The following is a 55,128-nucleotide window of genomic DNA, read 5'->3' as shown; positions in this document are numbered from 1 at the left end:
CTTGCTCTGAAATTGCCATGTTGTTTTCCATCCAAAACTCATGGCCTTTCCCAGTTATGTTCTGCAGTCTAGCAAATTATGTTCTTTTTTTCTACATTTAGGTCACAGCATTTTCATAAACTCCTGCTGAGATTGCTGGGTTCTTTTGGAGAGCCTGTTCTCCTTTATGGCCAGCCTCACGTAAGGGATTCCACAAGTCCTCTGAAACTGCACCTTTAACTTGAAAAAGACAGGTTCTCCTTGCTTCAGTATTCACTGATGCATGTGGCAACTTTACAAAATTTCATTCCTTGTAGAAGTGCCAAACCCTGCAGCACAGTTTGAAATTCAGCCCCAGTGTCTGAAAGAGCCACTTCCACTTCAAATCCTGAGCAGCAGCATCCAATGCAAAAGCTGGTGTGAACATTATAATGCCTGTAATGGAGCTGCAGATCTGGAGTGGGCAGTGCACCCTTGAGCAACTATCCTGAAAAACATTCAGGGAAATCACAGAAGCACAGAACCACAAAATGTCAGAGGTTGGAAGGGACCTCTGAAGATCATTGAGTCCAACCCCCTTTCCAGAGCAGGACCAAAAGAAAAAACAAACAACTAGGGCAGATCACTCAGAAAGGCATCCAGACAGGTTCTTGAAACTCTCCACAGAAGGAGACTTCACAGCCTCTCTGGGCAGCCTGTTCCAGTGCTCTGTAACCCTCCCAGTAAAGTTCTTCCTCATATTGAGGTGGAACTTCCTGTGCTCGAGTTTACAAGTGAAATATAGGAGTTTGTACAGCTCCATCACAAAGGTGCCTCCCCTGGGGTAAAGAACAATCTCTGTGTTTGTTTCTGCTGGGTCTCAGGCCAGGTCCCAAGTTTGGGAGTGCTGGTGTCATTAATGAAAAGCAGGCAGTGCTTAGACCATCCTGACTGATCCTCCTGACTGTGACCAGCAAGGCTTTGCAAGCCCATCCCGCTCACACCACGATTTCTCATCAGTCTCAGTGCCTGGCTGTGGTTGCTCTGGGACCTACCGCACCTCCAGCAGCCATGCACATGTTACAGTCTGCAGATGAGGCATCTTGCCCCAGACATTCACCCAGGCTCTCCCTATGGGCAAAGTGGTGTTGAATCATTACCCACAAAAGCCTCCCGTTGACCACAGGATGCCCAGGTGAGTAGCTTGGATTATAAAAGTGTCAGTTTGGATTAGATTCAATTTATAGATGACCAAAGATAGGTCACCATGGGTATCTTGCCCATTGCTGCAGGCCAGTGCTCAGAAATAAATCCAGCCCTAGCTGTAATCAAGACATTTTATTTTTTCAACTTGTGCAGCCTGAACCATTGACTAAAGTTCAAGACAGTCACAGCTGTAACTCCTGCCCTTGTCTTGCCGGTGAGGGAACAAGATTAGTCCACTTTGTTTTGGGAAACCTTTGCAGGAAAGGTCCTCACAGATTAAAAAAAATAATAATAATCATATATAATAAAAGAAATCAAAGACTTAAAATATAGAGAAATATGCAATTAATTCTGGAAAGTATCTCAGGTGGTCATGGAAAGCAAGAGCAGGGATGTAGGGTGGGATGGATTTATACAACTGTCTGTAGCAGTCACTGTCCTGCTCCTTCAAATATTTTCTCTTCTGCTGACAATGGAAATGCAGTAAAAAACCCCTGGCTCCTCTGGGTTTCAGCTTTTCTGGACAGCTGTCAGACATTCCAGGTAGCTTTGCATCTACACACTGCAGAGCTTGGGAATGAGGGAATCACACAACCTGGCCTGCAAACTGTGCTCACCCAGCTGGGGCTCCCCTTTGAACAGCTTCAAGGATCCTTCCATCCACTCCAGATGCTGCATTCAGACGTGGGAGAAAGCCTGGAAAACCAGCTTTGTCTGCATGACTACATGTCAAAGGCCTTAAGCTGTTAAAAGCAACAGACACAATGCCCTGCAGTCACAGCCCCCTCTCCAAAATTGCAGGAGACAGTGAGCTCAGCCTGCAAACACATTTATGCTATAACATTGCTGCACTAAGAGAACTTGAATGTTGGCTGTTTGTGATATGGCTCCTGAAAACACATCTCCAATAAACAGATTCAGTCAACTGAGATTCTTTTGTTTCAGATCTCCTCTAAGGGCGGGATTTATGGATCAGATCTAACACCAGCTGGGGCCAGGAAAAAGGTTCCCCTTGAATTCAAAAAACACAGGACTAACCTAAGTAACCTCATCACTGTGTTCATTGCTTTGGAAAAGCACTGGATATCATAAAGAATGGAAAATAATAAGAGCAAAGTTGTTTTTTAAATTAGGTTCATATTTTAGAGCAACTTGTTTTACTAACCACGATCAGACTTCAGGTCACCTGTCACAGGAGAAGGAAGAAATTCCCTCCTTGATATTTTCTTTATGACTTTTGTTTGTGGCTTAAAATCAGAGGAAGTCACTAAGCAGGGATTGAACCCAAAATCGAGATCCCAGCTTTCAGTCCTCTGGAAACAACTGGCTTGGGTTAATCAGTTCTTCTGCCTTTTGGCAACGTTTGCCTTCTAAAGCCCAAAACCAATGTTTGCATGTGGGATGATGTACTAGGCTGGGACTCACACTGTCTGGTTTCCTGGATAGGAACCTAAGGGTCCTGACAAAAATAAACCAAGTCTTATATTTCCAATATAATTATGGATTCTCTTGTGCTTCCTGTACATCTACCAAGAACTTGGCAGTCTCTGCACTTAACATTTATCCTGAAGAAGGTGTGTATGTTTCTTCTCAGAGACAAGCCAGAAGAGTAACAAAAAACTTTTAAGATCATTGATGTTTATTTTAGCCATCCTTGGAAAGAAACACTGCAGGTTAGCACAGGGGCAGATTTTACTGAGGTTTCCAGGTGGAAGTCAGGCATCTCCCTGAATCCTAAGAAGGCTTGTGTGCTGCAATATTCATTGCATCATTTCTAGTCCCAACACCATTAACATCCCTTTTCCTGCACACCCAAGTGGTTTTTTCTGAAATGAAACATCCTTATGAATCCAAAGAGTGAAGCTCAGCCAGAGGATCAAGCCCTCTTCTGAAGGCTTTTTTGTACCTGTGAGGTTACATCATGCTCCTAACCTGTAGCTCTGCAGCTGAAATTGCATCATAAATGTGAAACCAAGTCCTCAAGCAGGTCATTAGCTTAAAGTTAGTGTGCATTTGCTGTGTTGGAAACATCCCAGAAGAGTTAACTGAGGTCTCTTTCAGGGTGACTGTAGCCTGAACCAAAATAATACATCTACTGCAGCTGTAAAAAATGCATGAAAGGAAGCAGAAATGATGCCTTAGCTGTAACATTTATAAAACATCAAGGATGGCTTGTGAGGGAACCTGTGGTTTTCAAGTGCTAATGGAAGAAAGGCTCAGGAGTGGTGAATATTCACCAGTTTGGGCAAATTAGCATTTTATTTCAAGGCTCTCAATGAGTAATAGAACTCAGGGGAAAATAATCAAGGTCTTCACTGGGTCATGCTACATAAATTTTGTGAATATTTAACATTTCACCAGTTGGGCAGGTCTCCATTTCCTAACTGATCTTTTCACATAAATAGTTCTCCAGACAGTCAGATTCCCACATCCAGCAGAAGATCTCAGAGGACTCATCCGAACCCACAACCATGCAGACAAAAGGCTTCCTTTTCCCTAGGAAAATCTCAGGTCTGCCAGAGAGACAGAAGAACTGTACAAAACTGTATCTGATAGTTTTTTCTCTTTGCCCTTCTTTTTTTGCCTGAGGAGGAACCTGATCCCCTGAAGTGGAAGGTGTGAGGGGGGAAGATGGGCAAGCGATGCCACCTCAGCGTGACCCCCTTGTCTGAAACAGGGACAGTGCTGTAACCACACGCCTTGATGACCACCAGTGACTGATTGACAAGCCAAAATACTGTCAGTGATGTCTCCAAGCAGGATTAGGAGTCAGATAGTCCAGGAGTCCAGTAGCCCAGATTTAGGATATGCCCTGTCTGTCCAATAAATAACGATGCATCACAAGGAGAGGCTGGAGGCACAGGCTGGCTAAAAAAAGCATGGCAGCCCAGAAAATGCAGTTCCTGGAGAATTTAGGAGATCAACTCATCCACCTAAGAATTTAGGAGATAAACTCACCCATCCTCCCACCCAAGTAGAAATTACCTAACCTATCCCTGACAGAAAACTGTCTAAAAAGATGGATGTTCTTGAAACCCTCCAGTGGCAGAATTTCTTGCTCTGCCCCAAACAACTTCCTGCATCTCTTAACTAGCTTTATTCCTGACAAAGTTGTCCTGATGCCAACCAAAATCCACTCTGTTGCAATTCAGACCTAAGGCATTCTGCCCAGGCCACAATGGCCATAAAATTCAAACTTCATCTTAAGCTTGAAGGAACTTGTATCTGGCCATCCTGTTCTTACAAAAAAAAAGGGCCCAAGCCACCAATCTGAATGTTGCAGGTTCCCAAAGTTCAGCCCCATGCCAGAAGGTACAGAGAACAAGCTGAAATTGCCCTGTAATTTTTGTTTTGTGGTTTGAGGAGAAAGTTTAATATTCAAGAAAGAAATTCATCAAGAAAATCAAATGTTGAGCCTTTTAACGAATTCGGTTGTTATTTAAATAGTCACAAACCTGGGGGTTCCCTTATCATGTAAAAAAAATGTGTTTCAGGTCTAAAATTCTGGTGTGATGGCTGTTCCACTTCCACTTGCACAGTAACGAGAGGACAATGGATAATGGATTCAAACTGCAAGAGGGGAGATTTAGATTAGACATTAGGAAGAAATTATTCACTATGAGGGTGGTGAGACACTGGAACTGGTTGCCCAGGGAAGTTGTGGCTGCCCCATCCCTGGAATTGTTCAAGGCCAGGCTGGATGGAGCTTTGAGCAGCCTGGTCTAGTGAGAGGTGTCCCTGCTCATGGCAGGGGAGTTGGAACTAGGTGATCTTTAAGATCCCTTCCAACCCAAACCATTCTATGATCTCAGGTGGAGTTTCCTGGCATTGCAGTGTTACAAATAACAGCTAACTGTCCCACCAAAATGAACCCACTCAGGAAATCCAGAGCTGCCTCTGGGTATGCTTAGGTGGATACTTGTACTCCAGCTAGACACTCCTTGTTTGGCTTTCTCCTGCCACCTGTTAGGGCACAGGTATATCAGATACCTCCATTTCTGTGGCAAAGTTGATGTAAGAAATCTCTGCCTCTTGCCCTAGATCTGCAGGTCACCCCCTCATCAATTGTGCCAGGTTGAACGTGTTAGTTTTTCTATGCACAAGATCAGCAAAGTGACTGGAGATAAAGGTGCACCAAATCATGTTGGTAATTACTTGCAGAGCTGCTGCCCCTGCTGGGCTACTGCAAGCTGCTGCTCCACAGAATAAATCAAGGCCAACCTGCAAACCCTCTGCTCTGGTGGTTCAGATAAACTCAATCCACTTGGTACCATGATGGGCTAATTGTGATTATGGTGTCTTCAAAATGTGAAGAATTGAAAGAATTGCAGCTGTCCTCCACTCTAGGAAGAGGAAGAGGAAAATGCAGAATGATTTAGTGACTGGCCCATGGTCATATACAAATACTGTAGCAAAGCCAGCCAATGAAACTGGAGTTTCAGCCCACTCTCTCAGTCATTAAGTCCTTCTTCCATTAAGCTGGGGTCCTACCAATGGTACATGAACCAGCTGGTCTAAGATGGGCCCTGCACTCCAGGAGACCAGCAAAGTAGAAAGGTGATTTCTCAGCTGTTGTGAGCTCTGTGCAGGACTGAGCAGGGGGTTCTGGCCTCCAAGTCCTAGCACTGGTAAAGATGAGCTTCTCTGCTATCAGTGAAGTCTGTAGCTGCTCAAATGGTGTAGGACCATCATCTCTGTTGGGATGTAGGGTGATGATATGACCCTGCCAGGGTCAACCCTGATGCAGGATCATCATCCCCATAAGGATGGCAGGATCTGTGGGAGGTTTCCTTGTGGTGGTGTAGGATCTTCCACTTTTGCCTTCTACCATAGGGAGGACCATAGAGGGCAAACAGGGTGTGCTCAAAGGCCTGATTTGCACAGCCAAGGTGTTTTGAACAAGGGAAGGGAAAAAAAGTAGGCTGAGATCTGCCTCTTTCTGCATATCAACACAACTTCACATAGACCTGAAAGCCACTTCACCTCTCCTCTGGCTTACATGGTCAGGGTGAGCTGGGTCTCAGCTCTGAGGCAAACCCAGCATGCCAACAATGCCACAGGCCCTGTAAGGTGTGAAATTGTTCTCATTAACTCAGAGCAAGACATTGAACATCTCACAATAACCCAGCTAAAGCACTTATTGAAAATACAAAAGAAATATCTTGACAATTACTCCTTGGACTATCCTGCAGTACAAAGTCTTGGCTGATACAAAAATTTGTGTTGGCCTCTGCCTTGTGAATATAACCTAGAATTGATTGTTAAATGTGCCAGGCCTTGTAAAAATGGGTAATTCAGCAAGAACAAGGTCTGTCTACCATTCAGTTAGCAAGGACCATTGTTGTTGGCAGCATGAATAAAGTCTGTTCCAAGTGTCAGTTAAAGAAAGTTTTCTCAAGAGACCTTGTTTTCAGACACAATTTTTCCACCAGATGAGAAATAAAATCAGATTAAAAATTTACATGAGTGTCATCCCAGGAAGGGTAATTTCCTGTGTCCCCCTCCAACTAACCACAGTAACCATCTGCAGACCTGCCACTGCCTCCCTCCTCGTCCCTGCCATCACACTGGGGACCCTGGGGGTACAAAACTTGCTTATGGGCCACGGGAGTTGAAGAAAAGGATGTTTTGTTGTAAAAAATCTGCACTCATGTTTCTGTGGCTCTTTTCTGACACACCACTGACCTGCCTGGAGATGAAGCAGGTTTATTTTATCTGAGAGCTGGCCAGAGTGTGTCAGAGGAGATGCCCTTCAAGAGACTATTCCTCTCCACTGGCTATGAAGGGAGACAAGAGACATCTCAAGAGGGGACACCTAAAGCCAGGTGAAATAGCTCCTACCCAAGAGTAGCTTGCACAGGGCAGGGACTGGCTTTTTCATCCGGTTATTGTACCAGGACTACTGTAAGGGCATCCAAGGCCATGGCAATGTTACAAAAAAGTAACAGACCTAAAAAAACCTCCACCACTGGGGCTTTGGACATGGAGGGGAATGTAATTTCCTCCACTCTGATTTCCTTTTCAGCTCAGTGCAAAGAACAGCAAATGCAAATAAGCTGGAGCCCCTGGCCCGGTGCCGAGTATCCTGCCTGATCCCAAGCCAGCAGCTTTCCACATCTAAGTGCCCTTGAAGTGAGGAAGCCTTGAAAAATGTGTCTTCCTCCCAGGTCTGTTTTGAAATGGGAGCCCAGCCATGCTGAGGGTTTTGTGTGTAAGCCAGTACCTGCATTGCTTGTCAGACATCCCAGCCGGCTGCACGTGGGGAGGGCTGACATGCAGATGGTCTTCATTAGCCATTCCAGTGGGGTGGACAATTCCCAGTGCTCCAAGATACCCTCTTTCTGCCACCACAAAAATAAAAATAAAGGATAAAAAACAATTTAAAAAAATATAAAAGGTTATTTGTGTTTTCAGATGAGGACAAGGGTAAAAAAAACATATTATCCTCCAGGAATACAGGCAGCCCTTTGCAATGGAAGATAAGTACTGAAGGTCAGGAAGAAAATGAATGAGATCTGAACAGTCATGGGGTAAAACAGAGCAGGATTACTGAGAAGAAATAACAAACCCAAAACTGCTAATCTGACTCAGTGCCATGCACTTATTTTACATGTTTTCTGGCAACCACCACAACTGATTTCTCTAATCAGATCTGTCCAGCCTGAAACGTTTGCACTGATCCGTGCTGCTAAGTGCTACTGTTACTGCTGCTGCTTTCACTGCTGTGTTGAGCCCACGTGCCACACTCACACAACACAGGAATGGCACTAAAAATGCCCTGGTATCCCAGTTGTGATGTCCTCGGTCAAGGTTAGGTTTTAATGAATAACGAGATGTCCTTTCCTGCCCTGACTCCAGTGGTGATGGGCTCCAGAGCTGCTACAACTCAGGTGGATGAAAACACTCTCTTGGAACCCAAAATGAATATCTCATTTTCTCAGTCATTGTCTTCTCAGCCAGACAAGCTGCATAAACAGCTCATAATGGTACCAGCCCTTTGAGAAAAGAACAGGTAGATGTGAAGAACAATTCTAATAACTTTTCCTAATAATTTTTCCTAATAATTTTTAGACATTAGGAGGAAATTCTTCACTATGAGGGTGGTGAAACACTGGAACAGGTTGCCCAGGGATGTTGTGGATGCACCAACCCTGGAGGTGTTCAAGGGCAGGTTGGATGGGGCTTGGAGCAACCTGGTCTGGTGGGAGGTGTCCCTGCCCATGCAGGGGGGTTGGACCTAGACGATCTCTAAGGTCCCTTCCAACTCAAACCATTCTATGATAATTTTTTATTTACTGGAACAGTATTTACTGCCACAAAACCTGCTCCTTCAGTGACACCTATTATTCCTGCAGGTTTTTCTGGGGGAAAAACATAATTCTGTTTCCTTTCTAATTCCTGTTATCTCAAATGCTTGTCATTCTTCTGGCCCTCCTCCAGAATCCAGCATGTACACATCTTCATGTGACAGCAAAACTGGGCTGAACCCATTAAATGCAATGAAGCAACCACCCCAAAATTTTATAAAACACTCTGGTAACCTCCCAGAAGAGGATGTGCTTTCCTCACAACACCTTTTTTATTATTGACTCATATCTTTTCTGCAGGCCATTTACATCTCCTGATCCTCTTTCCAGGCATGTGTGTTACTTGCTGCCTCCTTTCCACCCCATCACCCACTGTGTTTCATTCTGCTGACTTTGGACCATCCCTCTAGTTTAATGAAATAATTTCTAATTCTCATTCTAACCTCACAAATGTTTGCAGACTCTTCTATCTTGATATCCTTGAGAGGGTGAGATTTACCTTTCCAAACTTCAGCTGCCTACTTTGGAGCTCTTCTGATGCAGCAGCAAATGTTTTTTTGAGCAGCTGGGGGTTTGTCAGGGAGCCATATATTCCCTGTTTATTTATGAGAGAGCCACTGGGGTGACAAAAAAAGCCTTCCCCAAGTCAAGATACAGCCAGTCATCCTCTCAGAGTAAAAAATGAAACTGGCTTGACATGATTTATTTGTGTCAAATCCAGATTGGCTGTTTTTTTATTACCTTGTCATCCTCTAGGTGCTTAAAGAATTGATTGTTGGATAATTTTTCTCTTCCTGGTTACTGGAACAAAGCTGGCTGGCCAGACTCTCATTCCCAGCCTTCTGAGAGATACAGGCACTGTCAACCTTTCCCCAGTCCTCCAAAATATCCTCACCACCTCCCTTTTGATAACCCCCAAGGATCCACACTTTCCTCTGCCCACTTCACAGCTGCTCTTGCACAGGTTTCTTCCACACCTGGAATTATCAGACTTGCCTCCTCCCATCTTTAACGTTGTTGCTCTGCTCCATCTCTGCTCCCTTCATTGTAAATGAATTTCACTTGCTAGCTGGGCACAGCTAATCCTTTTTGGAGGGTGAGAAAGAGGAGGTATTTTCTGTGGTTTCCATTGTTTGATTTTCCACCCTTTGAGAATTCCCAGATTTGCTCCATCCTGCACTTGCCTCTGGCTTTCATGCATGTGCAGAATTGCCTGGATTGGGTTGTGCATCCCTTAGTACTTGAAATCACTCTGGTATCTTGGCTTTTTTGATCCTGTGCTTACACACACAACCTTATATCTAAATTCTATATTCCTGGGTCTCTTTTTTTTTTTTTTTTCTTTAATGATTCCTTTATTAATTTATGTTTCTTAGGAAACTTCTTGCATAACTGCTTCTTTGGTTTCCTTTTCCTTACTTGGCTGTTTTGGCAAATGTTGTCAATATTTCTCATTATTTCTGTAAACTCAAAAAGATCAATGGATAGATTGAAGTAAATCAGCACAAACTGACCAGTGATGCACTTTGAGCCTTTCCAGACATTTATTCAACTGAAGTGATGGGAAAAGAGAAGGATCACAGCATTTATCTTCTCGTTTCTGTCCTTATGCCACTCTTGCTACACCTTACTTGCCAAAATAATGTAGTAGGATTTAGTAGCCAAAGCTCCACCTTGGATACAGCTGAGCCTTAAGGGTTTCTGCTTGGGTTTCAAATATTTTGAAGTGCAAATCATGCTTGTGATAAAGCAAAGCTGTCATTTCAGGGTGGAGCTTTGAGCAGCAACAGCCACCAAAGGATATTTGCTTCCTTCTGCAACGAGGGGTGAAATCAAGGGGTTCTTCTGTTTATTGCCCTCTTGTAGCCTGAGTGTTTTCACACCCGTGAGGTGCTGTGCTCTCCTGTCAATGAATCAGCACTTGAAAATAAGGCCTCAGACAACTTTGCAGGGTGAAATCACCATTGATTGGACCAGCAGGAAAAGAGAGAAGGCACAACTGGTTTGCAGAAACCTTTGGAAAACTTCCCACTTGTGCCTCCACGTGCAATCCACTGCAGTGTCACAGACACCATCTCTTACAGACAGTTTGCAGGTTATTGATAGAAAATGACACTTTAAGAAATACCAATCTAGTTTAAATGTCTCTCAACCTCCCCCCAGCCCTGTGTGTTTACCAATTGTTGTGTTGTGCCTGGGCAAATAGAGTCCATGAAAAATGCTCATCCAGCAACCAATATACTGAAAATGGTTCTCTTGCAGCAGCCTGAGAAATCTGAGAAAATGCAAAATGTTAGAGCCTGGGGAAGTCTGTGAGAAAATAGGTGTTTGCTTAATAGATCCTTCTACATACAGTCTCTTGAGCTGGCTTATAGAAGCATATCAGCTTTACTATTTGGTTTACATTTTAATATAAAGGTGAGTGATTTCAGGACACAAACAGATTTTCCAACCCAGGGGAATGAACCTTTTGATGAAACTAACAATTACACACATAAAATCAGCTGAAAATGAATTAGCAAGATCAAACTTTCAGCTTGCTGACTGAACACATGGTTAAGCCATGATTAAAGCTGATGAGCTAAATCATAGAATCGTTTTGGTTGGAAAAGAATTTTAAGATAATCAGGTCCAACTGTTAAACCAACACTGCCAAGTCCACCCCTAAACCATGTCCCCAAGCACAGTATCTACCCAAAATTCAATTCACCCTTGAAAAATTGAGGGAATATTTCTGATGGGGGTTATTTTAGCGAGGTGGAGGCAGCATGTGGGTACCAGAGGATGTGTTGACTCATTGGAGGGACTGGGGAATTTTCACTCAGACAGCAACAAGAAGCTGGAGGAGGGACAAGCCTCTGGCTAGAGCTAACCTCTGCCCAGACGGCCTGGCAGTAATGGTATCAGCATGACAGGGGATTCCCAAGCCCATATATAACACAATCCCCTTCTGTGTTGGACCCACTTGGGAAGCAGGCCAGCTCCCACGATTTTCTTAAGTGTCTTGTAACATTTACTGCTGTTTTCAAGGCCACTGCACAGAGTCATATGATATGATGAGATTCACAGCCTCTTTGGCTTTGTAACTCAATGCAAACTCCTCTCAAAGCCAGGCAGGAAAACTCAGGCGTGTGACCCCAGTGCTCCCTAAAGATGGCCTCAACTGGACTGGAAAGTGAGAGAAATGAAACCTACCCTCTGGGGAGAAGGCTGTGAAGGGGGATGGGACCAGCATGACCCAGAGCAGCAGGAAAAAAAAAAAAAAAACAGGTTTGAGGCTGCAGTTTGAGATCCCAACCCAATAGCAGACCCTGCAATCCCAGAATTTTACCATGGAATGGTTTGGGTTGGAATGGACCTTAAAGATCGTCTAGTTCCAACCCCCCTGCATGGGCAGGGACACCTCCCACTAGATCAGGTTGCTCAAATGCCACCCAAACTGTCCTGAATGCAGATGAGGCATCTACAGCTTCTCTGGGCAACCTGCTCCAGTGTCTCACCACCCTCACAATCGAGAAATTCTTCCTAAATTGATAACCTCAATCTCCCCTCTTCCAGTTTAAAGCCATTACCCCTTGTCTTCAGATCTTCTTGCCATGGAATACAGGAATGAGAGCATGGGATAATTTGGGTTGGGAAAGACTTGGGGAGCTGTCTGGTCCAACCTCCTGCTTAAAGCAGGGCCAGCTCTGAGATCAGACCAGGATGCTCAGGCTTTAATCCAGTCTTGGAAAACTCCAAGGGCAGGGCCTGTTCAGCCTCACTTGGTGGTCTGTGTCACTGCTGTCCTGGAGAAAAACTTTTTCCTTACATCCAGCCAGATCCTCTCCTATTTCCATTGATGCCCACTGTTCCTTGGCCTCTCGCCACACACCACTGGGAAGCACCTGGCTTTGTCTTCCTGATGTCCTCCTCACAGGGACAAGCAGGCTGGTATGGGCTGTCCCCAAAGCTGTCTCATCCCCAGCTCCTTCAGCCTCTCAAACCAGGGCAAGTGCTACAACCCTGAGCATGCTGAGACCCCCCTCAGCCCAGCACCCTCAAGCCCCCCAGGGCTGACTCTGTGCTTTTCCCAGCCCAGCACCCATCAAAGCCCATCCCACTCCAGTCCCAGCCCAGCACACCCAAAGCCTTGCTGGGACAATCTGTAGCTTCACCCTATGCCTGAATCCCTGACCCTGCTGCCCACTCCCATGCACCCAGATCAATACCCCCAAAACCTGCTGGAGTGATTTCATGCCCCCTCTCCACTCTCCCAGTTCTCACAAGCCCTGATAACCTTCCTACCCTCCCCAGACTGGTACCCAAAATCCCAGCAGGACTCTCTCCAACCCAGCACCTTAAACTCTGCCAGAGCCCTCTCAAGTCTGGTACCCCAAACTCTGCTGGGCACCCCCAGCCCCCAGTTGGGCACCCCAACATCTCTAGAACTCCCCCAGCCCAGCATCCCAAGCCCTGACAGAACCCTCAGTCACCCAGCCTAGCACCCTTATCCCTATCAGAACTCCCCCAACCAGGAGACCATGACTTCCCAGTTCAGACTGGGATCTACCTGGCTGGAGAGCAGCCTTGTGGAAGGAACCTGGGGGTCTTGGTGAATAACAGGCCCAACAGGAGTGCACAGTGTGCTGCAGGGCAAAGAAAGCCAACAGGGTGCTGGGATGCATCAAGAAGGGCATCACCAGTAGAGATAAAGAAGTCATCATCCTGCTCTACTTGGCATTGGTCAGACCACATCTGGAGTATTGTGTTCAGTTTTGGTCCCTGCTCTACAAAAAGGATGAGGACAGTCTGGAGAGGGTCCAGAGAAGGGCCACAAAGATGATCAGAGGACTGGAGGACCTGCCACATGAGGAGAAGCTGAGAATACTGGGTTTGTTCAGCCTTGAGAAGAGAAGGCTTTGGGAAGACTTTATTACCATGTTCCAGTACTTAAAAGGTAGACACAAAGAAGGTGGAGACTCCCTGTTTACAAGGAGTCACATGGAAAAGACAAGGGGTCATGGGCACAAGTTGCTCCTGGGGAGATTCCGATTGGACACAAGAGGTAAATTTTTCACCATGAGGAGAGTAAACATTGGAATAGTCTCCCAAGGGAAGTGGGATATTCTCCATGTTGGACAGTTTTAAGTCTCAGCTTGACGGGGTGCTGAGCCACCTCATATAAACTATAATAGCACGTAGAAAGGTTTGACCAGATGATCCTTCAGGTCCCTTCTAACCTGGCAATCTATGATTCTATGATTCCCCAACCCAGCACCTCAATCTCTGTCAAGGACCATTCATCCCCACCTCCACCCTCTTCCCCATCTCCATAGAATCACAGAATGATTTCAGTTAGAAAAGACCTTTAACATCAGGTCCAACTGTTAGCACCACATCTACACACCTTTGAGATACCTTCAGGGATGGTGACTCTACCACTTCCCTGGGCAGCCTGTTCCAGTACCTGACAACCCTTTCAGTGAAGAAAATTTTCCTAATATCAAGTCTAAACCTCTCCTGCCACAACTTAAGGCCATTTCCTCTTGTCCTATTGCTTGTTTCTTGGGAGGAGAAACCAACACCTACCTCACTACACCATCCTGTCAGGTAGTTGTAAAGAGCGAGGACGTCTCCCCTCAGACAATTTTTCTCCATCCCCATTTCCATCTCCATCCCCAGCTCCATCTCTGCCCCATTCCCATTCCCACCTCCATCTCAATAGCCATCCCCAGCTCCATCCCCGTCCTTATCTGCAACTCTGTCCCTATCCCCATCGCTCCCATCCCATCCCCACTGTGTAATTTCCATCTGCACCTCCTATCCCCACCCCCAGCTCCATCCCCATCCTAATGTCCATCCCCATTCCCATAATTCCCATCCCCATCACTTCCATCTCCATCCCCATATCCATCCCCATCCCTGTCCCCATTCCTATCTCCATCTCTACCTCCAGCCCTATCTCTGTCCTCATCCCCCAACCCCTTCTCTAACCATATCCTCATCCCCTTCTCTATCCCTATTCCCAGCCTCATCCCTATCTGCATCCTTATCTCTGTTCCCATCACCAGCTCCTTCTCTATCCCTATCCTCATCCCCTTCTCTATCCCTTTTCCCAAACCCAAACCCATCCCTATCTCCATCCTTATCTCTGTCCCCATCCCTAACCCCTTCTCTATCTCCATGCCCATCCCCAACCCCTTCTCTATCCCTACCCTCATCCCCTTCTCTGTCCCTTTTCCCAATCCCATCCTTATCTCCATCCCCAGCCCCTTCTCTATCTCTATCCTCATCCCTTTCTCTATCCCTATTCCCAAGCCCATCCCTATCTCCATCCCCTTCTATCCCCATCCCCAACCCCTTCTCTATCCCTATTCCCAACCCCATCCCTATCTCTATCCCTATCTCCATCCCCTTCTATCCCCATCCCCAACTCCTTCTCTATCCCTACTCCCAACCCCATCCCTATTTCTATCCCTATCTCCATCCCCTTCTATCCCCATCCCCAACCCCTTCTCTATCCCTATTCCCAACCCCATCCCTATCTCTATCCTTATTTTCATCCCCTTCTACCCCCATCCCCAACGCCTTCTCTATCCCTACTCCCAACCCCATCCCTATCTCTATTTCCATCCCCTTCTATCCCCATCCCCAACCCCTTCTCTATCTCTATTCCCAACCCCATCCCCATCCCTATTCCCATCCCCAACCCCTTCTCCATCCCTACTCCCAACCCCATCCCTATCTCTATTTCCATCCCCTTCTATCCCCATCCCCAACCCCTTCTCCATCCCTATTCCCAACCCCATCCCTATCTCTATCCTATCTCCATCCCCTTCTATCCCCATCCCCAACTCCTTCTCTATCCCTACTCCCAACCCCATCCCTATCTCCATCCCTGTCTCCATCCCCTTCTATCCCCATCCCCAACCCCTTCTCTATCTCTATTCCCATCCCCATCCCCATCCCTACTCCCAACCCCATCCCTATCTCTATTTCCATCCCTTTCTATCCCCATCCCCAACCCCTTCTCCATCCCCATTCCCAACCCCATCCCCACTTCCCTCCCCACCCCATCCCGCCCCCTCCCCCGCCCCCGGGTGTGGCCTGTGCCTGGGTAGGGGCGGGGGGGGGGGACGACGCGGGGCGGCTTTTGTGCGCGGAGCTGCCGTTCTCCTCCGCCCCGTTCCGCACCTCTCCGCGCCCCATGGCCGCGCCCCGCTCCGCGCACGGCTGCGGGAGCGGCGCGTTGCTGGGTCGCTTCGGCGTCCTGCTGCAGGCGCTGCTGGCTCTCTGCGCCTTCAGCACCCTCATGCGTGAGTACCGGGGGGGCACCCCCTGACCCACGGAGTTGTGTGTGGGGGGGTGGCCCTTTGGGACCGGCTTTACCTGCCCTGGACTCTGGGCAGCGCTCGGTATTGATTTGCAGGGTTATTTATCGGGGAACCCCGAGTTGTGGCGTTACCCACCTGTAGGATGGGGGGGGGGGCGGAGGGTTCGTGGCTGCGGCGCCGGGAGTTCAAGCACCCGACGCTTGTTCTGAAAATAAAACCAAACCCAACGGCAACAAAACACCCCCTCTGCTTTCAAACCCTCATCAGCCGGTAACGAAGCAGCTATAATCTGTAACGCTTGGCTCCGCTTGCAGGGAGAGATGAGTCAGTCGCTTAGAAAACGGGAATGAAGGGTGAAGACTTGGTGGTGCGGGGCGGGGGGTTTGCGAGGGGAGAAGCCGCTGACAGAAACAAGGCGGGTGCCGGACACGGGGCTCGCTCGGGCGGGGTGAGGGAGCCCGGGGAAGCGCCTCGTGATGCGGTGTTGGTTTTCGCTTCGCCTCAGCTGTGAAGTTTTCAGGGCTTGGAGAGGCCGGGGAGAGGAGGTTGCAGAGGGCAGGGGTGTCGCGGGTCGCTGCGGAGGGGTGGCAGGGAGGGGAGGCAGCTGGGGGGGTGTCAGAAGGTGGGAAACACCGAGTACTGAGGGGCTAGAGGAAGAGCCCTGTTGTTTCGTGCTGCAGCTGCGTGTTCCTCGGAGCAGCGTGCGCGCCGCTTCTCGGTAGGGTTAAGCGGTTTAACACAAGTTGAACAACGTGCCAGAGCTCGATGTGTTTTCCTCTTTCGAGAGCCTGCGGTGACGGTGAACTAAGACTTCCAAGTTTTCTGCCTAAGTAGCTGCAGGTTTTGAGGCTCGCTTGCCCCTCTCTGCCTTCTGGAAACCACTTTCAAAGGCTCCAAGCGCTGTGGTTCGCTCCAGGCTGCCAGGGAAAACTGCAACAAGTTCTTCCTGCCATAACTGATAGCTGTTATCCAGCTGCAGGAGCCCGGTTGCAACACTTCACTGCTTGTATCACCAAATCCTGACAGTGAGAATAGGTTTCATGTGTCTCTGTTACCCGGAGTGATGTGTGCATAGGGGTTGATTGTCCCGTAAACTCCATGGGGTGTCCCGTAAAATCAAGGGCGTGAGTTAATCCTATCAAAATACTCCTGTGGGTGGAGGCTGCATAACCCCTGCTAGCAAATCATCAGCCCTGGGCTGTTGCCCCCCCCCCCCCCTCCCCTGGTGCAAGGGCTAGTGTTTCCTTGCACATTAACAAACTCTTGGTTAACGAGGAGAAACCGAAAGCTGATCCTGTGCGGTTTGTTGTGAATCCGCTCAGTGACTGAAGCAGGGGAGGGAAGTGCTGGCTGGGACCCCAAAAGCAGATGTGTTTACAGCCCTGGGATCTCCACCGCAGCACCTCCTCCTGCTGCAGCTGGGCTGGTGTTCCCAAATTCACCCCAGCTCTTCCTTAGCTCCTCCCTATTCACACACTCCCAGCTGGAGGTTTTCTGAGATCGGCTTTTGGGGCTGGGGGGATGTGGACTCCTAACCCACTAAGGTTGTAGTGGGCTTACCAACAGCTTTATGTTGAGCAGTAGTTTGAAGCAGCTTTTGGGCTCTTCATGTGGCCTGTTCAGTTGGCAGACTCCTGGGGAGGAGAAGGCTCCAGCAGCTGGGAGGTATACGAGCTCCTTGAGCTGGTGGTGATGTGTCTCCAGAGTGAAAAAGGTTTCTGAGAACTTTGATTGCATCTTCACTTCACCCAGCCCACCATCCCAGCAGGGTTTTAAACTGAAAGAGGGTAGATTTAGACTAGATAAAAGGCAGAAATGTTTTATAATGAGGGTGGCAAAACACTGGCACAGGTTGCCCAAAGAAGCAGTCAGTGCTCCCATCCCTGGAAACATTGAAGGTCAGGTTGGACAGGGCTCTGAGCAAAATGAAGGTGTCCCTGCTTATTGCAGAAGGGGTTGATCTAGGTGCCCTTTAAAGGTCTCTTCCAACCCAAACTGTTCCATGACTACCTCATCTAGATCTTGAGAGAGTCCTGTCACTGAAGTCAGTGTAAGCCCTTCTTTGATACTTCAGTACTGTGACACCCCTGAGTGAGCTTGTGTTGCTGTGCCTGTGATTTCTGCTTTAATGGGATGTTGCAGATCAGCAACATCAGCAACAGGTCAGTGAGTGAACCCAGGCAAATGCCTTTTGCATTTCTTCTGCTTTAAAGTACCAGTTTAGCTTAGCTATAGGAAAATCTGAATTTGATGGATAAGGTTTCCAAATTGTGAAGGTCCTAGGAGACATCTAGTAACATGGTGTTCTGCAAAGTTTCCTAGGTGTGTGTGCATGGGATGTGCTCACAGAGTGTGAACATCCACAATAGGGATCCCAAGTATGGCCCATTGCTGGAAGGATAAATGTATGTGTTATCTCAAGAATTTGTGTGCTCTGATTTCTGTCTCTTGGGGCTGTGGGAAGATTGTCTTCTGCTAACCTGGTGGGACAACCCAATGGAGGTGGAAGTCAGTCTTGCATGGTTGTCTGAATGGATGCTCTGTGTCCAGTGTGATTCTGGGTTGTAAGAAGTACAGCTCACATACAATCCTGGAAGAAAATATAATGGCAAAAAGGACTTGTCACCTATGGCTTCAATTCTTCTTACAACAGCCCCCTAGGCTTCTTGAGGCCAGTTTAACCTGCTGCAAAAGCGACAAAAAAGGTCAAATTAGAGCAGAAGTTCTTGGACAGCAACAGGAATGCTTGTTTCCTTGTAATGGGATGAGTGGGGTGGTTGCTCCCTGTTGCTGTGGGGTATGTGAAATGGGTCCTTCATGTGGTGAAAACAGGACCCAGAAGTAAATGATGCCCAACCTTGGTAGGGAATCAGAAACCTGTTCAGTACAGTTATGTTAATCTGGCCAAGTACCATGAGCAATAGTGATGACAGAGTTCCTTTGAGCCTACAAATTCTCTCTTGCTTTTCCAGCAAGGAGGTCTTGAAGATTGTTGTCAAATCTAATTCCAATGTGGTCCAGGGCTTGCTCTGGGTGCAGCTCTACTCCATTTGGTAATCAAATGAAAACGGTTCATTATCCTTCCCACCTGCCTGTGTGGGCTTTGGGAGGCACTTTGGTTGTAAGGACACTTGCTGCAAGAAATGAGATAGACTTGAAGAGGCAGCAAAGCAGCTGCTTGTGTGTGGCAATCCAGTTTGCTTTGCAAGAACATCCCCTCAGGGAGGTCACGACACGGAGGAACGTGGATAATTGTGCAATCCCATCTGAAGTAACTTTTAATGCTCTGCCTTGATTGTCACTCAGCTGAGTGGAGAAAGCATGTTGCAGTGAGCTGCAGATGCTGGGTGTGACTTGGGGCTTGAGTCCCTGCAGTTGCTGCTGTTTGTTTAAACCTTTTTATTTTTGAGGAAGCAACTGAGGACTTGCAACACTTGTACAGATTTGCACCCAGGACAGCAAACCCCTTTGAAATAGGGGGAGATCATGTGCAGAAATTTTAGCCATAGCCTTCTTTATGGACTAACTGGAGTGCAAGGGAAACAGATTTTGGGGGTTAAAAGGATTTTTTTTTCCTCCACTGTGAATGGAAAAAAGGGTATTTTTCTCCAAGCTTTCCTTGGATCTGGTATATTTGTTTTCTATCCCACCACAAACAATGCAGAGGACAGCTAAGAACATGTATTTCACTTCCAACTTCCTCTCTTCCTGAAGCTATTTGGGCATTCCTCTGGGCTCCTGCATGAGGTTTAGTACCACTTGTGCTGCAGGTGTCAAAATAGTCTTGGCTCTTGGAGACAGTTCATATTGTCAGGCAGGTAGAGCTGGACTGGACTGAACTCCATAGCCCTCTTCCCTCAGTGAAACCTAGTTTTCAGCTTGAATTCTGTGTCTTGATCCTGTGACAGTGATGTCCCTTTATCTCCTCTTGCACAACACTGCTGGATACATTCCTGCAGCACATCTGGCCTGGAATTTAGCCTAAGAAGGCAGAGCTGCTTGTGGTAGGGGCCCTGGTGCTGAGCCCCCAGGCAGGGCTCGGTGATGCTGTTAAGTGGAGCAGGGTGATGTTTTATCCTCTGGTCCAAGTAGCTTGTCCTGAGGCAGGATTGCAGACCAGGAGTTTGCCAGACTGACTGTAGAAGTGGTGGCTCTTGACTGTGGTGAAAAAACCCTGATGAAACGTAGAAGTATCACCCCATTCTTGGTGTTTTCCTGGTCCCTGTGGATTTGCCAGCTGATCTTCCAGTGCTTTTTTTCTCTAGGATGGTGGGCAATTGGTTAGTGAAAATGGGAAATGAAAGTGTCTGCTGTATGGAAGTGTCTAAACTTTGAGAGGGGTTGGTGGAAGCTGTGGTATTCATCTCCAGCGGGTAAATCAAACTTAACCTTTTGTGGCTTTTGAGTAGGACCTGTAGTGATGGTACAAGGAGTAAAGGCTTTGAACTAAAGGATGGTAGGTTCAGACTAGATATAAGGAAGAGAGTTTTTACAATGAGGGTGGTGAAACACTGGCACAAGATGCCCAGAGAGGTGGTAGATGCACCATCCCTGGACACATTCATGATCAGGTTGGATGGAACTCTGAGCAACCTGATGTAGTTGAAGTTGTTTCTGCTCACTGCAGGAGGTGGGACTAGATGATCATTACAGTCCCTTCCAGCCCAAACCATCCTGCCCCAGTGCTAAGTTCAGGCTTTTTGCTTTACGTAGTTTGTTGCTGCACTGTTTTTGTGCTTCAGAATTATCCTGAGTGCTTTCTGTGTTGTGTTTTGATGTTTACACTGAAAATCTCTCATAAAGGTGGCTAGAAGTGTGAGTCCATGTCAGGAAAGAGAAGAAATAAATGGTGGAGCACTTGATCTGTCCAGACTTCCATTTGGTTTTGAAATAAACTTTGCCCAGGACATGAGAGCACTACAGGCTTCCCATGACAGGCTCTGCTGACTTTTCTTCCTCTAACACAAATGTGTAACTGTGTTTTGATTTAGATTGTTCACCCACATGTATATTTAAATGGGAACTTCCCCACTGCAGATGCTTTTCCCTCTAGGGAAAAACAAACCCACAAAGGTTGACTGTGTCCCTGGAGGTGGGAAACACAGGGTTCTGCAGCCTGTGGCAGCAATTTACATGCAGGTTTGTGGGTTAAGCGAAAAGCTACATATGGCAGGACTCTCAAGATGCTTTTCTTCTGCTTCAGTACAGCTGAAAACTGGCTGAGCTTGAAAACATACGTTGTGCTTTGTAAGCTGGAAGGTCTGTGCAGCACTTGATGTGCTTCTTTAAGCTGAATGCAGCTTTCAACAAAGCTTTTGAATTTCAACCGTTGATTACGTTGACCTCCTCTTGGAAGTCACCTATTGAACAGCTAAACCATGCAGTGACAGCTGCCTGCCAAGTGGAGGTTTTGAAGTTCCTGGGTTTGGAAGGAGAGGTTGGGTTGGGTGAGCTGAGAAATGAGCTGGCAAACCAGAACTGCCTGAGAAGCTTGTAACCCAAGGGTGGTGTCTACCTTAACATCTTGCTGAATTGGTTCTGCAATAGATGGTGAGCAGCTGACTTAACTCTGTACAAGAAACTTTACAAGACACTAGTCTTCTGTAATTAAGAGATAGAGCAAGTAAAGTTTTTGGGAGGAGTCTGTTAAACTTCCATCTGTTCTGTTTTGGGGTTTTGCTTTTACTGGTATTTGTGAGAAAACCATGTGGCAGACAAACTTGAAAGGTAACTACCAGCCCAGTGGCATCACTTCACTCTTGGTCTCTTGATGAGCTCAAATATTAATTTTTTAAGATACAGCATTCCCTGTTTAAAATCTGTTTTTCAAGGGACTGACTAGAAATGTAGTGATGCTTGGTGGGGAGGGGTTCACTAGTGCCTCCCCCAGGACAGAGCTAAATAACACAGTGTTTGAAGTAGAGCCCAATTCAGGTCCCCTACAAGTTCTACAGTGTCATCAAACCATGTGCCCTGTTCATTAGGTCGTGCTTTGCATGCTAAGCTTGTTACCTTAAAGCTATAGTTTCTGACCACTTAGCCACAATGACAGCTGTAAAATCCACATAGAAACAAGACATGCAGGGGACAGCTTAAAACTGAGAACCACAGATGATCTCTAAAGGCCTTCATTTGGGTAGTTAGGATCCCCAGATGGATGAATGCTCCAGCTGAGGCTCTTGGCCTGTGTCTGCAGGATGGGTGAGGGGAAGCTGGTGCTGCTGTGTGGGTTCCAGAGCTTCACCTGCACTGGTCCTGCAGACAACATATGGGGAGTAGGAATAGATGGGCTGAACATCAGGAACTACACAAGAAAGGGAAGAGGAACAGCTGTTAAGTGAGAGCTGGTGGAGGAAAGATGTCCAAGCCTTTTTTTTTTTTTTTCTTCAGTAGGAGAAAGCAGAACTATTTCTTTTTATTGTGATCCACCTGCATCAGCCTGGGAGCTCCAGTATGTACCACTAGGCAGGACTTGGCATAGAACCATTGCTCCAGCAGCAGCTTCCTGAGTGCCTGCTGCACATGCCTACTCCTCCTGCAAGTCACGGGATCGTAGAATAGTTTAAGCTGGAAGGGACCTTTTAAAGGTCATTTTAGTCCAACCTTTCTGCAGTGAGTGGGGGTGCCTTTAACTCAGTCAGGTTGCTCAGAACCCTCTCCAGTCCAACACTGAATATTTCCAGGGATGGGGCTTCTACCACCTCTCTGGGCAACCTGTGCCTGTGTCAAACCACCCTCATTGTAAAAACTTTCTTCCTTATGTCTAGTTTAAATTTAACCTCTTTGAGTTTAAAACATCACCCCTTGGCCTATCACAACAGGCCCGCCCTCCTATAAAGTTTGTCCCCATTTTTCTTACAGGTGCCTTGTAAGTACTGGGAGGCCAGAAATTGGAGCACTCTAACCCAGAGTAACTTTTCTTACCTGACAGATGCTGTAGGGTAGCCTGGCAATACCTGGGTATCTCCAGTAGGACCTAGTTCAATCTAGATACTTCCCTGCTGTCTCACATCTTGCAGACCCAGAGATAAGCTAGAACATCCTCTCCATTCCCATTCCCTCCTTCAAGTATCCCCTCTGCCAGTTTTCCTGTGGGTCCTTACATTCTTGCAGCATTGGTGGGAGGGTGTTTGGTCTAGTGGAAACTAGAGGATGTAAGTTGGTGGCAATCTGTCTCCTTAAACCACTTGCAGGGCTTTGGCTGCCCCCTGACCTGATGGAGGGTATTTTTTTTATATATTTTTTTTTGAGCCTTTCCACTTATCTTGCAAGCAGTGTGTGAGCTGCACTCCTCAAGCAGCAGATGCTGCTGCTTCCTCCCATTGTGTCTCAGGTAACTGTGTTTGAGTAGCTGCAGACTCAGGCTAAGAATAGTGCAGACCCCAGGGTTTTGGCCTCTGTATCCTGTGTTTTGGCTTCTTTCCTGCCTGGGGCTTGGAAAAAGCCTGGGAAAGGGTGTGTCCTTCGAAATAGGTTGAAATGTGCTGTTAGAGACTATATGGCCTATAAATTAAATTGAGGTTGGGAAAGGGTAGAGCTTCTGTTTCCTCCCTGGTACAGTAGCTCTGAGTCTTCTGCCAAGGCCAGAAACACAGTTCTGACCCTCTCAGTGCAGTGATGTTGCCCCAGAGGTGGGCTTTGCAATAGATGATCTAACTAGCCCTTCTCTTGAAAGCAGGTGACAGCATAATGAGTTCTGGGCATTGCAACCTTTATTTTTGGTGGACCATTCCCAATTCCAGTGTGTCAACACTTCAGTGCTTTCTCTGAGTCCTTCAGGTTTGCTTTCAGTATTCATCCTCCGGGGCCTGTTGCTGAGGTCAGTGGGATCAAGCTTGTGTCTCCAGTAAATCAGGTTCTAAAAGCTTTGTCTGATGAGTCAACACCTCCCTTCCAAATCTCACCTTTTGTATCCTTTCTTTTGATGGCAGTAAGATTATCAAGGAGATGGTCTGACTCAGCCAAGTGTACCTAAGCTTGTAGGTCAAAGGAGGTGATTCTTCCCCTTTACTTGGCTCTCGTGAGACCCCACATGGAGTATAGTGTCAAGTTCTTGAGCCCCCAATATATGAAGAACATGGAGCTCCTGGAGAAAGTCCAGAGGAGGACCATGAAGATGATCTGAGGGCTGGAGCAGCTCTCCTATGAAGACAGGCTGAGAGAGTTGGGGCTGTTCAGCCTGGAGAAGTCTCTGAAGGGACCTTATAGCGACCTTGCAATGCCTGAAGGGGGCTCACAGGAATGATGGGGAAGGACTTTATTGAAGGACTTGTAGTGAGAGGACAAGAGATAATGGATCAAAACTGGAAGAAGGGAGATTTAGGTTAGACATTAGGAGGAAATTCTTCACTACGAGGGTGGTGAGACACTGGCACAGGCTGCCCAGAGAAGCTGTGGCTGCCCCATCCCTGGAAGTGTTCAAGGCCAGGTTGCATGGGGCCTGGAGCAACCTAATCTAGTGGGAGGTGTCCCTGTCCATGTCTAAATGATCTTTAAGGTCCTTCCAACCTAAACCATTCTATGATTCTCCTAGGGAAATAAGTCTCCCCCTTGAACTTTGTAGAAACCTTATTTTGTAGTCTAGTTGGCTAACCAGCAACTAGTTGCTACTGCAGTTATTTCTGCCTAAGTTAAACTTTTTATTTCCAAGAGGGTTAAAGACCCCTGTGCTGATGCACACATCTGCAGCAGAGCTGTCTGAGTGCAGCGTGGGGTCAATGGGGATGCAGGGAGAGCATGACACACAGGAGGGTTCTGCCACAAGGGGAGAGGGGAGCAGCATGAGGGAACTGGGGAGTTTCTGCTGTCCTTGTCTTAGTTGATTATAATAATCAGAGGATTTGTTTACAACCAAAAGCAGACTCTAGGACAGCAGAGCTGCAGACTTGGGTAACTTCAGGGAACTACATGTATCTGGTAGGGCAGGCAGAGCTGTCCCCTTTCTGCTGCATCAGGAAAACACCATAAGGTATGTCTGCCTGTTCTACTCTGACAAAAAAAACCAAACAAGTGAGCAGAGCTGCTATTGAGCTTTTATTGTCTAGGTTTTTTATTTACAGATCTATAATGAAAGACTCCTCAAAACCATTTGTTCTCTTTTCTTTTCTCTTTTCTTTTGGTTTTTTTTTTACATTTTGCAGGTTCTTACTCAGATGTGCAACTTCCACCCAGCGTGGTGGCCCTCAGCAAGTTTCATGTGTGTATAATCTTTGTCCTTGACTGAAGAGGAAAGGCCTGGGAGTGTTTTATTTCCTGCCCTTTCTCAGCCATGGGCAGGACATGTCTCTCAAATTGTCACTCATCTTCCTTCCCTTTTGTTTAACTTCATGGCTTTTTGTCTGTGGTAACTGGAGCCAAGTAGGGGAAGAGTGGTAACTTATGATGGCACCAGCTCAAGAAGACAGGCTGTCATCTCAGTGGTGCTTTGCTCCTCTTTAATGGGATAGACCTGGGTCCCCTTCTCCTCGCTTTTCTAGGAGCATCTTACCATCTGCCCAGTCTTTTCCTGAGATGCTTTGGACCACAAGACAAGTCTAAATGGTCACCTCCCTGCTGCAGCAGGGCTGTGTGCCTTGGAGTGGCCTGTATGCTTGAGGTTAGGGCCTCATGATGCTCCCTTTTGTTATTCTTGATGACTGTCTGCCTTTCCTCCAGAAAGGCTTCATTTCTATAGTGTGAACTGTTTTACTGTTGACATCCACCCACTTTGCAGCTGATTGATACTTAAATGGAACAATTCAGGATGGAATTGCAGTAGTTTTAGTGCAGGGTTGGATCCTGCAGGGAGAATCTGAACAAGCAGTCTCCAGCTTCCTGTGTTTAGCAGCTTGTTTTTTCATGGTGCTTGCTGTAACATCCTATTTTATGATCAGCTTTATTTTACTCACCATCTCCTATCAACCTGTGGGGTCTCTGCAGCAGCAGTGCACACTGCTGGGTGGTCTTGTGCTGTCAGAGAGGTAGCTGACTTGACACAACCTCCAAGTTTCATAGAGTCATAGAATACCAGGCTGGAAGGGACTTCAAGGATCATCTCTTCCAACCTGTCTTGGCAAAAGCACAATCTAGGCAAGGTGACCCAGCTCCCTGTCCATCTTAAAGTGTCCAAAGCTGGGGAATCCACTGCTTCCCTGGGGAGATTATTCCAATGGCTGATTCTTCTCATTGTGAAAAATCTTGTGTCCAGTCAGTGTAGCAAGTTAGGCACAGACCTCTGTTCTGGTTTTGGACTCTCCACAAGTCAGAATCTCCCCAGGAGTAACTTACACCATTTACCCCTTGTCTTTTCCATGTGACTCCTTGTAAAAAGGGCATCTCTATCTTCTTTGTAGCCACCCTTCAAGTACTGGAACATTAAGGTCTCCCCTAAACCTTTTCTCCAGGCTGAGCAAACCCAGTTCTCTCAGCTTTTCTTCATACAGCAGACTGCCCAGTCCTTTCTTCATCTTTGTGGCTCTTTTCTGCACACTCTTCAGCCTGTCCACATTTTATTTTGTATAGTAGGGTCCAAAACTGAACACAGTACTCCAGGCCCGACTAGTGGTCAGCAGGGTGGGATAATGATGGCTTTATTTCTGCTGGTGATGCCCTTGTTGATGCAACCCAGCATCCTGTTGGCTTTCTTTGCTGCTGTAGCACACTCATACTGAGCTGCTTGTCCACCAGGACACTCAGATTCCTTTCCACAGAGCTGCTCTCCATCCAGGTGGATCCCAGCTTGTGCTACACTCTTGGATTGTGTTTTCCCAGGTGCAAGACATGACATTTGTCTTTGTTGAACTTCATAAGGTTCTTGTTGGCAAACTCTTCCAGCCAGTCTAGGTCTTCCTGCAAGGTGGCTCTCCCTTCTGAAGTGTCTACTTCCCCACTCAGTTTGGTGGGGGAAATTTGCTACTCTTCAAGACACAAATAGCTGTGCTCTGTGATGAAAGAGGCAGCTCAGTAGGCTATCAACACTAGCTAGGACTCACCTTGAATGTGCTTTAAACCTCCAGACTTCACACCACCAGTGGAAATGTGAGTTGAGACTGAGTTCTCAAGCTTCTCTGCTTGAAGTTAGCCATGGAGCAATTGTTCCCAAATTGCATTCAACTTTGAAGTTTATTGCTGCTTTTACACTTTAAAGATTTTGATAAAGCCTGGAGAAAAGGAGGTTGAGGGGAGACCTCCTTGCACTCTACAACTACCTGAAAGGAGGTTGGAACTCTTCTCCTGGGTTACAATTGAAATTACCTGAAGTTGTGCTAGGGGAGGTTTAGATTTGGTATAGGAACCATTTCTCCACTGAGAAGGTTGTCAGGCCCTGGCCCAGGTTGCTCAGGGAAGTGGTAGAGTCACCATCCCTGGAGGTATTTAAAAGCTGTGTACATGTGGTGCAGAGGGACATGGTTTAATGGTGGGCTTGGCAGTGCTGGGTTAATAGTTGGGTTTGATGATGTTAAAGGTCTTTTCCAACCAGAAAAATTCTGTGATTCTAAAATTTGCCTGAAAGGTTGCCTGTATTCCACTTGTTTTCTTCCCCTTGGGCAGATTTGTCAGGGAGAGAATGTAAAGGTTCCTGGGAATTTTACTTGCTTCATATGTTAATAGGACTGGTTCCCTGTGTTGTGATGTGAGGAGGCACACAGTGAGATCAGGAGTCCTTGCTGTGTGTGTAGCACACTTAAAGGGACTTGACAAGCAGTGACTAGTGTGTGGGTCCATGAGGAGACAATGCACACCAGAAAGCTGGGGGGCCTGTGCATTCCTGGCCTGTGGTGTGGTCCGGACTGCTGCCCTACCTAGGCTTGCAGGTATCTGGCAGTTTGGGAAGATCACTTAGCTATAGAGATGTGCAGTAACCCTGCTTCATTGCAGGAGTCAACTTGCTTTGCAGAAGGACAAAGCTGAGAAGGGAAGCAGAATTAAAACAACGCATGCTGTGGCTGGCAGCACTGCTGAGAAGACAAAATCCTGTTGTCTTCTGGTCCAGTCCCAGTCCATGCTAGTCTTATTTTGAATCTGCTTGGATGGAGGTTCTTTCCCATCTTGTGCAGCTCTGTGTGCACATAAACTAAACTTGAATTGGTGCTAGAATTTCAATGTCATGTATTCCTTGCTTGTGTAACTTTTCTGAAAATAAATCTTCAGGGGGGACTGATCTGTCTGAGCCATGGGAGCAAACCCATACCTGTAGCTGGTAGAAAACTTCAGTGAGTGGAGACACATTCTGAGAAGAGCAAAGCAGACTTCAGCCTTTCTCCAACCCCAGCCAGCTGAGCCTGTGGCTGTGCACACCATGGCTTGGAAAAGGAGAGGGACACGTTGCAGTTGCTGCTCAGCCTGTTGCTCCAGAGCCCAACTGTGTTCCCAAAACACAAATGAAGCAGTGCAAAAAGGACTTCCATCAGACCCTTGAGCTTTCAAAGACCTGGTGCTACAATTTTATGTGGAATTAGCATCACCCCTAACCTCTGGGTCACAGCAACCAAACAACTCTGCTGCCTGTTTAAGCTCTGGTAATCTTGTCTGGATTTCTGATTTAATTTGGAGACTGCCTGCTGCAGCTCTGCACAGTAAATGCCCAATTAAGCAGTTAATTATTTCTCTATAATACTTGCTTTTATCTTTAATACAACAGTTTTACTGTCTCTGATAATTACACAGTCTCGGATAACTCTCTTAAATCTAATGAGGCATGACAAGCTGTGTTCAACAAGGCACCACACCATTAACTTCTTACCTCTTATCTTATCACACTGAATTACTGTATTTCCAGCCTGAGTGGCTGTGGATACATAACATGTCACTCCTCATTAAGACAGTGATGAAAATCATCCCTGGTGCCCTCATGGTCAGGCCAGTGGTCAGCTGGCTGGCCTGGTGGCCTACAGACCTCCTCCAACAGCTTCTTTGAAGCATCATGCTCTTTGCCTCATGAGCTGAGCAAGCTTACTGGGTTTGGTTTAAATACTTCTGGCCAGCCAAATGTTGTAGTTGGTCCATGGCTCCTTGCTTGAGGGGGGGGAAGGAAATGCAAAAGGGCTTTAAAGGGCATCAGTTATGATAGACCTTGTTTGTGCTGATGGAAGTTGTTGCTGCAGGGATATCTTGTGGTGGGATTCCTCTGGATAAGGGAGAGCAGGCAGGTTTTTTGGGCAGGGGTAGGACACGAACTGCTGCAGCAGTGCCTGGTGTAACTTGACATCACTGCTGCTTTGTTGCTCGTTAATGGTGACAGTGGTTTGGGTGACTGGAGTGCTGGTTTTCTGTGGATTTGAAAGTGGCACCAAAAACCCTGCATGTGCCTGACCAAAGCCTTGGGCTTAGGGTGATCATCTGTTCATGTACCACCCTGTCACCTTGCCTGTAAAAGAAGTATAAAGTTGTACTTTTGAAATGTTGAGGCTCCTGACAGGGAAGCTCCTGCATCATTCCGGGCTGGACCAAGAAGGCATTTCCCAGGGGAGTGAGCCCAGGCTGTCCCATGGAGCAGATGGTAGGGCTCCAGCTGGACTCAACAAATCAGTTAATTACCATCTAGATGCAGAACAACAAGGAGCCTTTTATTTGGAAATCAGAGGTATCCAGCTAATGTTTTGGTGCTTCTTCCCAGCCTCCTCCCTGGAAGTGTTCAAGGCCAGGTTAGATGGGGCTTGAAGCAAACTGATCTAGTGGAAGGTGTCTCTGCCCATGGAGACTTTTGGAACTAAATTATCTTTAAAGTCCCTTCCAAACCATTCTATGATTCTATGGAATTCACATCTATAAAAGTTCACCTCCTTATCCCACCAGAGAGCAGCTGGAAGCATGAGGTCCTGCTGTCATCTGTGGTAGTCTGGATCTTTTTCTGCATAGCCCGAAGATGCCCTGGGAAGTGTTTTGTCAACAGTGAGGAAAAGTCTCACTGATGATCAACTGATGGTCTGTTTGGGCTTCTGCAGTCTGTGTACTTGTCAGTCCTCCCTGCAGTGATCTCCAGGGTCAGGGATAGCTGGGATGTATAGACGGATTCAGGGATTAATGCTCACAATATGTATTCTTGGGGTCGTTTCTCTGGCAGGGTTTTATACCGCGCATCAATTCATGCTCGTGTCCTGCTGCTTTCAGGCTCCATGTTCCACTAGATGGCACCACCAAGCAGCTGCTGCTCTCACATCCCTGGCCGGACTGTCAGGAGTTTGAGATACAGTGAATGATTGGTGGATTTTTTTTTTTTCCATTTCCCCTTAAAAAAAAGAAAAAAAGTCGCAGCTCATTATTTTTTTAACTCTGAAGCCTGTTCAAGCTGGCAGTGTGTTTGGGAACTGGTTGTGGAACCCTCTGTGTCTGCCTGAGGTTTGGAGGCACCGCACTTGGGGCAGCAGCTCGAAGGATGATGTCTCTAGATGCAGCTGTTAGCAACCTGACCAGTGGGGTTTTATTTCTAATTAATAATTCTAATGTAGTAAGAAAGCCTCTTCTGGATCTGCTTGTTCCAGAGCATTGGTACTTGGGGGTTTAAAGGGAGAAAAGTTGGCCTGGTAACTGGTGCTTTCTAAAAGGGGCTCTTGGCTGGAGGGGCAGCAAAGTAGTCACTCATGATTTCTTTGTGAGATGTGGTACTTTGTACTTTTCCATGAGCAGCTCCTGTTTGGGCACGTAAAAGCTGGTTGGACCCAAGGAGAGCAGCAAAAGTGTGTGGAAAAAACTGAGACTCTGTGAGATGCTTCTGCAATGCTCAGACCACACTCTGAGCAAAGACAGGTAGAAATCCAGAACTTGCTGTTGTCTCCAGGTAGTAACCAGGGAAAGATTAGAACAGCCCCTGCAAGAGACAGCACCAGAGGAGTCCTCAGAGGAGGACAGATGTGAAGGGCTATAAGGAGCAAACTCCTCTATGGCCAGAGGGGACTTCATTTAAAGAGCCATAGAATGGGGTTGGGTTAGAAGGGGACTTTAAAAGTCATCTGATGCAGCCCTCTTTCAACAAGCAGTGACATCTCCAACTTGATCAGGTTGCTCAGAGCCTTGTCCAACCTGACCTTGAATGTTTTCAAGAACAGAAAGTTGCTTCAGCTGCCTTTTTGAGGGCATATAGTTGGTGAGACTGAAGCCATGTGTCTCACCACTGCTCGGGGAGCCAGTGGGCATGCAAAATTTTGTGTCATGGAATAATGTTTTCATAGTACTTGGCACAAGTTGGAGCCATGCCAGCTCATAGGGCTCTGGGGTTGGCACTGGTACCTTCATGCTGGAGATGTGTGCAAGGTCTTACGTCCTCGGAGGTTCTCTGGTCCTGATGGCTTCCAGGAGGAGATGGCTTTAATGTGCTGCTGAGAGCTTAACAGACTCTTGGGCCATGTCATGTCACTGTCACTACCCTAATTTCAGTTTGCCTACACTAATTATTAGGGCTGGTAGGTAGTGATGAACCCTCCCCAGTTTCCCTTGGTCACATGAAAATGCTGCTGCTGAAGGATTCCAGAAGCATCCACCTACCTCCCAAACACCTCTGCTCTTCAGCCTTCCATCAGTGCGTGTGTTGCCTCTGGCTTAGATTGCAAAATGCTGAGGTCCTCCAGGTTTTTTTGTCTGCTTTTTCCTTGAAGATCAACACAGCCTGGAGACAAGTTCAGCTTGACATAACCTCCCTCCTTTTCTTTGCAGTAAAACGATTTAAGGAACCAAAGGAAGAGAGACGTCCCTGGAGGATATGGTGAGATTTTTAATTTGAAGCTTGAAAAGACCATGTAGTGTGATTTTTCTTATGCTAACAATCATCTAGACCCTCTGAATATCACCCTATGTGGTATTTAGACATTAAATTAAATGCTCTGCTGTTGCTTCCCAGGGAAATCACCATAAAGTAGCTGGTGCTCCCTAGAAGTGAAATTTCCTGCCCAGCTCCTCCAAAGAAGCTTGTTTTCACTGTAGGTGACTGAATTTAGGGGTTGTGGTCCTCTCCAATCTGCTGGCATACATGGGTCAAATTTTGTCTTTAAATTCAATTAATCCCTTTGGTGTCCCCTGACCCAGCTCAGGCATAGACCAGGCAACATAATTGGCTGTGTCTTGATGTGAGGTAGCTGGGTATTGCTGTCAGCTTTGAACATCTCTACAAAACATCTCCTGTATTGTAGGATTTATGGGCTGCTGGGAGGTGAGTGTGTGGGTGGCTCAGCCTGTGGTTGGGCTGGCTTGGCAGCATGGAGCTACCAGCCAATGTTGGTGATGAAAAGACTGTTAGTCTTCTCAGTTTGGTTCTTCATCTGAAGTTCTTTGAGAATTCAATCCAATTCCCTGTAGATAGCTGTGAAACTTCTAAGTAGCTGAACACCTTCCCTGCATCTACTGCTGGTTGGAGAGACTGAGGCTGGTCACTGGAGGGTGAACTGCTCTTTGCTGCAGGCTAAAACTCAGCAGCAAATCTGCAAGACTGACCAGCTGCATAATGAAGCAATGTCCTTTTTTCTAAAGTATTTAGAGTTGGCCAAACTGCCCCTTTTCACCATGGACCAATTCTTGAGTGTGTTCTCTGTCTTGGACAAATGCACATCCGTGCAGGGCCTGCACTTGGGTGACTGCTCTGCTGCTGGTGCTCCAGGGCATGGATCTTTTTGTCTTTTTTTCTCTTCAGGTTTTATGATACCTCCAAGCAAGCAATAGGTGCCCTCTTCATCCACTTTGCCAATGTTTTTCTGTCGGATCTCACTGAAGAGGACCCTTGCTCTCTGTAAGTACACGAGATACTTGTATTCATGTCCAGTACTTGGAAAGGGAGGAAGCAAGACTGTTGGTAGATACATGGTGGAAACTAGGTGTGGATAAACCATACTAAGCTTATTTTCAGGGTCTGGGTTGTCTCTTGGACTGATGGAGATGAGGCAGTGTGACCCTGCTTTTCCAATGATAAAAACACCTTGAAATATACTGTGTCTTATGCAATTGCAGCTGTTAAACTTGCTGTTTGCACAACAAACTGTACTTTGGCTGAGCTCAGAGCATTATTGAGAATGCTTTACTAACTGTGTGGGTAAAGGCCTTTCTCTAATGTAAAGACTTATTTTGGAACTGCAGCTGAACCTTCCAGATACATTCAGGGATCTTTTTAAACTGGACTTTGGACTAGAATATAGAAGTACCCCTTTAACTTCAGACCAGCCACTTCACAACTACTAGTTTCAACATTATCCTCAAAATGCTACTTAAAACCATCTGGCCCATCTCCTCTTTATTTTTTATAGCACTGCACCTTGATTTGTTTCTTTAAACAGCCACAAGTTTGGCTGGGGCTAAATAGAACCTCTAAAATTATTCACTGTTGTTTTTTTTTTAAACAGAGTGTTGTAGAATAAACCCTTTTGTGCTTATGCTGTGCCTTTCAGGTTTTTTCCTTAATGTGTGTTTTATGTTTCCTTGTGTTGCCTGACTTGTCATCCTGAACCAGGCAGCTTAAAACTTTCCAGCCCTGTCCCTGGACTCTGAGGCTCATATACTATGTGTCCTGCCCAGTATAAACCACCAAGTACTTTTATTCATATCAGAGTACTCTGATTTCAGCAGCTGGAAACTGTAGTAAGTTAGACTGAGCCTTAGGATGCAGAAAAGCTTAATGTCATGTTTTCAAAGTGGATATCAAAAGCAGATTGTTATTTTCCATGTATTTATTCAGAGGCAGTATCAAGTTCTGGAAAAGGAAATGTTCCTTCCTCTAGCTGTGTGCTTGGTATTCTCTTCATGCTCTAGAAATTTGGCCTGATTTGTCAGAAAATATTCCAGTAATGGAAAACTGGCCAGAAAACATTAGTCTGAGTGAATTTTTATTTTTTTTTTTTTTTCTCTGGAATTCATTAAAATACCAAGCCCTGGATTAGAGCTTGGACCCTGCAATCCTCAGAAGGTCCCTGCAGGTCTCCTGCCTCTGGCACACTGTCCAGTGAGGCTTAAACATCCAAAGCTGCTGAGCAACCCTGCCCAGCCCAAATCTCCTGGTAGGATGGGTTCACCTCCTGGGTCTGGAGTGGGGGACCCCAGGATGCCTTCTGTTGAGCCAGGGCTCTTCACCTCTTCTAAGACCTTTTGCCTGTCAGTCTGTGTCTCTGCTCGTAGGAGCCTTTTGCAGCTGCTCAGTCAAATGGACTTTTTGTCTCTTCTGCTGCACAGTTCACAGAGCAGCTGTGCTGGCCAAGAAGCTTCCATTTTATTGGATGAAATTGCAGAAATGTTAGGTTCCATCCTAATAGGAACAGAAGGTACTGCAAATGGAAAGCCTCCCTTTTTGGGGGGTAACACTTAAGAAAGTCTAGCCGTGGGGATATTTAGTTTTATATGAATATATGAGCAATGCCAGAGTGTTGGTAGAGACTGCTCCATTCTCTGCAGAACAGGATTTTAAACTAAGAAATTCCTGTTAAGACTATAGGAAAATCCAATAAAAGAGAAGAGAGGTGAGCTTGGACTATTACATGGGGTTCTGGTTTGTTGGTTTATTTGGTTTTTTTAAATCTTGGTGTTTTTTGTGGATTTCCATAATGAAATACGAGGTTTTTTTGACTAAGACTGAAGAACACAACTGAAACCTGAATTCTCTGTGTTCATAGCTACCTTATTAATTTCATCCTTGATGCCACGCTGGGAATGCTGCTGATCTGGCTTGGTGTGAAAGTTGCCTCCTGGATCGTGCAGCATAAGAAGTACACGTACCTGGTCTTTGGAGAATATGGTAAGTGGCAGCTGCCCTGCACAGAGGTGGCTTGTTTGCTCCCAGATATGCATGGGGAGATGAAAAATGGCAAAAGCTATAGTTTGGGGATAAAACATGTGAGCAGGTTGCTTCTGTTATCCCTTCTCCAGGGAGCTCACAACTGAAGATCTGGGACATTTCCTTGGGTGGATAATATACCCTGTGGGACACATATGGTAAATGAAGGTGTTTGTGTATGGTGATGGTGACTTTTGTGGGATTCTCTTAGGGTTTGTTTTTCCTAGCCTTTCAGTTCAGAACACAGAGTTGTTGTTGTGTTTGCCTTGAGCTTTAGCAGACGCCATCAGGACACAGCCTGGCCCCAAAACTGAGTTCTCAAATGACTTGTGGGTTCGGTTGGTTGGGTTTTTTCGAAAGCTGATGTTAAAAAAAATAAAATCACACAAACGTACGTGTGCCCAAGTCTGGCCTTTCTCTGCCTCCCTTCCTGTCTTGAGGAGAAAGTCGCAGAAAAGCCTTTCTGAGCCATCCCCACTAGAGGGTAGCACTTCTCTTCAGAAAGAGCAGAGCCACCTTCCAGGAGGCCAGTGCTGCTCCGTGGCTGCAGGGAAGGGAAGTATTAACCCTTTGCCTGTTTTATGTTATAACTAATATAAATATTAATTCATTTTTACTGTAGAAAATACATCCTATTCGTGCCAATCACATTGCCACCTTAATCATGAAACTTCATGTCGTGAAGGTGATCTCGTTCATTTGTATCTTTTGTAGCAGGTCTGATAAATGAGCTGCTGAAACTTGGGCCAAACTAGGATGAGTGTGGAGACCCAGCTGATTTGTGAGCTCTTACTCAGGCTGACTTTCAGCCTGTGTAAATGGGTCATGGCACAGAGTGAAGGAGATGGTTGGGTTTGTGAGACAGTGGAAGCAGCTGCAGACTGGGAATGAGATGTCAACAGAGAGGCTGAAATAAAGAGCTGTCTCTCATCACACCTAAGAGTGGCTTTAAAGGTTGCAGTGGTCTCCAGAGCAAGTTCAGCACCCTGACAGCATGGATTTGGTGGGGACTACCTGTTTGGGTTATTTTTCCCCCAATGGCTCTTTCTCAAATTGCTGAGGAGCCAAGCACGGAGTGCTAAAGTAATTCAGTTGAGACAGCAGAGGAATCCAGATATTCTTGGTTCAGGGACTGGCATTTTTTCCCTCTTGAGCAATGAGGATTTGAAGCAGGACTGCAGCCATCCCAGGGCACAGCTTCAGCTTCATGTGCCACGTCTGCAGTTGAGCAGAAGCAAGGAAACATTAAAGTGTATTGACAGCTTGCTTTGACCTTGCAGAGCAGTAATGAACTTCTGTTGAGCTGTAGCTGCCCCCTCACGATGGCTGGCTCAGACTACAGAAACAGCTGACTCCTCTGATGAAATCTTGCTTCCTTTAATAAATAAACAAAAAGTTTCTGCTCTGGCTTGAATTTAGCTCTTGAATAGGAGATTAAATATCTTATCCTTTGAGCACCACTCTCGGTGCACGTCTCTGGCCGGAGTGACCATGATGGAAAAATCAGGTAGGAGTTAAGTGGCATGTCCAGTGCAATCCTGTTGGAGGGCTAGGGAAGCAAAACACTGCTGTCCTCATCTTGGTTGCTGACTAGCTTCCAGAACAGTTTGGAAGATGCTAGTAAACTTTGTACAGTTTGATACAGGCTCCAGAAGTGTGATGTACTTTCTGCTCTAATTGCTCTACCAGACATTGTTGCTTTCCTCAATTCTCCTGAGGAGCAAAAGCATCTCTTGCAGTCCTGCCGAGGAGGAAGGGCAGGATACCAGGGAAGCACCAAATCTGTTTTGCAGACAGTGGTGAGTGCTACTGCTCCAACCATCAGAAAAGAAAGATGTGTCTTTGTCCAGTATAGGCACTACCCATCTACCTGCATGGTCTTGGGGGAGGGGCTGGAAATGTGTTGCTGCTGCTTGCTTTCTGAGCCTCCTCCTCTTGGTTGCATCCCTGTGTCTGATGGAAACTGTTGCAGTTACACTCTGTGTTGGATTCCAGCAGTGCCCTCTGCTCTGCTGTTGGTTTGCCTGTCTCCACAGCCTCGGGTGGTTCTCACTGTGCGATTGCAATAGGTGCAGTAATGGAGAAGCAAAGAAAAGGGAAGGGCAAACACCTCCATCTCTGTGGCTATTTTAAGCATCCAGCTGTCCAGAGCTGTTTAGAAAAGTCAGTTACTTTTGTATTTTAAAAAACCCAAACAAACAAACCAGAAGATGCTCATTCTGAGATCAGCCTCTTTTGTGCCTGAGCTCTTAGCCAGAGACTGCTGCAGCCAGGAGGTACCTGGGTTTGAGCGAGTGGAGGTTCCTGTATGCTTATGTTCTTCCATTTCTGCCCAGCTGCTCTGGATTACTCTCTGGACAGTATCTAAGCACAAGGAACTGCAGTTTAAAAGGCTGCTGTCTCTTCTGAAGATGATAGAATCATAATCATAGAATGGTTTGAGTTGGAAGGGACCTTTAATGTCCTCTAGTTCCAACCCCCCTGCCATGGGCAGGGACACCTTCCACTAGATCAGGCTGCTCCAAGCCCCATCCAACTTGGCCTTGAATATTTCCAGGGATGGGGCAGCCACAGCTTCTCTGGGCAACCTGTGCCAGTGTCTCACCGCCCTCACACTAAATAATTTCTTCCTAATGTCTGACCTAAATCTACCCTCTTCTAGTATAAAACTGTCAGCTCTTTTACTATCACCTTGCAAAAAGTTCCTTCCCAGCTTTCCTGGAGCCTCATCAGGTACTGGAAGATGCTAAAAGATCTCCCTGGAGCCTTCTCTTCTCCAGGCCAAACACCCTAACTCTCTCAGCCTGTCTCCAGAGCAGAGCTGCTCCAGTGCTCTCATCATCTTCATGGCCTCCTCTAGACTTGCTCCGTGTCCTCCTTGTGCTGGGGCCTCTAGAACTGGACACAGCACTGCAGGTGGAGCCTGAGCAGAGTAGAAGGGGAGGATCCCCTCCTTCAACCTGCTGGCCATGCTTCTTGTGATGCAGCCCAGGACATGGTTGGCTTTTTGTTTTTTTTTTTCACATAGGCTTTGGAGAATGATGGTTGCCTCACAAATACTCAAAGGTGACAAACTCCACGAATGCTCTGTGCTCCATGGCTCTGACAGGGTAGCAGCAGGCCAGGTCTATAGGTGCTTTCCCTATAGGGGACTTCTGCAGGAAGGAGAACAAAGCAGAGTTTAAGCTGCAAAGGGATTGGGAGGTGGATGCCCAAGGTCTTTGAGGTGCTGCTGGGTCTGTACAGACTAAGCAGGGGAGATGCTGGCTGGAGTCAGAGCATGCAGATGAAGCCTGGTTCAGCTTTGTGCTCTACCTCCAAACTGCTCCAGCCCTCTTTTCCCTCCCTCATTCCCATGACAATGAGCAGCTCCCTAGAGGGAACCTCTGGATGGCTGCAGCATGCTGGCAGTGTAGGGGTGTCTAATAACTCTGACATATTACTTCAGAGATGCTGGAGTATTTCTTTTAGGAAAACAAATGCTACGAATCTGCAGTAAGAGATGGTTTCTGCAACCTGCAAGTAAAATGCTGAAGAGGAGCATTAAGAAATGGGGAGAAAAAGAGGGTTTTCTTGCTTGAAAAGGCCTCTCTGGATGCCCATCTGGATGCTGACTTGTGTATGACTCTGGTTGTCATCACTGACTAGTCTAAGCTTGATGCTTTGTGCTCATTCACTGTCTGGAAATGGAAAGGCATGTTGCTTGGAGGCCTTTAAGCTCTGCTCAGTGGCCTGTTGAACTCTGCTGGTCAAATCTAGTTATAGAAGAATATGCTGTGTGCCAGCTGCTGAGTTTAACTGAGGACCTGTGTAGGCTGCTTTTGGCCCCGTGGTGGTGTTGTACAAAATTTCCATAACAAATATTCCCATGTCCTGAATCAGCCAAGGGAGCTGGCTGCTAATGCTTGAGGAAATACTGCTAAAAATAGCTTTAACCTGAGGGGCCTGGCTTTTCCAGCCCTAGGGCCAGGGGGGAAAAGTAAGGAGAGGACTGAGGATCATCCTCAAATGGTGAAATGTGTGGTCAGGCCCCTCGTTCTGAGCCTTTGAACCCTCCTGGATCTGGTTGGTAGCAGCAGTGTTTACCCCACTATAACAGCAGCACCTCCAGGGAGCAAAGGCCCAGAGCAGTGATGTGACACTGCAAACTGGGGACTGATTCCAGCTGTACACTCGTAGTTTAGATGCAGAGCATGCCAGAGAGGGTCTGGAATGTCTTCATAGAATCAGAGAATGGTTTGAGTTAAACGGACCTTAGAAGATCATTTAGTTCCAACCCCCTGCCATGGGCAGGGACATCTCCCGCTAGAACAGGTTGCTCCAAGCCCCATCCAGCCTGGCCTTGAACACTCCCAGGGAGGTGGAAGCCACAGTTCCTCTGGGAAACCTGTTCTAGTGTCTCACTACCCTCACATGAAATTTATTCTTAAGATCTAATCTAAATCTCCCCTCTTTCAGTTTGAAACCATTCCCCCTTGTTCTATCTCTTTCTGCCTTTGTAAAAAGTCCCTCTCCAGCTTTCCTGTAGCCCCTTCAGGTGCTGGAAGATGCTCTGATGCCAGCTTGCCCTGCCCATGACTGGTGCAATTGCTAGTTAGGTCTCAGTCTCTGAAATCCTGTTCTTGCCCTCAAGGTGCACACTTCTGTGCAAGTTGGATGCTTTACTGCTATTTATTACCCTCCTCTCCACTTGGCACTTCTGATGAGATCCCTTGGTTTTGGAGGCACCTTTTGAATATCTCTTAAGAGGTGTTTTTTTCAATTTACTTTCTATCCCCGCTGTCACCCAGGGCAACTTTTGGTGCTTTCAAATATTTGATTTTCCTCAGGCACCCTGAACCCTCTGCTTTGGCTGTGCTTAAGCTTGTGTCCTACCTGCTCAGTGCACACACAGTCCCCAGAAGACCATAAATAAAGCTGTTTGGCAGTAACATGTGGGCTATGCTGACAGCTTGGTACGTTAGGCAGCCTGGATTAAAACTAATCCTGTTGTGTGGTAACAACTGAAATACCTCAAGCAGAGCTGCTTTTGCTCTGCAAGCAGTTGGACTCCCACACAAGAGTGGAATATGTGAGATGGGTGTTTGGGTGAGGTTGCTGCAGGCACCAGTGGTCCCAGGTCTGCACCAGAGAAGTTTTGCTGATGGTGAGGTGGGGAGCACCAGCAGTACTGCTGGAAGAGAAGGGTCTAAATGGAGTGTGTGCATCTTTTTTAGGGTGAAGGAGGTTAGTTATTTTTATCAGAGAGGGAAATAACTATGAGAAGGTTTGAGCAGAGAGTGTTCATTAAGCTAGAAGGAGAAGTTGGTGGAGGAGACCTGGCATGTCCTGTGTTACCTTCCCACTAGTGCTGGGACAAGAAGCTGGAAGTGCTCAAAGGGAGCATGGTACATGTTGTCATCTAACAGATGTGGTTTGCCCTCTTTTACAAGGAAAGGGAAGCTTTGGACACAGCAATGAGGAGGACATCTGTTTGCTTTTAGCCTCCAGAGAGTACATTGCCAGCCAGCAAAACCCATTCTCTGGTAGGCACTTACCTAGATTTATGTAATGGAGACACTTGATGTAAGAAGAATTCCTTCCCAACCATGGACAGGGCACCTCTGGACAGCACCTGATCCATTAAAGACATAATTCCATCTAGGGATGTCTCTGACCATCTTGCTGTAGGAAGCCAGCACCTAAATGAGGTGTGGGGTTAGTTGGGATCAGCTCAGGTTTTCCAGCCTTGCTTCCCAACTGTGGAAGGAGGAGGTGATGTGGCCAGTTTCTCTTACAGGCTTGTCCAGGGACCACACCAAAGGTTCCCTCTTATCTTATGAGATGCTAATAGATGGTGACTTGTATGTTACTGGCATTGGCTGGAGTTAGATGAATTAGTGATGAGTTAGACTTGGATGATGGTCACTCTGAGGTAGGTCATTGGTCCTTGGGTGACTTTAAACCTGCTGAGGTAAGGAATCATAGAACAGTTTGGGTTGAAAGATCATCTAGTTCCATCTCTGAATGGTCAGGAGCATCACCCACCAGATCAGGCTGCTCAAAGTCCCAAAGAGCAGCCAGCTGAGCTCCTTGGTGAAGAGAAGAGAAGCCCCTGTATTTATAGCAGAAATCATCTTTGCAGCCCTGTGGGCTGTGCTGCTGTTTTATTTTCATCTTTGTCCTGAGATATTTGGGTACTGAGCAGCCTTCTGTGCTTGGGAGAACAAGAGGAAGCAAAAGCTATGGAGACAATTTCCATCAGAGGAGAATAAGAGAGTAAGTGCTGTCGAATTCTGTGCTCCAGGTTGGATTCCTGTGTGGAAACATCTCATCCCGTAGTCTGAAAACAAAGCTCAGAATGGAAAAGGAGAAGAAAGAGGTTACAAAACAGTAGCAATTTTGAGCTGCTTAAGGTGACAGAGGAGATGGTCATTCCTGGCCATAGGTCTGTGAGTCTCTTTCCTTACTCTTCCACTGTCTACCCTGGACATATAAGAAGTGTTGATGTCCTTCTAACTGTGGAGGAGATTGACAGCATCTTCTGTAGGTGATGGAGAGAAGACCAGAGAGAAAAAAAATGAGTATTTGAAGCTCCATGCTGTGAGGGAGGCACCTTTGACAAGGAGGGTAGTAAGGGGTGCAGGTCTGTCCCACTTGGTAGCATGGGCTTTGCTGTACCACTTGCATGTGCCATGTAGAGGTGGCCAGTGAAGCTGGTCTGACTGGAGCAGACCTCTGGCCTTGGAAAAGTGAGGTTCCTTGGGTAGAATCTTGCAGTTGCACAGTAAAAACTATTCTCTAGGGAAGGGAGATAAGGTTTTTCTTTTCCAGATGTTGTCAAACCTCAAGAAGGCTGAAGAGCAGTTTGATGGCATTCTTGGTAACTGAAAGGGAAAGGGAGAATCTTTTGGATGAGGAGCTGTTAACCTTGGAGACGCAGCTAAGTCCATGCCTAGGGTGGCTTGGTTAAACAGGTTGTCTCTTTTAGTGTCTGTGTACCCGGCTGGTTAGCCAAAACCTGTCTGCAAAGATGGCTTGTTGAGGGTCAGGGCTGTCAAATGCACAGTAGCTGTTTGTGATGATGAATGATCATTACTTCCTACCTCCTAAGGGTGTGAGGAGTCAGGTTTTTGGGGGAGATCTCAAACTTGCTGTTGCTTTCTGGACAAGCTGAGATGAGTGTTCCCCAAGTGCCACATGCAATTGCTGCACAGAAAAGCTGACTTGTAAAGGGTGCTCTGGTTGTTAGTCTTGTCACCTCATGGGGGATGGAGCACAGCTGACAACACAGAGCAAAAGGGAAAGAGTTCAAATGCAGAAAGGAAATGATGGATATGTTTGTTTTCCTGTTCTGTTTGTACTCTGAGCTCTGATGGGAGATGGTAACCTGGGGGTTTGGAGGAGGATTGGTCAGTCTTGGGGTACTGGGTCAAAAAGCCCCACTGTACTCGACCTGTGCCAAAGACAACCAGGCACCTGACTCTATTGGGAGAGGCTGCCCATGCTTCAGGAGGATCACAGCCTCTCTGACACCAGCCTTTAATTGCCAGCTGCTTCTAGCACTGCTCCTGTCTCCTCCAGAGCCCACCCATGAAGCTGTTTCCTGCCAGGGAGCGGAGCCGCGTGCTTCCCGCGCTCCTCTGCGGCTTCTGCTGGGTGCACTCACACCTAACCTTCCTGGCTCCCTCTTTCTTCCCCCTCTCTGTGCAGTTGTGCAGTTCTGCTTTCTATCCTCCCAGCTCAGCAGCCTGTCTGCAGCCCTGGCCTCCCGCTCCTTCCGTCTCCCCTCCTTTGCTTCCTTTGTGCTCGTGGCTCAAGCAATTAAAAAGTTGGGATGCAAGGTGATTTGCTCCGAGTTCTCTGGCATGGAGGCATGAACTGGTTGCCTCTGCTTCTCAGCTGTAGCTTTACAATGAGGCAAATGTTTTGGTATGTTGCTAACAAAATGACAGAATAAGGACAAATACACACGCAAACCTGTTTTGCCCTTGCTGGGAAGCAGATCCCCCCTAGAGCTGGGTTTGGTTGGATACCAGCTCTTACTAAATCCTGGTATGTGCTGCTGCTCTCTGCCTGGAGGTTTGCATAGTGGTTTGGATAAATCTGCTTTTGCAAACTACTGGTGGTGTCTTTCCATGCCACATCTTAGCAGTATCATGCTGGGAAAAGTGGAGCAGAGCTCCCAGTCCGCTGCATCGGTGTCTCCTGGTGGGTTGTGTTCCCTTACACAGATACAATCCCCAATTCTGGCCTGATCACGCTGGAAACAAGTGTTGCCAGGGGTTATCTTTTGGATTCAAGTGGTAAGAGGAAATGCCACAGCTTTCCTAAGCCAGATACTGTGGCTGAGTTTTGCAGAGCTGAGATTTTCTGATGAGACTGAGAAGCTGGCAGAGTGCTTACAGAGGGCTGAAGCAAGCACATGTAACTGATACAGAACCATTATCCTTGTTAACAGTACAAATCTGCTTTTTCTTATTACTTGATAAGTACCCCGTTGGAAACATTTGTATTTAATTAGCATTGATTCTTTTTGAGTGAGTTGCTCTAAAACCTGGAGTGATGGAGCCCCTGTCTCTTGCTCAGACAGGGAGGATCACGTACCCAGTCATACACTTCATCAGCAAAAAAATTAGTTCTATTTAGGAGTGAAAGCTTCTGCTATTTGCATTGAAAATGCTGACCTGAAATCTTCAGACTGTTGCTGGCAACTGGGTGGGCAAAGCTTGGCAGAGAGTTTGGCAGGTGATTTAATTTTTTAATAGAGGAGTGAGCAGGGTGGTGACTTGTGTCGAGGAGGGTCATTCCAGCAGTATTTTCTCTTGAGAATTTGGGAGTAGTTTAAATTCAGGAAGGAGTATCAGTCTGACCTTCTGGTCAAAAAGGGGCAGGATTTTGTGAGCTGCTCCTATGACACTTCTAGCTATTGGAAGCAGGGGCAGCCTGCCTCTGTGGACTTCTCTAGGTTTGCTGAGGTGAAGAGAAATTAAATCTCTGGTACCCTGACAAAAAGGCACCAGAAAAAGGCCCAAGAAAACAACTGATGCCCCAAAGCACAGCGTGTGCTTGTAAGGAACCATTTTCTGAGCTTTCAAGCTTTCTATATATAAAGGATTTTCCTGTTCTGTGTTTTGAGGAGAGGGGATACTTGCACCCTTTACAAGCAGGGCTTCCTCCCCTCAAGGCCCTGTGTCCATCCAGCTCAAAGTAGCTCAGCACCATGAGGGGGGATACTGGAAATGCTAAGAGGAAAAAATTCATCTCCAGGGCTCTGTGCATCTTTTCTCTTAAAGGGGGAAGAACATATTTGTTATCCAAGTCAAAATTTATCAAAGTTGTTCCAGTCTCCTGAGAGTTCCGAGGAATGGTGTTTCCGTTGCTGCTGAGCTGTGGCCCTTGAGGCTCCAGAAGTGTCTGGAAGTGCAGGAGTTGCTGGATAAGCATGGGGAATTTCAGCTCTCCAGGCAGAACCAGAGCTGTATCTCTCCCCTTTTACAGAAGCTGCCTGCCTTGTAGGACTTTTGCTTCAGCCAAGTAGTTTATCTAGGAGGGAAAGGCAAGGGGGGAGGAGATGTAAGATGAGAAGATTTTTGGTGGTGGTTTTCTTCTCTTGATGGATCTCAGAGGCAGGTTGGTGGAATGGAGAGCAGGAGAGGAGGCAGATAAATACAGATAGTGTTAAGATCTACGAGGTAGGTAGGGCTTCTTCAGCTGTGTCTGAAATTCCTCTGTTACTTGTTTGTCCTTCAAATTAACCAGAGCTCTGGTTAACTGCCATCTCCATTTCACAATCAGCCCTAAAAGCAGTCGAAAAAGAGGATCAGCTTTTAGAACAAAAGGCCAGTGGTGGTAGTGGGGTATGTGGTGTCTCATGGGGGAGAGATCTCTTGTTTCTAGCCAAACTGAATTCAAAAGCACAACTGCAGTATGAAAAACAAAAGCTGCTCTGGTACAGTGCACAACTGGAAGTTCTGCTTTTCTGCACTTATTTCTCTACATAAATTTGCAAAGTTGCAAAATGAGCTGCAACTAGGAAGCGAGGCAAGTCTGCTGAATTTTCTCTAATACAAGTAATATTTACTAGAAAGATTTATGCTTAGACTTTGGTATGTTTTGATCTTCAGCAGATTTGTAGATTCAGCAGGGAACTCAAACCCTTCTACCCTAGACATGTGCTCCTATAACTACAATCTCTCCACTAATTTTAAGCTTGGTTTTGAGTATTTGTCTCACTGCAAAACTTACAATATGGAAACGCTTCCCTGTCCCTCTAATCAGCTCAGGTATCAAGCACAAGGCAGTTTTTCTGAAAGGCTTTTTCCTCCTCCTGTCCTCTGTCTCAGATTTAATATGCTGTTTTCCCAGGTGACCCTCCACAAGCTGCTGCCTGGATTGGGCAATGTATCCTCTACTTGCTGATAATGGTTTTTGAGAAGACTGTCATTAGCCTTGTCCTGCTTATCCCTGGTTGGACAAAGGTAAGCTCCTGAGCTGTATTTTTCTAGCCATTACTGTTGTGGCTTGTTTCTTGTCAGCTTTGCCTTACTAGTGGTCCCAATCATCATAGGTCTGGTCCTTACAACTTGTTGACATCTCTCTGTAATCATTAGCTATTACTTAAGTTTGGGGAAACATGACTTTCCTAATAGTTTGGCTTTTGGTACATTCTCTTCCTAGTCAAAACTAGTGCAATAAGCTGCTGCTTTAATTTTCTTTTCCACCCTTGGAAGGATAAAATGGGCTGGGCTGGCAGCTGAGCTACTTCAGTTCTGCCAGAGGATTTGTACGTTTTCTCCTCAAGTCAGTTCATGTTGGTGTTTCGTGATCCCACACCTAAACTAGGTGGACTTTTAGAGGTTAATTTGGAAAGAGCTGTCCCAGTAGTATGCTGTCCTTCCCCCCCACAACTGCTTCTATGTGGTGCCTCATGCAGGGGTAATTGTGTTGGCTATGAGCTTCTCTTTAAAAAAAAACAACCCAAAAATAAATCTGGCAGTTGTAACCACATACCTGGTGGCAGGTAGGTGTGATGGGCATAAAAACCCATTCTGGGTGTTGATGGGTAACACTCATGGTGAGTACCTCACAGGCTGATGTGACTTTGGCTTGACTGAGGAGCTATTTACAGCAGTCTGGGAGCACTTACTGTTCTTGTTAAGAGCTTGTCCTTCTAACCCAGTAGCCTACAGTTCTGACTTGGACATGAACACATTGTTCAGCAGCACACACTGCTGGAGCCAGAGATGCTGCTGGATTCCTCTCCACACTTATCACACATGGCTGGTGTCCTCATTTTGCAGCTAGGCTCCAAGGAGCCAAGGGATGCCCACCAGTTGTCACAGGCAGTTAAAGACTAGGGGTGCTTCTGTCTTGCTCTGTACAAAATCCTGTGTTTGGCAGCTGGGCTAAAGGAATAGCCCATGTAGTGTAAGAGCCCTAGCTAGCAGACTGCTGCTGTAAGAAGACAACCAGTCTGCAGCAAAGATCTCCAAACAGAGAGCTGTTCAAATAACATTTCTAAATGCTTTCTCCTCTGCAGCTTCAGCAGATCCTCCTGGGTTACATCCCAAGCCCCCAGCTGGAGCTCATCCTGGTCATGCTTGTTGTGCCTTTTATAGTCAATGTAAGTGATGCCTCTGCAAGCACTGGGTGGGGTGGTTTGGAAATTATGGTCTCCCTCCCTTGATGGAGAGTGTGTACAGGAACCGGCTTGGGGCAGCCTTGAGTAACGAGTGGCTGGGAGAGGGTGGATGGGAGTGGAAACAAATATATTTGTTGTCATCAGTGCACAAATATGTCACTGCTGCCCTGCCATGGTTTCTGTTCCTGATTCCCACTCCCTTGTCCAAGCTTCTGGGTGTCTGACTCCTTGAAGAAAGGCAGAGCTCCTCAGCTGAGGGCTGCATCTCAGCAGCAAACTACAGGCGTGGGAGCGCCCCAAAGCACTTGACATTGACCTGGCTTCTGGGAACCTGCAAATCTGGGCATTTTGCTAGACTTCTTAATTGCATTACAGCAAGGCAGGGTGTTCAGGTTACCCTGAACTCTTGATCTTTACACATCTGGTTTGGTAAAGCCTCTTGAAAGCTCAGCTTTTTCCTGGTTCCTTTGCTTCTGGGGAATCCTTGACCTGCTGCTTAGTTCCTGCAAAGGTGGGAAGTGACAACAAGGTGTTAATATGCAGGTCCCATCTGGACAAGGAGTGAGTCGAACTCTTTTCAGTTTGTACCATGAACGTTGCAAGGGATTCAGCACTGGCAGAGCTAGGTTTACCTGCCCATGCTACCAGCCTCTTCCCACCTCAGGCTGCATTTCCTTACTTGAAAGGAAACTCTGGTTCTCAAAGAAATGACCAGTGAACCTAGGATGGAACTTGGTTCACCTGCTATTTCCTGGTGCAAACCTGGCCTATTGTGCTGTCTCTTTTATGATTATTTTTTTATTCTTTTCACTGGGTCTTCAACAGCTGTGAAATAAATAGGATTTATGTGATCTCAGCAATTTCACCCATCTAACCCCACATACTTGATGCAGGGTTAATTTAGATACTAAATTAGGGTGATCAGGGCTGGACATGGGAGCAACCAGAAGGAGAAGAAATAGCTGTGATTGAATGCTGTTGCCTTTTAGTCTCTGCAATCTATTCATGCAACTTCTTTCTCCCCCAGGCCATTATGTTCTGGGTTGTGGACAGCTTGATCATGAGGAAATACAAGCAGAAGAACACCTCGGACATCAGTGGATCCATAGAATCTCCTCGGGATAGGAGGACTGAGGAATCTCAGGTAAGATCAAGGATGCCCTGTGTTTGGGACCAAACAGCAGTCTTCTGGCATGGTCTGTGTGCTTCACCACAATCATGCAGCATACCAGGATGATGCCCAGGCCTAGGATGGTGCTTCATGCATGTGACCAATGACCCTGCTAATAAATCAAACTGAATTTCGGTGCTTGTAGCTGAGGTCAACAGAGGGATGATTTCTGGGTTGATCTGACCCTAATGAAGAGTTATGCTACAGCCACAAAGTGTTGCTGAAATATTGCCCTAAATGGTGACAGGATCTTTTGGGGGATGAACTGGTTTTGCTGTGGTCTTGTTGGAGTGGCAGGCTGAAGCTGGTGGGTACTTCTGCACTATCTCTTTCAACTTTCCCATTTTTAATTGTAATTAATCTTGGTGTAGAAGAGCTTGCTTTCCCTGCTGTAATTGGTAGCATCCTCTCTAGAGGATGCTGGGAATCCTATTTTTGTCAGTGTTGGGGATTTTTTTCAGCCAGATGGTGGTCCCTTAGCTGCAGGAAGCTGTTTTGTGTGTAGTCTGAGCTTGACACTTAAAAGTTATGGGGGGAGAAAGTGCTCCACTCCCAGCAGACTTGTTCTTGCTAATGACTTGGGGTTTGCTGTGCAGGTGGTGTCAGTGCTTCTCGTTGGCTTTTGAGCAGAGACCACAACCTGAGTCACTGGATTGAATTCCCTTCCTTCCCCTTGGCACCAAGACCCTGTTTCCCGGTGCTCAGTGTACAACTACTGATATCCCACAGCTTACTGGTGAGACTCCCTCAGCTTAGAGAGCTCCTGGCAGTCACAGGCTGGCTTCTGGAGTAGCTTCTGCTGAGGAATTTAGGATGAACAGAAATAGCTCTTGCTTTCTGAGAGCTCTTTTATCAAGAGTAAACCTGCTGTTCTGATGGTGGGGGTTGGATGGCCAACTACTGGTGACATTGCTTGGCAGTCTGCATGGCAGTGGTGGCTTCCATGGCTCAAGTGTCCAGCTGAGGAAGCAGCCACCTCTCATGGGAACATGGTGTTGGAGGCATCCTCCTTCTGGCAGCAAGAGCAGGCAGATGGGAGCAGCTGTTGAGACAAGTGAGTCACTGCTCCTGGCCCTACCCTCAGACAAACAGTTGTAGCTTGGTGTGGTTACTAGAACCATGCAAACAGTGTGCCCCAGGGATTTCCTGAGTGGTGAGTGTGGTGAGGGGCATCCTCGGGAAATCCTGTAGTGTTTTGGAGGAGGGAAGAGAGGCCTGAGCTGGCACTACCAATATGTCTTGATGGTTATGCATTGAGGTTAAGAACTTGTGCCTAGGACATGAAGGTGGATGAAGTCTGGGTGTGAATGTCTCCCTGGTTTTGGCACAGTCCCATTTTCTTAGTGATGGTCGAAGATCAACCTTCGGAGAGCTAGGCTGGAGGTCTGCTCTGAATATAAAAGTGGTGGTGAGGATCTGCCTTACTTGATATGCTGGTTTGTTTCTGGAGGTCTAAGATCACTTAAAATTACACCAGTTCAGAAACCATAGGTGAGAAGGTGACATATCTAGTTGAGTTGCCAACCTCCTGTCCAGTCTTTCAGACCTAAACTTGGAACACTTAGTCTTATAGATGGCTTCTTGCTTGTTGCTGCTGTGAATACACAGATGGTGCTGTAATTAATGGTTTTCTGTGGAAATGGATCTGGTCCTCTGCCTTGCTCCACCGAGGAGAGGCCAAGTGTTTTCTGGCCTCTAGCTCAGTTTTGGATAACCTGAAGGCAAGGTAATATGTTAATCTCTAGAAGCTAGGAAAAGTTCTTCTGGTAGCTCAACTAGACAGGGTGTTACAAGAAGTGGGAGCTGGACTCCCACAGTCTGACTCTTGTTGTCAAGGGCTTCTTCCATCTTCCAAGTACTTGACTCCTCCTCTCTGACAAATTTTTGCTGAGACCTTCAATGTGTAGGTCACCTTTCATTCTTGAAACCCTCTGATTTCATCACTGCAGTGGAGCTACCAAAGTGACCAGTTTGTACCTGGAACAGTCTATGGGGACTGCTCAGTTGTGTTCATGTGCCTCTGGCCAACAAATAATTTGGGCAGAGAAGGCAATAATGAGGAACCACAGAAGTGGGTGACCTGCTTTTCTAATTCTGCTTCTTGGCACTGGGCCTAAGGCCATAGGTTCCTTCTTCATATGTCAGCTTTTGAGGCTATAAATTAAAGGTCTTGTTGGCTGGCTGGACCCTACATCTGGATTGGAATTTAGTCTCTAGAAGAGAAAATGAGGCTTTACTGGGCTTGTTGCTGCTTAATAACCTTTTCAAATGGGGGAATTTCTTCCCTCCCTGCTGCCCAAGAGAGGAGGAGGGAGGAGGGGGGCTGAGAAGCATCTGTACAGGGCAGAGCTGGCTGAGGCTAATGGGTCCTGCAGTTTATCAGGGTCCATCAGGGCTGTCTAGCAGCAGGCGCCAACAGCTCCCCATCATGCTGCTTTCTTGAATTACAACCCTCTGCCTGCCTTGCCAGTAGAGAGTGTCATTATTGTCACTTGAACTAGCAGTTTGTGTTTGGGAAGGGAGGAGGAGAGAGGAAGGAGAATGGCAAGAGGAGGCTGAATTTAACCTGTTAAAAGCCCTCACTCAGTATTTTTTGTAGGGATAGCAGGAGAAGGCAGCTTTGCCCTTGGCTTGGTGGATCAGTTGGCTAACAAGAATCACAGAATCAAGGAATTTTCAGAGCTGGAAGGGACCTCTAGAAATCATCTAGTCCAACTCCCCTGCTAAAGCAGGATCCCCTGGAGCACATCACCCAGTGCTGCATCCAGGGGAGTTTTGAATGTCTCCAGAGAAGGGGACTTCACAACGTCCCTGGGCTCTTGCTTTTGATAAAACAACTGCTGAACACTTTTTACACTGAAAATCCAAAAGGGACAAAACTGGCTGTTATGGCTGGAAGGATTCCACCATTCACCCTAAGTCAGCCTCAGAGCTTTCTGTTGTTTCAGACTTGTGCTCTGCTTGCTAGATGTTTACATGACTTTTTTTTTTTTTTGGTCCTCTTTCTCATGGGGTGGAGAGAGATCTCTCGAGAGTGCCAGTCTGAATCCAGTGCTGTTCAGGCTGGGAAAATGTGTTCATCACCCTCACTTCTGCTTTGTAGGTGTCCTGCCCTTGACCTGAGTCTCTTTTCCCTTGCCTTTCCAAGTGCATATAAACTTTAGATCTTATCAGTGCTTTCTTTGTTTCCTCCACTCAGGAAAACAAGTCCGTTTTAATCATGTCTTATTTGATCTTTTTTGAGCTTGTTTTTTGTTGTGTTGGGTTTTTGTTTCCCCAAGGGGGGTGCATGAGTTTTTGTTCCTTTTCTGAAGGTTTACATTTTCAGAGATGAGCCTTAAAGCAAAATTAAGTCTAATAACAGTGGTACTTGCAAGAACCATTAGGATGAACCTAAAGGCTAATTTAAGGTGGGGAGGGAAGCTAATGCAGTACATGGGGACCTGTCTTTGGTCAGCATGGAGTTCAGCACCTACCCTAGTTCCCTTCATAGGAGTGGTGACTTTTGGTATTCCCTGGACTGAAGGTGCTGGTGAATGCCAATACCTGTGCTGCTTGCTTTTAAGTATCTAAGAATACTGCAAGAGTGAATTTGATTTGCTCGTTGCTTAGCTGAACTGATTTTTAAATAGCTCAAACTCAGGGTGAGCTCAGGTGCCTGGTCCCTATGGGGAAGCTAAATGAAGGTGAGCACGGAGGTGCCTCTGGAAGGAAGCAGTCCCACCTGGCAGTCCTGTTGAGTCGTAGCAACTCGTCTAAGCTTTGATGCAGGAGGATGGTGGTGTCCTGGTTTGGGCCCAACAAGACAACAAAGGAACATCCCCATGGCCGCTCACTCAACTCCCCCACACACACACTCTGGGATGAGGAGGACAAAGCTCATGGGTCAAGACATGAAACGGAAACTACTGCTCAGGCACCTTCTTCCCCTTCTTCCTCACCAACCACCAGCACCGCTCTCCTCCTCCAGCTCAGCTCTTCTCCCCCCTCCTTCTCTGCTCAGGTGTTACAGCTGTTCTTTCATATGTTAATGGCAGAGGTGAATCTGTTGTCCCTCTAATGGATCTTTGGCTGGTTTTGGAGCAGGGGGAGCTTCTCAGCTTCTTACAGGAGCCACCCCTGGGGCCCTTCCCCTGCTACCAAAAAACCCACCAAACCAGAACAGGTGGGATGGTTGCTACCTCTACACCAGGCTGGTTGGAGCTTTGGGCAATCAGGCTTCCATGCCTAGTGGGGAAGTGGCCCCAGAGCTGCTTTGTCTTACAACCTGGGTCACAGTTCCCATGCCTGTGCCATCTCTTCCTCTGTGGTGGCTTGGTTATCTGATGAAAGGTCTGCATGGATAGAGTACCAAACCACTAGGCAGCTTCTTCTTCAGGACAGGAGGGGTTGGCAGAGCACACAAGGAGCCCTGTTTCAGTAGCATGACCCACATTGTTTTGCAAGCTGCTGGCTTCCTGGTGCTGAGAGGAATGCATGAAATATTTAAGGACTGCTGAGTGAGACCATAGCACATTGTCCCAGGACTGGGAAGCTGTGGCTTATTCCCAGCTGTGCCACCTGCTGTGATCCTGACCTGGACACATCTGCAGGGGAAGTTCCTTATCCAAGTTGTGCTGAGAACTCCCAACCTGGAGCTGGGCTTGAAAACAGTGTCTGAGGGTATGTCCCGTGATTGTCATAGCAAGGAGGAGCTGTCTCATGATGAAACTCCCTGGGGAATTGTGGAAGGGTTCCTGGGGGCCTGTTGGCTTGAGCAGCTTTGTATCAGCTGTATAGTGGGCAGGACTGAATGGGGTCTGGATGTGCAGCACTCAGGCCTGCTCTATCAGCCACGCTTGGCTGCAAGGGGTTTTGAGTTTGCAGCTGAAATCCACTGAAATTACCAGTTCATTAGACCCCAAAACTAGCCAGTTGCAGCCTGTTCAGTGAGTTTATAATGCTGCATGTGACTAATCACCCACCCATTTTTTCAGATTCAACAGCATCCCAATACTAATGTGATAAGCAGAGGAAATCTTCACTTGGAAGACACGGAAACTTTCCAGTGCATGTCTTGAACCAAAAAAAATTCCTTGAGACCAATGGGGGGGAACACGAGAGCTTAATCTGATGTACTGCTGTCCTTTGAGTGTCTGACATGCTGCTGTGAAGATAACATCAGATGGAGGGGCTGGAGTGTGCACACTGGGGTGGGGAGAAGATCTTCCCCTGCGGCTCTTCTGCTCCTTTGAAGTCATTGACTCATTGCAGTTTGGTTTTCCTGTTTAGTTGTTTTGTTGCTGTGGTGACTGGCCCTGTGGTGCTGCCTTAGTGCTAACAAGTGGAGGGCATGTTAATTCACAGCTGTGCCTGGAGATAGCCGTGGATAAGACTGAATTCCCCCATGATCCTGGTTTTGCCCAGGTTTCAGGATTGGCTGAGCTTTTGGGGACACTCTGGAGGTCAACATGCTTGGCTGAAAGCCCACACACCATCCCTTGACTTGTGCCTTTGAGCCACAAGGCTGCTGTGTGTCAGGCACAGGGAGGCTTCCAAGAGGATTGGTTCAGTCTTTGGAGCAAAGTGGGGTGAGATGGGGCTGAGGCTTGGATGGAAGGTCTGCACTGCCTTGCTGGAGGAAGTTATGTTTGTGGGGGTGGTTACAGTACCTGGCCCTGTATCAGCCATGAACTCGTGATGCTGTTTGGGTTCAGTGATGGGCAAGTGGAGGAGGGGGAAAGGGCTGCTGGCGTTGCTCCTCTAGGGAAGTAAAACTGGAAAGCTTTGGCTGTGCTGTTAGGCTTGTACCCCTCTGTAGAGTGGGGTGCTGAGGTGCCAAGGGCCTGGCCAGGCTTCTGATGTATGTGACTAGTGCTTACCAGAAATCCCATCATTGGCTGAGCTCCTGAGTCCTGCTGGTCATGATACCAGCTGCAGGACAAGGGTTGACTGCACTTCAGCTGTGCTTAGGGGAAGGTTCTGGCAGGGGTCATGACAGTTGGGCTTCTCTTGCCCAAAGCTGGGTTTTTGAGGTAAGAAGGAGGAGTAGGGTGGGGTTTAGTAAACAATCTGTCAGGGCCTGAATATTATCCATGCAAACTGCTCATCCGTCCAGCCTACTGGCTGACATTGGTTTCTGCTCTTCTGTAGTGAATGCAGCTATAGCCCAAGTAAATTCTGGCCTTTTTCCTCTTCCAGATGATGAGGCTTGAAGGATGCCCCACACATGGCTCCATCTGCACCATGCAGACTCTCCAGGTTGGAGGCAGCCAGTTAGATCAAAACAGCCTGTTGGTAGCTTCAGGTCTGGAGTTTGCTACAGTGAGAGCAGGTGTTCCTGGAGGCAGTTGGCAGCCTTTTGGTCATGCAGCAAAGCTGTGTGCTTTCTTACCTGGAAAGGTACTGGTGAGAGGTCTTGGTGCTCTATTTTGGCTCCCACTGTTCAAACTGAGCCAGGAGCTGCAATGCCAGGTAGAAATAAGATGCTACCAGGCTAGGACACAACTTCTGAGCTTGCTGGCCATGGCTGAAGCTATCTGTGTAGCTCTGCCTGCTCTCTTGGCTGAGCTCTGGAGATAACAAGCAGCTGGGGGCCTGGGAAAAGGTCTAAGTTCGGTACAGCTGCTTACAAAATATGTGGCCTAGTTTTTGTACATCTCTGCTGAGGTTGTGGCCTGGCCTGAATGTGCATGTCTGTGAGTCCTGTCCCATGGTGAACAGAGCTTTTAGCTGCCTGTTCTTCTGTTTGAGGTTTGGGGGGAGGGTTGGGACACAAGCATCATGGTGTCTGCACCCACATCTGTCTGGCTGTTGTTGAAGACATGGTCAAGGTGACCTCAAGACCTTTCCCATCTGCCAGAGAGGATTGGAGACCCCTCTAGGGGTGCTTGACTCCCTCAACAAGCAGTATCAAGAAGAGCTGAGAATTTTCACTCCCTCAGCATCTGTCTGTTCTCCTTTCTAGGTATTACTCTCTCCAGACATGGATTTTGATCAGTCTGAAAGTGACCAGGATATTTCAGGACTCCAGGGAATGAACCAGAAGATGAAGCAGTCCAGCTATCAAGTGGTCATCTGACAACACAAAGGAGGTGGAGGAGGAGAAGCAGCACTGTGACCCTTGAGCTGGCCAAGGAAGGCCAGGGTGGTGAATGCAGTTTGATCCCTGCGGATCTGCAGAGATCCTTTTGCCTGCCCCATCTAGACCTAACCTTCTGCAGTTGTCTCTTTGGGATGGTGTCTGTGCATCCTATACAGGCCTGAGCAGTATCTGCTCTACCTGTCCGACCCTGGCCTGGACACATGCAGGCAGGGTGAGGTTAGGGGTATGGGTATGTACTCCCCCTGGCTGGCCAGCTGGGTGTAGCTGTTTGTCAGGGCTAGAGACTGAAATAAAAAAGATTGTCTGCTTTTTTACAGAAAAGGAAAAAAAAAAAAGAAAATGAATCTACCCTGTACTGCCTGAACTGTGACACTTTTATATGCACAATACTCACAAGAATTGGTTGCCAATATGTATTTAAACAACTTGAACTGGGAAGATGGTCTCAGTGGATCTGATGCTTTTTACAGTTTTATAAGGAATGCAATAAATATTTGAGCTACAGGTGCTTCATAATTAAAGGCCTTCATGTGCTGAATATTTTGCGAGACCCTAATGCTGTAGAGGGGAAGAAATGGATCTGTTGACATCTTTCCTGGCCAGTTCCTCACAGGACAAGTTGTCTTTCTGTAGCAGGGCTGTCCTAGTAAACCTGCAGAAGAGTTGAGCCACAGTGCTTGGATCTTTAGGTGGGGCTTTCGTGCCACTTGAGTGCAAAGACCTGGTGCTGCAGCATCAGCCT

At 47.0% G+C, this 55,128-nt stretch overlaps 1 protein-coding gene across 1 annotated transcript; it reads left to right on the top strand.

Annotated features, from left to right (window-relative positions):
- The first annotated feature begins 15,617 nt into the window (after positions 1 to 15,617).
- LOC127393006 (store-operated calcium entry regulator STIMATE-like) lies at positions 15,618 to 54,901 on the top strand. The gene is made up of 8 exons (XM_051637601.1): positions 15,618 to 15,769; positions 31,415 to 31,463; positions 32,385 to 32,480; positions 34,348 to 34,469; positions 44,856 to 44,968; positions 46,030 to 46,113; positions 47,159 to 47,275; positions 54,249 to 54,901. The coding sequence occupies exons 1-8, from the start codon at positions 15,661 to 15,663 to the stop codon at positions 54,360 to 54,362; spliced, it is 804 nt and encodes a 267-aa protein (XP_051493561.1). The 5' UTR covers positions 15,618 to 15,660; the 3' UTR covers positions 54,363 to 54,901.
- Positions 54,902 to 55,128: the final 227 nt, after the last annotated feature.

Source organism: Apus apus, chromosome 1, assembly GCF_020740795.1.
Source record: "Apus apus isolate bApuApu2 chromosome 1, bApuApu2.pri.cur, whole genome shotgun sequence".
NCBI classification, from domain to species: domain Eukaryota; kingdom Metazoa; phylum Chordata; class Aves; order Apodiformes; family Apodidae; genus Apus; species Apus apus.
This window is presented reverse-complemented; position numbering and strand designations above follow the sequence as displayed.

Bases quoted from the DNA above. Each gene is read 5' to 3' on its own strand.
- LOC127393006 (XM_051637601.1), top strand. From the start codon at position 15,661: ATGGCCGCGCCCCGCTCCGCGCACGGCTGCGGGAGCGGCGCGTTGCTG. The intron at 32,481-34,347 runs GTAAGTACACGA...CTGTGTTCATAG, and splicing joins GAAGAGGACCCTTGCTCTCT to CTACCTTATTAATTTCATCC. The intron at 44,969-46,029 runs GTAAGCTCCTGA...TCTCCTCTGCAG, and splicing joins TTATCCCTGGTTGGACAAAG to CTTCAGCAGATCCTCCTGGG.